Consider the following 53,268-nt stretch of genomic DNA (forward strand, 5'->3'; position numbering starts at 1 on the left):
GTTATTCCCGCTTTGATTTTCACTCTTTGTTGCAACAAAAGGGTTCAATTCGTATAGATTTGTCAATTTTCAAAGAATATCCTATGTAAGTTTGAACCTTGTCTATAGGTCAGTGCGCATATTTTAGATGAAAATAATACGTATTTCTCATAGACCTGTACATAGGCGCCGAGTAGGCGGCGTTTTTAAAGCACGATTGCGGCCACCGTGGATATTTTGGTTAGTTTGTAGCGGTAACGTACGAAATATCGTCAAATCTGAAGAAAATTAGGAACAATTTTGCTTTTAAACAAATGTGCTGGCGATACAGCCACAAAACGTGGCTTAAAACTGCAACCTGCTTTGGTTAGTGCTTTGTTTGTGACGTCAAACACACAATTGTCTGCCAGTGAATGTTGGGCCATTGTTGTGTACAGTGCAATGTGATTTAATAAATGGTTAAACTTGACGAAACGTTTCTTAAACGTTGCTAAGCCAAAGATAAACGTTACAGCAACGTGTTGCAATTGCGAACTAAACATTATTTCAAACATATCTTTTTTTCTGATTTTGACGAACGTTGCATTCTATAGAAAGTTTGTTTGACTTTGAATTTGAGTTCTGTGGTTGCACGCATTAGTGACATCACGTCACATAAAGTGACGTCATGTTTTATGTCCGCCACCTTGCATTTTTGTAAAACTCGGCACCTATGCCACCTGTATATGCTTGTAATTAACATCGCAAGTGTGTAGACATATCTTTTGACTTTGTACAGGGCATCTTATAGTTGCCTAAGGCAGTGGTCCCAACCTTTTTTCGTCGCGACCCAAATACTTACCAAAATTTTGTTTTGTGGCTTCTCGTGCCCCATCGATATGCATTCTTACTATTTGGGTTGTATTTTTGTTTGTAAATCAGGAAAGTTTTTCAAAAATTACTACGCTAGTTTAAAAAATAAAAAACATCAAACAAAAATTATTCGTTTTTCCTCCAACTTTAGAGCTGGTTCAAAGCATTATGAGCAAGACAATTAACGCTTAACAGTGATCTCACCATAGAGCACTAATACTAGAGAGGTAACTGATTGTTCACTCAAGCGTGAAATCAATCATAGCTTGTCTTGTTTAGCAAATATATCTATTTTTTGAAGCAATAGGATATTTAACAACTATATTCTGTGGAACACAGTTTTAGTTTTGCAAAAAAATAGACAAACAAGGAATTGCGGGCCCCTTCTTTCTGATCAATCTCTGCAGATTGGTCACTCTTGGATGCTCCGTTGCCACGTGACCATTTTCATTAATTTTTGCTTGTTATGCTGCATAGGACGTTCTAGCTTTTTTCCAAGTTTGTACTAATAAATGAAAAGCCAAGCAGTCGGTACTTATTTTTTGCAATGCAAAAAGTACTATAAGATGAATTTAGAAGAAGTAACATGCTTAAGGAAGAAAATCGACCTAATTGTTATTGAAATTGATCAAGAGACCAGGGCAACCAGTGTTGATTGTCCAGGAACATGCAGCGTACAGGTTGTCTCACTGCTACCAAGACCGATGTATCACCTCAAGAAGTGGAAGATATCTATTCTACTGCTGCAAAAATAGCTAAAAGTGTAACAGTAGATGTACCAGACGTTTGTACTGATGTCTGCAGCCGGCAGGTGATCAACTATACAGCAATTTGTTAAAACAAAAAATATGCGCAAATTCGCAAAAAAATGCATGTGAAGTTCTTGGAATGCAACAAGTTGTTTCTACTAATTTCACATATGTGCATGGGGACCCATTCGTTTTGTGTCAAATAACAACCTAATAAATGGTTTGTGTCAAGTTGTCCACCAGGAAATTTTATCATACCTCTTTGCCAAAATGGTATTCAGGTTACATTTCTACTTGCACAGCAGAGTTTAGACTTTAAATTTTATATTTTTTTTTATTCATAAAAAAGTGGTCTGAAAAGTCAACATCAAGCAATATTTTATTTGAAACTTATTGATCACCTTAATGAAACTGTCTCACAACAACAAAAAAACATGTGCCCAAATAGTGTATATTTTTGGTGGCAATGTATACAAGTTAAATAAAAAATACTGCACATCAAAAGCGAAATGATTTGTTTTCTATCTTCTTGTTCAATGTGAAATCCCTACTTTGAAAACCTTTACTATTGACATTTTGTTCAAGTCTTCAGTTAAATTTCCATTCTTGTTTGCAGAGTAATTGTCATCAATCAAGTTGAAATATAATAGGTTTGTTCTGGCGCACCCTGCAAAAAAAACCTCCACTGTAAATGTCCTAATATTTGTACTTGCAAACAAATGTCAGTTGTTTGAAGAAATTAGTACAGTAATTATATGCTATAGGTTGGGGTTTGTAATTTGCATGGGTTTAATAGGATTCTGAAAGACCATACAGTTTTTGCATGTCCTAGAGTAAAATGTGTCTCTTTTTGGAGTCTTGGGAGTAAATGCAGTGTGGATTTTACACCGCCACCTGTCTCCAGCTATGCAATAATAGTTTAAATCACAAAAAACTCAGATAAAAAAATGTCATAAGGAAAGGTACTAAAATTCAGTGAATTAAAAAAACAATGGCAGAACAGCTCTAAACAAATATAAATAACCACAACATACCTCTTACAGGGTTACAAAAGTAAAAAAGGTTTCTTTGAAAACATCAGCCTTGAAATACTTGAGACAAACTTTGGACCAGAATTTACCAAATTTAAAACTTTGTCTTGGAAAGTACAATTATTTGTGTACTGCCAAGTGATTTTCATGTACATCCATAATGAAGTAAGCGGGACTCACGTTTCCGTATGTCACATTTTTAGTGGCTACCCGGTATGGCCAGTGTCTTGTAACCAGCTGTACTGATGAGACCTTACACGTAAAAGCACTATCTTCAACTTTGCCTTCATGATAATTTTTTTTGCAGCTCATGGTATTATAATACATATAACAGACATAAATAACCCTGACAAGTTAGTTTAATGACAAATCAGGGCCTTCGAACTGTAGTGTACATTGCTGGAAATCGGCGATCTTACCCGGAGCATCCAAGCGTGACCGATCTGCCAATATTTAGGAGTGTCGCCTCTAGTATTAGTGCTCTATGATCTCACACAAACATTATGACGTCACAAACAGAATAATTCACTATCACGCCAAATAGCCATGAAATTGTTATTGGGAAACAATTCATAGCCTTGGGAAATAACAAAATAACGCTACGAAACGTAGATGCTCTAATTGTCACAAATTTTTTTTATTATGAGCGGTGGGCTACATTAATTTTGGGTCGTATTGGACACTTGAAAGTTGTAAATGGGGTCGTGCTCATAGGCGCCGAGTTTTACAAAAATGCAAGGTGGCGGGCATAAAATATTACGTCACTTAATGTGACGTGACGTCACTAAAGGCCCGTTTACACTATGCGTTGCGCGCTCGCTCAAACCTGCGTAAGTTTGTTTGTTTTATTTTTTCTGTCTGGTTTCGCGCTTGACTGATTTCGGGCGCTCAAGTCTCGTAGAAATGAGCGAGCGATCGCCTACCGAGCGTTTTTCTGCGTATCAAGCAGCTTGAACCTGCGCAAACGGTTTGTGTTATCGCTGTGTGCGGGTTTGTGATTTGAAAAAGTTGGCTCATTTGCCAAAAATAAATGATGGAACGTAATTCGCCTCAATCTTAATTATTTATTACATTGTATGTGAAGTTGATTGTAATTATGTGCATTTAAAATGTACATTCTGACCAGCACAGGGGACTACATACTATAAAAACATAAAAGTAAGATAGACATGCCAAATATCTATACAACAACATCCTGAACAATCCTGTATGATTACCGAGATGCAAAATCATGTTTACTGACAAAATATCATTTAATTTAGATTCATACAAAGCTTTTTCTTTCGAATCTAAAATAGGTAACAATAAATGTATGTGGTGATTTATGGCCATCGATAGTCACTGTGAGCTAAAAATGACGTCGAGTATGTTATTTAGTACACTTAGGTACGCACCGAAAATCGCAGTGTAGGCTAAACGGAAGAGGTCGCAAGGTTAGGTTAGGTTAGGCGCCGCTTAGCATAGTGTAAACGGGCCTTAATGCGTGCAACCACAAGAATTTAAATTCAAAGCCAAACAAACTTTCCAAAAAATGCAACGTTCGTCCAAATCAGAAAAAAACGTATGTTTACAATTATGTTTAGTTCGCAATTGCAACACGTTGCTGTAACATTTATCATTAGTAACGTGTAAAAACTGTTTCGTCAAGTTTAACATTTATTACAACACATTTCCACTGTACACAACAATGGCCCAACATTTACTGCCAGACAATTGTGTGTTTGACATCATAAACAAAGCCTCAATCAAAGCAGGTTGCAGTTTTAAGCCACGTTTTGTGGCTGTATGTATCGCCAGCACGTTAGTTTAAAAGCAAAATTGTTTCCAAATTTCTTCAGATTTGACGATATTTGGTACGATACCGCTATAAACTAACCAAAATATCCACGGTGGCCGCCACCGTGCTTTAAAAACCCAAGGTGGCGGCGCCACTCCGCCACCGCCTACTCGGCGCCTCGTGCTGATAAAACCTTGAGAACCCCTGATTTAACTGCACATTTTAAATAACTGTGCTATTTACGCCACTTATCCGTGTTTAGTAGGGTTCCTCTATTTCTCGACTTTTTCGTTTCTCGAGAAACGAGAAATTAAAAATCCATTTCTCGAGAATCTCGAGAGTCTCGAAATTTTTATTTAAGCCGATTTTCTATCAAAAACAAACAAAAAAATTTCCGATTGTACGTTTTTCGTTTCTAGTAGCGATCGCAAGTAGTGATTCGCTAGCAAACCAGAAAAAAACGAAGCGACTGTTCTAGATCTTACGCAACCAGGCGTAACTTCTGTCTGAGAAACGTGAAAGTTTAGCGGCAACGCACGTTAAAAATCGCTGTTTCGGAAGCAAAATAAGAAAGTTATGTGCCCAGTCCGCTCTAGAGGCGAGTTGAAACGAAAAGTACACGCAATAAGAGGTGTCGCATTTACTTTTTGTTTAAGATACGTGACGTATTTTTATTTATTTCTCGAGAATCGAGACTCGATTTTTTCGAGATTTCTCGAGAATTTCTCGAGAAGGAACTCTTAAGTGTTTAGTCAACTTGTTTGTTGAAGTGAGATGTAATTAGAAAGAGAAGTGAGAGTGAGAGTGAGAACTGATAAGCTTCAAGCACCCATATTTTGTACTTTTACCAGTTTTATCTTTGTTTGTTTTGTCGCAAATTGCAGGTGTTTCAACTTTTAATTACTTTGGATTTGTTTAAATATTTTTGGATCTCGTAAACTCGTACCGTACCTTTGCTCCAAGATGCAGGTCCAAGATGAAATGATTGTCCGGAAGCGTATTTTTATTCAAAGGGATTTTTCCAATGGGCTTAATGTACGCTTTCAAACAAAGTTTCCGCCTGAACTTGATAACAAGGTTTGTAGACTTTTGTTATCCGTACTATTTACTAATAATGTACATGTCGGATGTCGCTGCCGATTTGTTGAGCTTTGATTGTTTTAAAGATTGAAAGGGAAGTGTTTGAAAACACCATAGTAACACTCAATCAAATGTATGCTGATGCTGAACGTGTAAATGCAGCTGCATACTGTGAAGGATGTATGGCATGTCTGAGTGGTTATCTTCTCCTACTTTGCATGGACACCCAGTACCAAAAGGTAAATTCTAAATTTGGATGCATTTAGTTTCATAGTGCAGCTTTTAGTGGTCTAAATTTTAGAAAGAGGGTCGAAGCATGGTTTGTGGTCTTTGTCCTGAATTTTCTGTTCATTTCTGGCAAATATTCCTGCCATTTCAGCAATAGCAATATTGTAACTTTTTGAAATGTACACATATCTTAAACAGGGCTACAAAATATTTAAAAAATGGGTATACTTGCTAAATTACCTGGCCCAAGAGCACACATCGAATTTGCAAATTCTTTCATTAGTAAAACCCATCTCTTTGAATAAGTGCATTGTGGAACGAAAATGAAAAGCATTTGAATACAGCATGATGGTGGCAAAACCTGTATTCGAATAGGAATGACTAATACGAAGTGCCCCATGTCTGTCCAAAAGTTTTATACTTTGTTGGTTGGTGCATTACAAAAACATTTTGTTACTTTTAATAGGATTCACCCATTTTTTACTCTTCTGTACCCTAAAGTTTTTTATGTTGCAGATCGTTCATGTAAGAAACACCCCCGCTAGTGTGCTAAAAATTTAAACAGTTCTTTAAAAGGGGTTTCTTGGTTGTTGCATAAAATTATAGCCTGGTTGTTACAGTGAAAACCTTTATAACCTGTAATATGTGTCAAAACACTATACTGTTCCCTTGTTAGATGTTCTATTTAGTGATGGGACGGGTACTCGGTATCGAAATATTTTGTCTCAGTTTTCGATACCAACGTGTGAGTACCGAAGGCCGATTTACACTATAAGAACACTGAAAACTTTGTGCCAACATATGCTTCGGACAGTACAAATTTTGGAAAAAGTTCCGCCAGGTTACGTATTTTTTTCGCTATCATATGGAGATTACTATTTTCGGCATGTGTGTGTACACGCCTGTACCCCGACCATGGCAGATAAATTAGCCAGTGATATACAACCAAGTACAACACTGTACTTAAGTACTCGGTACTCGGTATCGGTACTCGCTTCAAAACCTGGTATCGTCCCATCACTAGTTCTATTATAACAGTGTTTCTTAACCTTTTTAGCGCTCATACCCTTTGAGCTTTCATGAAATTTTCTCGTACCCCCTGTCTACAATGGCCGACGGAAGTAAATACAATTGCAATAATAGGAATTAAACTAAGTGTATTTATAGCTTACATGTTGAATGCATGCACTAAAACAGTCTTGCAAGTTCAACAATATTTACAACACACCAAACAATCAGTCAAAGACATATAACAAAGTAACTTGTTGCACATTCTTCACAGATATGCCTAAAGCGTATAATTTCATACTGCATGTTGTACCCCCTGCTTTGGTGCTTCGTACCCCCAAGGGGTACACGTACCCCTGGTTAAGAACCCCTGTATTATAAGAAAGCAGTGATTGGATTGGTTTATGATTAAGGAGCAGAAACAATTACATATGTGTTAAATGTTGAGTTAATGTAGGAAAAAATAGGTCACAAATGTACACATGTAACCATTAAATAGTAAATAGTACATATAAATTGCTTACATATATATATGGAAAAGCCACCTTTAAAGTTTCCTTTTCAGCTAGGTAAGTAGTAATGGTGTAAAGAAATGAAAAAAGCTAAAAGGGTTTGGTTGTTTCATGGTGTAGAAAACTCAAAAATTAAATCCTGCGTTTTTAAAAAAAAATTTAAACATTGGCGGATTGGGCTGAAATTTTGCAGTACTATTGATTGAGTCATTGAGGTTTCATATTTTTTTAGTTTGTGTGTCGGACCCCATTAGTACCCTACTAGCCCCCTAAAATGGGTCAGTTTTTTAAACAGTGTCGGATTGGATAAAATTAGGGTAGTATGTGGACTATGCTATTTGTAGTAGTGATGCACCGAAGTTTCGGTTGGCCGAAACATTTCGGCCGAATACGCTGTTTTTCGATGTTTCTTTTTGATTGCATGGAATTAATACCCAAATTTTCATTTTCGCCAATACGAAACATCATAAATTAACTATTTTTTGTATCTATAAAATACTTGCCACATTGTCTGCGAAATGTTACAAGTTTAGTGAAGCTTTCGCATTGTGAAAGTGATTTTGGTTGTCATAACTGAGTTCACTTGCATCAACAACACAAGGTTCAGTTAAAAACACCCATAAGAAATGCGGTTTTACCCTTTTTCGACGGGTTCGGTGCATCACTAATTTGTAGGATTCAATTGATGTGTTTACCTTGTAGCCCCAACATTTACTTAACTAGCCCCCTAAAATAAATGAACTTTTAAAAAATGTCCTAATTATATGAAATTTGCAAAGTTTATTAAACATACTAAGTCCTCGAATGTTATGTTTTGCAAGGGCAATACATGCTAAGCCACCCTTCTAGTTTATTATAGGTCCCCTTCCCTGAAGGGGACACATATTGTTTTTGTCCGTATTTTTTTTTTCTGTCTAACGCTGGCTTGTGAGACCCGTTTGGTCAAGAAAAAGTGCTTTAAATTTATTGAAATTTGGACATATGTTAGATATTAATCCAAACTTGGTCCACCTGAAGTTTGACCCCAAATTACCCAGCGGTTCACCCACAGGCCCCCAAAACGTAAAATTTTTAACGCTGGTTTGTAACGCTGGTTTGGTCAAGAAAAAGTGCTTTAAATTTATTGAAATTTGGACACATGTTAGATATTAATCCAAACTTGGTCCACCTGAAGTTTGACCCCGATTGACCCAGCGGTTCACCCACAGGCCCCCGAAATGTACATTTTTTAACGCTGGTTTGTAACGCTGGTTTGGTAAAGAAAAAGTACTTCAAATTTATTCAAATTTGGACATATCTTAGTTATCGATCTGAACTTGATTCTCTAGAAGTTTGACCCCGAATGACCCAGCGGTTCACCCACAGGCCCCCGAAACGTAAATGTGTCTAACGCTCGTTTGGTCAAGAAAGACACTGTAGGCAGAAGTACCAAGAGAGTAACTCACTGGTTTACGATAGCGGGAGGGCTCAGCTTGACGTCGGACAGACGTTTTACGAGACGTCGTTTCAGTGATTAGAAATCAGCTGTTGTGCACAGCAATGCTATGTCATTTTATTAAGTTATCACTCACGTTTTTAGTTTTGGCGAAGGTTTTACACCTATGACGTGATTTAAACCTAATAACCGTGCTTCGGTTTTGTATATGTCAAGCAAAACTTTGTTAATCGAAGTAAAGATGAAAAAGTTAACTTGACTTTTTTGCCAAATAAATGTTTTTTTAAATGCTCGTTGTCAGGTTGGCCACCGCATGATCACGGGTTACTTAAGGTCAACTAGTAGGTATTACAAACACAGTTCAGACCTTTTTTTCGTCATAACGTAGCGTTTTTTTGACAATCAATTTAGGAGTCAATACTCATGTATAAATTAGGCTTAACAGTATTGTTGAACATTAAGCATGGCGTGCTATTGAAAACGGTGTCAAAAGTCAAACAGTTGTTTGGCGTGTGCACACTGAGAGGTTACTACAGGTCAATGGTACTCGTTTTGCGAAACAAAGTTAAATGAAAAACAATTTGTTATGTATACACTTGTAGCAAATTGCTTTTTAATTTAAAGTGTCTGTAACACAACTGTTACAGCTTTCTAAAAAAAATGTGTTCAAAATCCGACCTTGGACGACAATATCTGGGTCAAAGCAAGAGATTAGATTAAAGTATTTGTTACGTTTTTTAATGTTTTTGTAATTACATGACAATAAGAGTGCAAAAAGAATACGAACACTTTTTTTTTATTGTTGGGTTAATGCTTTCTAAAAATTTGTCCTTAAGAATCTTTGTTTACTGTAAATCTGCACAAACGCGCGTGTGGGGACCCATTTGTTTTTGTTTACAAAAACAATCATATGTGTAGATCAAATGATGTGTATAGTAAATTGGTAAATATCGTATAGAATATATAAAATGGAAGTATATCAGAAAGCCACTCTTCTAGTTTTAGATATTTATGATTTAATAGAAATAGAAACATAGCCTACTATAACTATGAATCAGTCTGCATTCTGATATATTTAAATCAGCTGGAACAAACCACAATTACACTTATAACATGACCGGTAAATTAGCATGTGGCTTTCAAAAGATCACTACCTGCTGGTTTAAACAAGATAATAATGTAAAAAGATCATGTGCAAGAAGTTAATTATGGGTCCCCTTCCCTGAAGGGGACACATATTGTTTTTGTCCATATTTATGGGTCCCCTTCCCTGAAGGGGACACATGTTGATTTTACTCGATTTGTTTGTTTGTTTTTGTTTTTTTTTCTTGTTTTTTTCTTCTTCCCTGAAGTTTGTCCACCCCACTTTGCCATGAAATGTTTGATGGATTTCGATGAAACTTTCAGAGATGGTAGATATGGTTATGCAGATGTGCCATCTACTTCGTTTGACTTGATAGCCCCAATATTTACCCCGCTAGACCCCGAAATGTAAAACGTTTTTGTAGTTTGCTGCGCACCACAAACAGAAAATTTCTTTGGTGTAATAGTATAATATAGGCAACAGAACATGTGGTACTTGTGTTTGTGCAATGCTGGGTGGACGGTTTTGCACATGTCAGTCAGAGGGCGTGTTAACAGCCTTATGACGTCAGATGTGTTAACGAATGTTGATAATGACGCCTCTAGTGGTCAAAATTTTAAACATTGACCGATTTGGATAAAATTTTACAGGACTGTTGCTTGGGTCATTGTGGTTTCATATTTTATACTCTTGGGTGTAAAACCCCATTAGTTACCCCACTAACCCCCTAAAAAGGGTGAAATTTTTAACAGTGTTGGAATTAGTGATGGGACGATACCAGGTTTTGAAGCGAGTACCGATACCGAGTACGAGTACCACATGTATATACCTTCGATACCGAGTACCGAGTACGATTACCGAGTACTTAGGTGTAGTGTTGTACTTAGTTGTATATCACTGGCTAATTTATCTGCCATAGTCGGGGTACAGGCGTGCACACACACACGCCGAAAAATGTAATCGCCACGTGATAGCGAAAAAGATATACGTAAACTGGCGGAACTTTTTTCCAATTTTGTGCTGTCCGAAGCAAATATTGGCATAAAGTTGCCCGTATTCTTATGGTGTAAATCGGCCTTTGGTACTCGCACGTTGGTATCGAAAACTGAGGCAAAATATTTCGATACCGAGTACGAGTATCGATACCACTGAAATCGTTCGATACCATCGATACCGAGTACCGAGTACCGGGTACCCGTCCCATCACTAGTTGGAATTAAATGAAATTTGGACAGTTTGCAGAGTTTGTCATTTATAGGTGTCGATTTTTGTGTTTAACCCTGAAGTCCCAATTTTTACCCCTCTTGCCCCCTAAAATGGGTGAATTTTTGAAACATTGTCTGAATTGGATGAAATTTGGACAGCTTATAGAGTGTGCCATTTATAATTGTTAATTGTTGTGTTCAACCCTGTCTTCCCAACATTTACCCCACTAGCCCCCCAAAATGGGTCCATGTTTTTAACAATGTCTGAATTGAATGACATTGGGATGGTTAGCAGATTATGTCATTTTTAGGTGTCGATTGTTATGTTTCACCCTATAGCTTTTAGTGATGGGACGGGTACCCGGTACTCGGTATCGATGGTATCGAACGATTTCAGTGGTATCGATACTCGGTATCGAAATATTTTGCCTCAGTTTTCGATACCAACGTGCGAGTACCGAAGGTCGGTTTATAACATAAGAATAGGGTAACTTTATGCCAATATTTGCTTCGGACAGCACAAAATTGGAAAAAAGTTTCGCCAGGTTATGTATATATATCTTTTTCGCTATCATACTGAGATTACATTTTTCGGCATGTGTGTATGCACGCCTGTACCTCGACCATGGCAGATAAATTAGCCAGTGATATACAACTAAGTTCAACACTGTACTTAAGTACTCGGTACTCGGTACTCGGTACTCGGTACTCGGTACTCGGTACTCGGTACTCGGTATCGAAGGTATATACACGTGGTACTCGTACTCGGTATCGGTACTCGCTTCAAAACCTGGTATCGTCCCATCACTAATAGCTTTAACATCTACCTAACCAGCCCCCTAAAATGGGCGATTTTTTTAAACTGTCGGAATTGAATGAAATTTGGACAGCTTGTAGAATTTGCTATTTATAGGTGTCGATTTTTGTGTTTCACTTTATTTTGCCACTATTTATCCCTTCTTTTCTATAAATAGAGCACTACATAGATCTGACCACAGTTTTTCTTAAAATACCAAACTTACTGATGGTTGTTTTTTGAAATGCATAGTTTTTAACTTTGCATGTGTGGGGGACCCATGAGTTTCTGTCTGCAGAAACAACTAAGGTTATAAAAGACGGTGGGTGGTACGGGACCCAATATAAAAAAGTGTAGGGAATATATTAACGTTTCAAAATAGGTTATAGTGTATGTGCAATTGAAATATGTGCTGAGCCACCCTTCTAGTTTTTTTCTGTTTTCTTTTTTTCTTTCTAACGCGGATTTCTTCCCACGTTTTGGTCAAGAAAGAATGGTTCAAACTTTTTCAAATTTACACACATTACACATATTGGTCTAAAGATGGTCCATGTGAATTTTGACCCCGTTTGATCCCTTGGTTCACCCACAGCCCCCCAAAACGTGAAATTTTTAAAACGGCTATACTGGCTTAAGTACTTTATTTAGGAGTTAGATGCTTTGTTGTTTGATGCAATATAAGGTATTTCAAAGAATTTTGTACCTTAAAAAAAGATTTACCCATTTTCACCCCTTGAACCCCAAAATATTCGTTTCTGTCTAACGCTGGTTTGTTTGTTAAATGCGTTTGGTCAAAAAAGAGTGCTTTAAATTTATTCAAATTTGCACAGATGTTAGTTATTGTTCCGAATTTGATCCTCCTGAAGTTTGACCCCAAACGACCCAGCGGTTCACCCACAGGCCCCCAAAACAAAAAAGATAAAAACGGCTGTACTGACCCAAGTACATAATCTGAGGGTTTCATGCTTTGTTGGTTGGTGCAATGTAAGCTATTCTAAAGAATTTTGTAACTTTTTATTGGATTCGCCCATTTTTACCCCTTAAAGCCCCCAAAAAATAAGTTTTAGGCCAGAAATACAAGCCCTAATGTGCTGAAATGTTAAACAATTGTTTGCAGTAGGTTATTCGCTTTGTATTTAAAAATTTGCCTTAATCGGCCAAATAGTTACTTTTACAGCCCATAATATGTGTACACTGTCAGTCAGATAGAAGTCTCACACTCTCAACTCTCTAGAGAGTAATTCAATTGTTTACGATTAAGGCGGGTGAATGCAGCGGGAGTGCTTAGCTTGATGTCTGGACGGACGTTTTACATGACAATCGTGTTGGTGATTAGAAAGCAGCTGTTTTTGCGCAGCTATTCTATGTCGTTTTATTAAGTTATCAAGCACATTTTAAGTTTTGGAAAATTGTGTTTAAAAACTGACCTTGAACGACAATATCAAGGTCAAAGCATGAGATTAAATTGAAAGTATTTATCCTGTTCTTGTTTACTGTTGTTTGTAATTATATGACAATAATGATGCAAAAAGAATAAGGCTAAAGTTGGTTACGTTTTTTCTTAAAAATGTAAAAATAACCAGGATGTTTGTTTACCAAAAATCCGCACAAATGCACGTGTGGGGACCCATTCGTTTTTGCTTGCAAAAACAATCATAAGTGTAGATCAAATAATGTGTATAGTAAATTGGTAAATATCAAACAATGATTGTGCCCTATTTTTACTGTTACCTAATCGCATATGCATATGTGTAGGGACCCATTAGATTATGCTTGCAGAAACAATTATGTTATAAAGTGCCAGGAAAAAGATAGGGACCCAGTGAAATGTAGGTGCCAAATATATATCCATTATGAATATAGTAAATGGTATATGTGATACATCATATATAAACTGACAATATATAGGAAAACCACTATTCTAGTTGTAAAATATGATTCATGTTTTTTTTTACCAGCTACATGTGAAAAACAAATATTTATGTGCTGGAATCAAAGTAAATAGTGTTTGTGGTTAACCATCCACATATCTATACAAGTAATACATATACATGATACATATGTATTGAAGTACTGTAATACTATTTTACCCATCTCTGTGTATGTGTAGTTGTTATGCATATATTTGCCATAGCTAATTTTTGACATGCAAAGTTACCCTCGATTTGTGTTTTGTCACCAATGTCTTGTAAAGGTGTTAAAGAAGATATCAAGATATATTGATGAACAGAATCAGAGCATTTATTCTCCGAATGGAGTGATCATCACTGACCCATTCTGCAATGGATTGCGCTCCGTAAGCATTACTATTTTCTTTGCCTGAAGATATATACTGGGACTGTCAATGTTTTTGTTAAAGTGGCATGGTGGGCTGTAGTAAAGACCACTCAACCCAGCTTAAAGATATGAATAAAAGCCAAATATTCCTCCAAAAGGCTAAATGTTTTGATTTAGTCAAACCTCCTAAAGTATTTTCAGAAATAATTGTATGTCTTCAACTTCAACACATGCAATACTTTTACATGGGACTCCAAAATCACTGTAGAATTTCTTGTTTGCAAAAACTCAAGCATTAATTGTGGGTCCCCTTCCCTGAAGGGGACACATATTGATTTTACTCAAAATGTTTTTTGTTTTTTTCTTTTTTTATCTTCTACTCAAAGTTTGTCCGACTCGTTTTTCCATCAAATCCTTGATGGATTTGGATGAAATTTACACAGATGGTAGATGTAGTTATGTAGATGTGCATCCCACTTTGTTTTTGTTGATAACCCCAGTATTTACCCCGCTAGCCCCCTAAAATGGGTATTTTTTCCCCGAAGTTTGTCCAACTCGTTTTTCCATCAAATGTTTGATGAATTTGGCTGAAATTTACACAGATGGTAGATGTAGTTATGTAGATGTGCATCCCACTTTGTTTTTGTTGATAACCCCAGTATTTACCCCGCTAGCCCCCTAAAATAGGTATTTTTCCCCAAAGTTGGTCCGACTTGTTTTTCTATAAAATGTTTGATGGATTCGGCTGAAATTTACACAGATGGTAGATGTAGTTATGTAGATGTGCATCCCACTTTGTTTTTGTTGATAACCCCAGTATTTACCCCGCTAGCCCCCTAAAATGGTATTTCCCCCCCCGAAGTTTGTCTGACTCGTTTTGCCATCAAATGCTTGATGGATGTGGCTGAAACTTATACAGATGGTAGATGTAGTTATGTAGATGTGCATTCCACTTTGTTTTTGTTGATAACCCCAGTATTTACCCCGCTAGCCCCCTAAAATGGGTATTTCCCCCCGAAGTTTGTCCGACTCGTTTTTCTATCAAATGCTTGATGGATGTGGCTGAAACTTATACAGATGGTAGATATAGTTATGTAGATGTGCATCCCACTTTGTCTGGATAACCCTAGTATTTACCCCGCTAGCCCCCTAAAACGGGTGAGTTTGTAAACAATGTCAGAATTGGCTAAAATTTGGATAGCTTGTAAAGTATGCCAATTATCGTTATTGCGCCATTGCAGTTCAGGGGTTGTTAACAGCCCTTTGACGTCAGAAACATTAACGGTTGTTGCTCAAAACACCTCTAGTGGTCGAAATTTTAAACGTTGGAAGATTGGACTGAAATTTTGCAGTATTATTGATTGAGTCATTGTGGTTTCCTACTTTATAGTTTGTGTGTGTTGAACTCAATTAGTTACCCTACTAGCCCCCTAAAATGAGTTTTTTAATTTAAATCAGGGGTGTGCAACCTTTTTCGTCGGTGGGCCATATAAACAATTTCAGACATCAAGCGCGGGCCACTCAATTTTTTTTCCTATACCGTATTTACACGTTTTTTACCCCACTATTGGTGCGGCTTGCATTGTAATATCATGTCGATATTATTTCCCCACGCCTGCGCTTTGTTTTATTTTGCGTTTTAATTATGGGTCCCCTTCCCTGAAGGGGACACATATTGTTTTTGTCCGTATTTTTTTTTTCTTTTTTTCTTTTTTTCTTTTTTCTTTTTTTCTTTTTTTCTTTTTTCTGTCTAACGCTGGTTTGTGAGACGCATTTGGTCAAGAAAGAGTGCTTCAAATTTATTCAAATTTGGACATATGTTAGATATTAATCCAAACTTGGTCCACCTCAAGTTTGACCCCAAATTACCCAGCGGTTCACCCACAGGCCCCCGAAACGTAAAATTTTTAACGCTGGTTTGTAACGCTCGTTTAGTGAAGAAAAAGTGCTTCAAATTTATTGAAATTTGGACATATGTTAGATATTAATCCAAACTTGGTCCACCAGAAGTTTGACCCCAAATTACCCAGCGGTTCACCCACAGGCCCCCGAAACGTAAAATTTTTAACGCTAGTTTGTAACGCTCGTTTAGTAAAGAAAGAGTGCTTCAAATTTATTGAAATTTGGATATATGTTAGATATAAATCTGAACTTGGTCCACCTGAAGTTTGACCCCGGATGACCCAGCGACACACCCACAGGCCCCCGAAACGTAAATGTGTCTAACGCTCATTTGGTCAAGAAAGACACTGTAGGCAGAAGTCCCAAGAGAGTACGTTTACGAATAATAGGGCAGAGCGGGAGGGCTCAGCTTGACGTTGGACAGACGTTTTACGAGACGTCGTTTCGGTGATTAGAAATCAGCTGTTTTGCACAGCAATGCTATGTCGTTTTATTAAGTTATCACTCACATTTTCAGTTTTGGCAAAGGTTTCACACATATGACGCGATTTAAACCTAATAAGCGTGCAACATTGCTGTATAGGGCTTGCAATCATGTAAGTACGATACACAATAAATTTGAATATTCTTATGACACACAATTTTAGTGGGACACTTGAAGTTGAGAGTCCTTACACAGCTTGTCAATGCGGGCTTTGACAGAAGTGGTAGCTACCCTTAACTGACTAACTAAATTTTCATCGGTCAGCTGACTTCTACATCTTGTTTTGGTGAGCTTCATTTTAGAGAAAAATTGCTCACAGCAATAGGTGCTACCAAAAAGGGAAGTCATTCGTCTTGCATGTTGGGACAAATTGGGAAACTTTTCACACATGTATAGTTTGTAAAAGTCTACCAAACTTTTTTCAGAATATTTTCTCTTTGTGTCCATGTCAGCCTGCAGTTCAATGAGTTCCATTTGGTAATCGTCAGGACTGTCTTCCACTAGGAAATCAAAAGGTTGAGCAAACAATTTCAGTTTCATTTCATTTTGTCTAAAATCTGGAAATCTGTTTCCAAACTCATCACACAGCTTCTGTACACTTGCTACATAGTTAGCGCAATCCAGATCAGGAAATTCTCGTTTCCTGGTTGCAAGACACGTGAAATGGATCAACGTAGCTCTACTCAACTGAAATTGGAAAAGTTTTAATTATTCTCAAAAGCACTGATATGCTCAAACAGGCTTATTCACAAGCTGACTTTTTCCTTGTAATTTCAAGTTCAGGTCAGAGAGATGCTGTGTTATATCTGTGAGGAAGGCTAAATCATTCAACCAGTTGTCATCACTCAAAAACGCCACATTCTGATGTTTGCTTTCCATGAAAAACTTAATCTCCTCTCGTAGATTCCAGAACCTCTTTAGAGTGGCAGCTCTACTAAGCCAACGTATTGCAGAGAAGTACACAACATCAGCATACTCACTGTCCATGTCATGCAGAAAAGCTTTAAATTGCCGATGGTTTAAACCTCGTGCTCGAACGTAATTTACACACTGGACAACACTTTTCATGACGTCTACAAAATCAAGAACTTTGGTACACAAGTTCTCTTGGTGAATAATGCAGTGGCTCACAACTACGTCCTGTGCTTCAACTGCATTGAGAAATTTTGTGGTGAATCCATTTGTTTTACCTTTCATGGAAGGAGCACCATCTGTTGTAATACCACACAAGTTAGCAGGATCCAGTTCGAACTTTTTCACTACCTTAAGCACCTGTTCACAGATATCCTGTCCTGTGGTTGTCGAATATAGACTTCCCATATCTAAAAATTCTTCGACAATATCAAAGTCAGCAGTAACAGCTCTGATGAAAATGACGAGTTGGGCTGTGTCACTAATGTCAGTGCTCTCATCTAAAGCCAGACTGAAAGCTTCACATGATTTTAGTCTCTCTTTTAAAGTCTCTTTAATATCATTTGAAAGACAATTTGTTCTGCGCGAGACAGTAAAGCGAGAAAGGCTAGTTTGTTTTACCAACTGGGTTTTCTCTGGACATGCATATTCTGTGAATATTGTCAAAAAAGGTTTAATAAATTCTCCGTCACTGAAAGGCTTTCCTTTTTCGGCCATACTTTCACAAATCTTAAAACTGAGTTTTGTCACCAGTTCTGTGTCTTTCTTGTAAGTGGTGAAAACATGTTGTTGTTTTTTCAAAGAATTTTTCAAATGTTCTATTTTGTCCACTCGTACCTGACCAACCATTCCATCATACTGGGAGGAGTGCTTACTCAAATAATGTCGTTTAATATTATACTCTTTCATGACAGCAATTGTATTTTGGCAGACGAGACAGACAACACCTTCGTTAAGTGGCTCAACAAGATATTGTGTGCACCATTCGCTGTTGAATAACCTTCCTTCGCCATAAATTTTTCGTTTCTTAGCTGTTAACATTTTGCAAGCCCTGACACTCCTAAAATACCCTTTCAGTCTGCTGTCGCAGATATATAACTTAAGAAAAGATTCCGCACCAAGCTTGCCAAGTCAACTTTAAAATGTGAGGTGCAAGTAAGTTTCGTCCCAACACTGCCTTTCACAACAAAGTAATTGTTTAATACACAAAGAGGAATATTACGTCACATTCGGTTTAGATACGCAACAAGCACCTAATGCGAATAGAAGACTAAAGGTCTGAGTGAATTAAGTTCAATGCGCTGGTTTAGCTTATTCTTGTTACGTATAGCAACTTAGGAGATTTACCGAAAACTAGCCAGGATTTTTTGCTAAAATGTGCATTTTTACTTGCTCTGAATTTAGAATGTTGTTGCGGGCCACACTAAATGGCTTGGCGGGCCGGATTGTGGCCCGCGGGTTGCACACCCCTGATTTAAATAGTTTTTACTCCATATAGCATATTTAGATGTGCACAGTACCAATCATTGTGTTTGTCTTCACAATACCAAACTTACTCATTGTTATGGGTCCCTTCCCTGAAGGGGACACATATTGTTTTTGTCCGTATTTTTTTTTCTTTTTTCTGTCTAACGCTGGTTTGTTAAACGCATTTGGTCAAGAAAGAGTGCTTCAAATTTATTCAAATTTGGACAGATGTTAGTTGTTAATCTAAATTTGATCCTCCTTAAGTTTGACCCCAAATTACCCAGTGGTTCACCCACAGGCCCCCAAAATGCAAAATTTGTAAAACGTGGTTTGTTATATGCGTTTGGTCAAGAATGAGTGCTTCAAATTTGTTTAAATTTTGTCAGATGTTAGTTATTAACCAAAATTTGATCCTCCTGAAGTTTGACCCTGAATGACCCAGCGGTTCACACACAGGCCCCGAAAACATAAAAATTTTAACGCTGGTTTGGTAAAGAAAGAGTGCTTCAAATTTATTCAAATTTGGACATATGTTAGTTATTAATCCAAACTTGATCCTCCAGAAGTTTGACCCCGAATTACCCAGCGGTTTACCCACAGGCCCCCGAAACGTAAATGTGTCTAACGCTCGTTTGGTCAAGAAAGACACTGTAGGCAGAAGTCCCAAGAGAGTAACTCACTGGTTTACGATAGCAGGAGGGCTCAGCTTGACGTCGGACATACGTTTTACGAGACGTCGTTTCGGTGATTAGAAATCAGCTGTTTTGCACAGCAATGCTATTTCGTTTTATTAAGTTGTCACTCACATTTTCAGTTTTGGCAAAAGTTTCACACCTATGACGTGATTTAAACCTAATAAGCGTGCTTCGGTTTCGTATATGTCAAGCAAAACTTGTTAATCAAAATAAAGTTGAAAAATCAAACTTGACATTTTTGCAAGATAAATGTTTTTTTTTAAATGCTCGTTGTCAGGTTGGCCGCCGCATGACCATGGGTTACTTAAGGTCAACTAGTAGATATTACTAACACAGTTCAGAACTTTCTTTCATCATAATGTAGTGTTTTTTTGCTATAAATTTAGGAATCAACACTCAAGGCATGTATAAATTAGGTTAAACGGTTTTGTTGAACAGTAAGGACGGCGTCTATTGAAAACGGTGTCAATAGGTCAAACAGTCGTTTGGCGTGTGCACCCTGAGAGGTTACTGCAGGTCAATGGTACGACAATATCTGGGTCAAAGCAAGAGATTAAATTAAAGTATTTGTTTCATTCTTTTTTAATGTTTTTGTAATTATATGACAATAATAGTGCAAAAAGAATACGAACAATTTTTTTATTGTTGGGTTAATGCTTTCTAAAAATTTGTTTTCAAAAATCTAAAAGTCACCGCAACATTTGTTTACCGTAAATCCGCACAAACACGCGTGTGGGGACCCATTAGTTTTTGTTTACAAAAACAATCATATGTGTGGATCAAATGATGTGTATAGTAAATTGGTAAATATCGTATAGAATATATAAAATGGAAGTATATCAGAAAGCCACCCTTCTAGTTATCTATTGAATTGCATTATTTTCAACTTTGCATGTGTGGGGACCCATGAGTTTTTGCCTGCAGAAACAACCAAGGTTATAATAGACGATGGCTAATATGGGACCCAATACAAAATAAGCATAGGAAATATATTTATGTTTTAAAATAGATCATAGTGTATGTGCAAGGGCAATATGTGCTAAGCCACCCTTCTAGTTTATACTCAACTTTTGGTTGGATAAAATTGTAAAATTTTGGAGCATCTCAAGTTCATAGTAGGTATAAATAGATAGTTGTTACTTGTTACCAGGTTTGTTTTAGAAATGTTTGTTTTTAATTATGGGTCCCCTTCCCTGAAGGGGACACATATTGTTTTTGTCCGTATTTTTTTTCTTCTTTTTTCTGTCTAACGCTGGCTTGTGAGACGCGTTTGGTCAAGAAAGAGTGCTCCAAATTTATTCAAATTTACAGAGATGTTAGTTAATAATCCAAATTTGATCCTCCTGAAGTTTGACCCCGATTGACCCAGCGGTTCACCCACAAGCCCCCAAAACGTAAAATTTTTGAAACGGCTGTACTGGCTAAAGTACAGCATCTTGGAGTTTTATGCTTTGTTGTTTGGTGCAATGTAAAGTTTTTTAAAGAATTTTGTATCTTTTTTTCGGATTCACCTTTTTTTTACCCTTTAAACCCCGAAATAATCGGTTTTAGTTTTAAGGCAGAAATACATGCCCTATGGTGCAGAAATATTTGAAAAAGTTAACAATTGTTTAAGCAGGGTTCGTTTAGTATTTAAAATGTTTAGTACATTCGTTTAGTATTTAAAATTTTGCCAGTTACCTTTACAACCCATAATATGTGTAAGCTATCAGTCAGATATAAGTCCCAAGGGAGGAATTCACTGGTTCACAATTAAGGCGGCAGAGCGGGAGTGCTCAGCTTGACGTCCGGACAGACGTTTTACGAGACAGTCGTTTGGGTGATTAGAAATCAGCTGTTTTTTGTGCAGCAATGCTGTGTCGTTTTATTGAGTTATCACGCGCTTTTTCAGTATTGGCGCAGGTTTTACACCTAAGACGTAATTCGAACTCGATAAACGTACTTCAGTTTCGTTTATGTCAGGCAAAACATCGTTGATCAACATAAATATGAAATTTAATAAACTTAACTTTTTCGAACGCCGCGATAAATGGTCTTTAAATTCTCGTTGTCAGCTTCGCCGTCTCATAACCACGGGTCACTAAAGGTCAACTTGTAGGCATTACAACACAGTTTTTTTTTCGTCATAACGTATCTTCTTTATTTTTGACAAATGAATTCAAGAATCAGTACTTAAGTCATATATAAATTAGGCCGAACGGTATTGTTGAACACTAAGGACTGCATGCTATTAAAAACAGTGTCAAAAGGTCATTAAACGGTCGTTTTTGCGAAACAAAGTTATGTGAAACAAGTTGTTATGTATACCTTTGTAGCAAACGACGTTTTTAATACAGTTAAGGCTTTCTAGGAAAATTTGTGTGTAAAAACTGAACTTGAACGACAATATCAAGGTCAAAGCAAGAGATTAAAATTGAAAGTATTTTCCCTGTTCTTTTTTCACCGATTTTTTGTAATTATATGACAATAATGATGCTAAAAGAATACGGAAAAGAACTTTTAAAGTTAAGTACCGCAAATCCGCATAAACACGCGTGTGGGGACCCATTCGTTTTTGCTTGCAAAAACAATCATATCTATAGATAAATTGTGTATAGTGTATTAAGTTGGTAAATATCGTATAGAATATATAAAATGGAAGTATATCAGAAAGCTACTTTTCTAGTTTGAAAATTGAAATTAATTAACAATTGCATGGTCATAAGTATGGTAGATAACGTATGTTGTTAATAGGGATGTGCCAAAACTGCAAATGTTCTGTTTGGTCGAGCACCGAGCATCTCACTTTAATGCTCGGTGCATTATGACGTCACAAAAAATTACCTTTCTACGTTTTAGCTCTACAAGGTCTCTTACGTCACCGGCGGTGTTTTATTGAGCTGTACATGCTCGTAAAGAACGCGTTTTTCCACCATCTAATACATTTGAAAAAACATTCGTTTTTTCTCTTGGATACCATTTAGAACACTAGTTACGTATGTTAGCAGAGCATGAATATGCAAATTTAACGCTCGGGTCAGTTTGTGCAACTGCTCGGCCGAGCACCGAGCATCAAAAACAGCGATGCTCGGTACCGAGTACTCGGGTTCTGGCTCGGCTCGGCCCATCCCTAGTTGTTAACCATTATATTGGATTTAATGTGTATAATTTGGAAACATAGAAAAGCCACCTTTCTGGTTTAATTTAGTTCAATCTATTGATGGAAGTCATAACTGTATATTTAACTTTCTTAACTTATTTTTTGTTTTCGTAGATTGAATTTGCTATATATGATACACCAGATGGATGATGTTTTTTAATTTTCATCCGTAAAAAGGAACAAGAACTGCAATATTCGTTTTACACTTACAAAAGCATTCTATTTTAAAGTTGCTTTACAAAATTATGTTTGCTTTTTTGTTTGGTTGCATGTTACTATGTGTGCATGTTGGTCAATAAACATGTCTGTAGTTGTATGTTAATGCCAATCATAAGCAAAAAGGCTACAGAAGCATAAACTATAGAAGTGAATATTAGGGACAAATGTTTAAAGCTGGTAATCTAATGTCAATTTGTTTTTTCAAACAAGAATCGTTTTGCTGCTGCAACGAAAAATGAAAAAACAGTGCATCATATTATCTTGCGAACATGATAGTATCAGCAGTGCGAAAACAAGGCAAAAACTTACAGCACAGATATACAACAAATAACACCGTTCGTATTTTTCTTCCGTTACTTTTTTCTGTGAGAAAAAGTTTTACACTTGTTTTCTTTCATTGACAGAAGTGTTTGTTTTGCTTAGCGCTAAGCATCGTTTTGTAACAACCATCACTAAGGTGCTCAGCGTCGAAATGTGATGAAGTTTATGCACAAGTGGGGAAATTCAAAACAAGTGTAGGCGTTTAAAAATTGAATGTTTTGTTGGCCCTGTGGGTAAATCCACCAGGTCACAAGGAGTTTTGAAAGGAATAACTTCAGACAGATCACCTAAACCAGTGGTTCCCAACCAGGGCCCATGGCCCCCCAGGTGGGCCACAAGTGTAGATTTACCAGAAACACCCACTAAAAATTCCCTAATTTAATCAACTAATTTGCATACTATTTGTCTATATTGAGGCTTTTTACGAATGCGGACCCTTATTTACTCTATTCGACCTGCGTTTAAAGCCGATATTTATAGTATCCAATTTCCACACGAGTTTGCCATTTATATTTTAAGGGGGCCACAGGACTTACAAGGTTACATGAAGGGGGCCACGAGGCAAAAATGACACTTTTAGTGGGCCACGGACTATGGAAGGTTGGGAACCACTGACCTAAACCGTGTGCGAATTCGAAAAAGATGTTTTTGTGACAAAACGTGTAATACAAACTGGCGTTTGATAGAAGCAATTCGACCGACAACAACGTTTAGAAAAAGCTACAATTGCAAATATAGGCTATGCACGAACACGTTCTGTACAAGAGGGCAAGTATGTTTTAAGATTTTTTGTTAACTTGCGAAAACTCGACAAATACAAGGTTGTTTATAAAGGTGACGATTAAACCATAGTTAAGCACAACTGTCACTGATCGAATAACATCAATCGTAGGCTACTAAACGTTGGCCAGTAAATGTTTCTATTATACACTTGAGGTTTGCACACTATTTGCTAACTTGCGAAGACACGACAAATACATGTGCAGGCATTTTAACCATAATAGTAGGCCTACGGGGTGACTGACGAAATCGCTAACAGGTGTGCCAACACACGCTAAAACCAGTGTAGGATTTGAACCCATATAACAAGGACTTCCCGGTAGGCTACTCTACGACAAACCCAGAAACCTTCTTATTAAATGCCGTTGTCAACTCGGATCGGCCAACCAGCTAATTCGATAAGAACGAGCAACACGAATGTAAACTCATCCTCGCGTTACAAGCTCCCACAAGGGAAACTTAAAATCTAAATTGGGGTTCCATCAGCAAGCCTGTAGTTGACTACTGGTAAAGGCCAACTTTTGTTCGCAGTTGTAATGATAGAAACATAGACTAGTATTTTTCTGTCCTATTGGAACACTATATACGGATCTGTTCATTAATGATGGAAAATAACGGCCCACATAGATGAGCATTTGCCGAAACGTTTAAACAATAAGCATGTCGCTTTTTACGTCTAGTTGGGCCGTTATTTTCCGCATTTCAGTTCCGTTCAAATAAAAAATTTTGTTCTTCTATGTATGTAAAGTTAAACTACTGAACGCTTCAAGAACCCTGGCCGAAAAAGTTTGAGTTGCACTGGAATAGACGTCTCTGGGCCAGCTGGTGTCTCATTTACATTTTCCTTAAAACTACAACCAGGTTGGTAATTTGTATCCTGGATGCCCCAACCTTGTCCAAATGAAAATGAAAAAAATTGTCTGAAAAGTTAAGACTGAATGCGAACTGCGAAATGCGAATGTTAACCACAGAACCAGAACCAGACTGATGGAGAATTGCAGATGCTTTGTGAGGTGGAGTAAATTCTGTTCTTACATATCAAACTTTTGCCAATAGCCTGATTTTCCTGCTATTAATCTACGTTTTTTCAGCGTAAAATATTCAGGTAATTAAAGTATTTTGTTGTATGATAGTCGTTCAGGAAAATAGGAAACTAATTACCGCTAAATATTCATTAGGAGCTAAAAAATTGACATTTATTTGTCTGATCCGAAGTGCTCTTTTTGCATACTTGAGATTTGAGAATACAAATACTGAGTCATGTGTATTGTGTATACACAGTATACTGAAGCTAAACACTCTTCTATGTAGCCTAACAACAATGCTAAATTTGTTTTCCTTTTCTGATAAGTCTGATCTGTAATATACTAGAAGCAAACCATTTCATGCACACATTGATGGATGTCAAATTAGTATGTTTTGTTGTTGGAAAGATTATGTCACACAACACTAAGGTAAAGCGTATCAAAGTGACATTAGTAAAGTCTGTATTACTTTAAAAGTAACAATTGTTAACATGTTTGTAATCTGGAAGGTAATATAATTGTCCAATTATACTTACAACAGTGTAACTATTTTACTTTTAGTAAAAAATCATCAAAGAACAATTTGATTTTTAAAATTAATGTTTTTACTGAAGCCGTGCAGGTTCTTGAAAGGGTAGAGAATGACATAGGATCAGAATGAAAGGAATAGATACTTAGTGTAATGGAAATTCAGACCAACTACATTAATATTAATAAGACATGTTTCGTATTCATTTTTATGTAAGGGTCAGAGAAGAGAAAATACCTCGCCTTTGGTTTTGAGTGTGGTAGAGAGGATTCGGTAACTCTTTTGATTAGTAACAGTGCTGATTAAAAGTAACAGTGCTGACTGTTGCAGACTTGTTAATGAATAATTTTGTTGTTTTTATTGGGTTGTAGGCGGTAATGTACCATTAAATAGCAGATGTAAAATGACAAAAGTGTTTGCTGAAGCTTTAACTTTGACTGTGGAACAAAATCTCTCCTCTGACAGTGATGGGGATACAAATGAGACTGGAGGCAAACAACTACTGCGTAAAGTGTCAACAAAAAAGCAACTAAAAAGCCGGGTACGTAGCAGCATGCTAAACTCTAGAGACCAGTCTTGTGTTAAAATAATTAAAAATACTTGACAACAAAATAGTAGTGTACTTTAAATTTGTATATTTCATGTACAATGGAAATGAGAGAAGCATTTGTCATGATTCTGTTAAAAGTTTGTGTTTTGGTGTGTTGTGTTTGATAAAGTAAAAAGGAAAATTTGACCAGTTAATGTCATAGGTGGGCATATTAAAACAACTTAGTTTTTCATTAATTACTTTTCAAAATATACATTTGGTGAATTGGTTTAAATTATATTTTCACACAGGATTGTCACAATATTTTAGTGAAACTTCCAGGAAGAACGGGAGACTTTTTGTTTATTATTTTAAACTGTAATAGGACCATTTTCACTTGGCCTTTACAATGATGTGGGTCATTTGCCAATTAGGGCTTCATTTGCTTGCTAGCTTTGACCACAAGGAAAACAATTGGTTGTCACTCAGGAAATGTGTTCCCCGACCAACAGTTCGCTTCTCCTTAATTTTTTAGTTTATTTTACGTGAGATCGGGTCGCCTTGAATTCTATTTCGGTATTACAATGGAAGCGTTGGCGTCTGTCCGTTCTGTCATAGCTCAATCGCTTCCCCTGGGCTTCTCACACTTGTATATGCAATTAAAAAGACATTTTGAAACCATTGAGTGTTTGTGGTAATTTGTTGTGGACTGTCATCCAAAAACCTTCATTAAAGAACATTCGGTTTTAAAAACGTGTTGTGCACTAGTTAAATGTCAGTGTAACTTTTTTTGAAAACGACACAAGCATTATATGTCCGAAAAAAGGGTATTTGTATTTATGGCCCTTTTTATTTGAAAAGAACGTAATATTAAAGATCGTTGCTATAAAAAGAAAATGCCCTAAAATGTGGGAAATCGTCAGACGCTAAGACGTCACAATGATTTGTTCACAAGCAAGCCGTGATTCAGTTTTTCTCCCGACGCCGGAAGTCGATTACTGTGTGAACTATTTTCGTATTGCGCGAAAATGTTCCCTGTGATGCAAACGCGTGGACAAATTATTTCACGTACCAGAATATAATACACGCACCGTGATTGGTGGCGACCTTTTGTTTGAAGTTTGTCGGCAATTTATGTCGTGCTCGTTGAATTTCATTTCTGTAATTCTGACTTTGTTAAAGTTTGTTGGGTCTTTTGTAACTACTTTTCTTTACGGCAATGTTTCATACCGGAACGGAACGGAACGTTATACCGGAACGAAATAAATAATTTTTGGCTCAAATACCGGAACGAAATACCGAAATAAAAAATTCAAAATACCGGAACGGAACGAAATAACGTTATTTTTTATTCCGGTATTTCGTTCTGAACATTTGACATGAAACAATTGCTGAAAATTTCGCGCCGTTAAGCTCTTACAATTTACATTCGTTTGATCATCATTGACAAATGTTATGTGACGTAACAACTACCGACAATAATTTTTGTGTGTTGCAACTTTCTTTTTTCGCTTAAAGACCAGAAAGAAATGTGCTTTTGTTAAGACCGAATACCGAAAAATACCGTTATATATTTATTTCGGTCAGACCGGAACGAAATGAAAATATCGGTCCAGAACGAAATAACGAAATAAATAATTTGCTCACAACGAATAACGTTATTTCGTTTCGTTCCGTTCCGGTATGAAACACTGCTTTACGGGATATAATTGGTCAAAAAATTTACATGCGATAAGAAACGACAAAATTAAAGCAACCCTGTAAGAATTGGACACCATGAATTACAACATATTTTAGTTACGACAAACTATTGTTAGTGGTTTGATATGGTGCGTTGTACGGTAGGAGTCTCATTCGAAATTGTAACTGGCTGAAATTTGAAAGGTTTCGTTCTCTGTACGCGTGAAAAGCTTTGTATATACGTATAATTTTCCAAAAGGCACTTTGTTCCATTAGGTCGAAAGTAGGAGTTTCCAACATTCCACAATTAGATCGCTGAACCATGGCCGCATCTCATAACAACAGGGATACTTATTCGTGTTAAATTATAGCTTCATCAGCTCTTCTATTTTTTCGAACAAAGTAAACTATGCTTAAGTCCAACCCGTAAGTTGACTGTCAAATGTATTCAAGTCACAGTAATATAAATTCAAGGAAAAAAAGACATAAATAAATAAAAAAATGCTTTAATAGTATGGTCGATTATGTGCGAGCTTTGTCAAAAAATGTTAACACGCCTTCATTTGCAGATCATGTGACGAGTTTAAAAAGTAGTTTGTCAAGTGAAAACTTTTGAGGCAAGGTTGAAATGCGCCTCATTGCGACAACAAACGTTCGTGTTTGTTCCGACAGGTGGCGCTATTAGAACGAAATTGTGGCTTTGCGACTCCGAGCCTGTTATAGTTTTGCGGTGCAAATAACTCGTTTTTCCAATGAAATGTATGGGTCGTCCATATGTTTTCAATTTTGAATTTTGTCTCGAAAATAAAACATGGTCTTGTTTGTTGTGACCATCACATTCGGACATTTAGTTCAACGCTTACTCCACAATAAAAATGTTTTTAAAACATGTTTTCTCTTGATGCTTTTAAAAGTAAAAAAATAAATGCAAGAAAGTATTGTATATGACATACGAGAATGTCAGAAAAAAACTTTTTTTTCTGTGAAGAAAAAACAACTTAACTGTGGTTGCGTTACTAAGTTATCGCATGGATAAACACTGTGTATACTCCCAAGTTGTGGTTTTGCTTCAATGTATCAGATCACTTAATGCGATTTTCTCCAAACTTTGACGAAGTTGGTGCACAACGTTGTCTGTCCAAAATAAATTTACCTGTCGCGGAATTAAATTTCGATGATATTTCCATTTCAATGAGGTTAACGTAAATTTACAATGGCTTTAACGTACAGCTTGTATTCGAAGGCTAAGGTGCGGCTGAAAAACATTACGCATGGCGCGGGGAAAGAGGCTAAAACCCGAGAAAGCCCCACTTGCCAAAAATAGTAAATTTCGCCGAATCTTAACCCCAGGAAGAATTTTAGTTTATCTGAAGGTTGTAGGTCTATATGTTAAAGCTTTGCTTGTGTTTCTTTTATTAATTTGTCGCATGGAATATGAAAGCTTGTTTTGCAGGTCAACCTATACGTTTTAACCACGAATAGGTAGCTAATTTTTTGGGACTTTTAGCTCTGTTCGTCAGACTTAGTTTTCTCTGTTTTAACATGGCAATATTCATACAAGTGGCTACTGAATGGTCAACGGGTTTATCGATTTTTGCGACAGTCTAAAAGAAGCTTAACGGCTTGCCAAGTGATGTACGGCTGTGCAAGCATTATCACTGCACAAGTAGAAATTCAGGTCAGCCATAGTAATTACGAGTTTAACATTTCATGAATTAACTTCAAGTTGTTTTATTTTGCAAACGATTTGATGGCATGTAAAAATAGTTTGAAGGAATGTCATCTGACCGTGCAATATTCGTTGTTTTGAACGTTAAGATTTAGATGTTGTCCGTCAATCAAAGAGCTGGGTGATTACATCATTGGCCCTATATGCGCAAAAATAATAACGCGTCTTGCGGAATAGTGACAAACTAATTCCAATATTGATTTCGAAACGTCATTACAAGTGACGAATTGTAATTTCAAATTCCCAAAGGACAGACAGATTAATAAGAAAACGGTGCGTGCAACGACTTGTCAGGTACAGATCAGGAAACAGCTTGTCTTCCTAAGACGAAACACACGTTGTAAAAGGCACATCACCGTATAACGTGTAATGTGTGTTGAACATTTTTTAATCCAGATGGTACAAACCCGATTTGCTTGAATAGGGTTTTGTGTGTGAGAAATGTCGGGAATCAGGCGCTTGCCAAAAAAATATAGTGTCGAAAAACGTAAGGTAGGTATTATGCAGAAAGTACAGCTTTTTATGAACAAACTATTGCAGCTCTAACGTATAACAATTTGTGTTTACAGACTTGTATTAAGGAAGGATTCTTGTTGAAACAAACATCGTCATCTTTCCAGGTGATTTGAATTAGCCGGTTGTTTTTACCAACAATTAATTATTTGATTAATTGCTTAGTTTTGTAGAATGGCTAAAACGCCCAAGACAAACATTTCCGCTGTGCAACCATATTTTTCTTGAATTTTAAAAAAACATCCACATTTTTTCAGCGGTGGCGTTCACATTACTTCAAATTACGGCCAAGAAGAATTTTCTATGCTAAACATGAAAACGTAAGTTGATATTTTCACCTACTACTGCACTTGATGTTTGTTTGGCGCTGTTTTATTGACTACTTAATCCTGTCACAAATATTTACTTGGTTCTAAGTCTCTTCTAAATTTTTTTTTTTTTTTTAAATTAACTTTCATTACCACCTTCAGTTTGTTTGCAAAACTGCTTCCAGCATTATTTTTTTTTGTCATGTATTCATTACTTCCGTGGTGCGAGTTTGCAATTTTGGTCTTTTTACAACTTGTCCTGGGGCAGATTTAAACTTTCTCCTCACTCTCAAAACAGTCGGATATTTTCAATGAGGTCGATCTCACCGACTCAAGTGTGGCCGAAAGAAGCACGAAGAATATCAATTGCAGTTTTTCGGTGAGATGTTTACTTGCGCACATAATATAGATAGTTATACAGGGTTGTTGTTGTTTTAACATTTACGTTGAATTTTCGAGGTCTATTTGTAAAACGCAGAAATTAGATAAAAGTATATCTGTTTACGCGAGGAAGAGAAACCAGGCGAATGACGCACACTTTGAACAATTACGTGGGAAAGATATATTTTCTTTGTCAAGGGATGCACTGGAAACACTGCTCCATGGGAAGTGTCAAAAAGCAAGTGTTACACGAACCATAAAAAAAATAGATTTATTGTGTAAAAATAGCCATGTTTCTACGTACTACAACAAATGGGTGAAACCACTGACAATTAGCTGTTATACCAAACTAGATGTTCATCTGTGCATTGCTTTTGCATTGTTATATTTCCACACAACTAACAATAAAGCCAACTAACAATAGCAGTGGATATACGGAATGCCAAAAAAAATATCGATAAGTAAAAGGTATATGTTTCAGAGATGAAAATGTCAAGCTCCAGTTTCTACTTACTAAGCGCAGATATAACCTTTACGGCTGTAGTGTCATGTTATTTGCTTGTTTGGTATGTAAGCTATTCTATGCCGCTTTTATTAGGATCAAGTGACGATAAAAGCAAAAATCTTAACTGTGACGTACGTCAAAGTTGTCCCAGTGACGTCGGATGATGTTGTAAACCTGCGTCGGCATTGATGTTATTTTCGGTATTGCCCAGGGCAGAAGAGTCAGCCCAATGATCGTTATTAAGATTTAGTAACACCATGCGATGAAGATTGCTTGTGAGATATGACGCCCCAGTGCAGCATATTTCAGGCTTAAATTTGTTGATTTTCTTGGAACTAAAAACAACAGGTGTGTGCTGTGAGATGTTACACAGTGTGTCTGGCAAGCGCATTGATAGCCCGTCATCTGTAAGTGAGATAGGTCGATATTCAGTTAGTTTTAAGCATTTGGCTGCTTCGGCTTGATCTGATAATGTAGGGTCTTTTGTACTTAGAAATTTCAAATCTTTATCAATGTTCTTTCACCTTTGAAGTAATAAGATTTTGCTGCAGCTTAGTTTGTGTGACTGTTGTTGTTTTTGCAGAAATTTTTTAACCTTTAAGTTTTCTCGCTTTAATAAACAATGCGTTACAAAACTGGTGCATGGAAAATTGCTATTTTAGCACTTCCTGGAAAAAATGGTTTTATTTTTTTTTCAGATCATTGGTTCGTCTTGTCGTTTAATTTTATGTGCTGAATCTCGAAAAGAAATGGACGAATGGATATCAGCGATAAAAGCTGTCCAAGCCGGTGAATTCTACTGGGTAAGTTAAAACGTAAATGTAAAAAAGTATAACATAGATCGTTATTTGCACATTGAATCCTGACAAATTTTTATGGATCTCAATGTTTGCAGCAATTTATATTTCATTTTTTATTCCCTGCACAAAAGTCAATTTGATGGGAATTTATTTTGGAGGACAAAGCGTCTTTGTTCTTGCTTATAAATAATGTATTTCCCTGGAAGTAATTGATTTAGCGTAGTGTGGATCCCGACTCCGTCAAGCCCTCAATTGTGGCAATTGTAACATGCGTTCTGGTGTGGAGATGTAGTTCGCTGTTGTCAGGACATGGTTCCGGGAAAGTAACGATTCTATTATTAGTTGTTCCTATTGAAGCGTAACAAAACACGCTGTCCACGAAACAAAGTTTTAGTGAAAGAACAGTTGTCAGCAGAAAAATCTGATGTCCCTTTTGTTCAACAGAAATTATATTTTTGTGGTTTATCTCGCATTTACAAGTTTATAACATGTATATACGACAATTTTAGCAAAGTGTGGTCAATAAGCAACGGTTGTCTTTCCAATTGGTCATTAAACCAACTGAAGGCTTACTTAAAAATGGTTATGTTTAAAAATCGTTCAAACTTTATTACTTGAAATTTTGACAGTTTTGAAGCCTCAGGTTTGCGTTTCATTTGATTTAAAAATGAAGTTCACTACTTCTATAAAAAGTCGCTCAAGTGGCAAGAACGCTTGAAGTGTTCGCGTTTTTTGTCTTTGGTGTTCATCGTGTAACCAACAAGCTGGGATGTAGAATGTTATTGCTATACTTAGCAGAAAGGTATTTATGGCAGTTATGTGCGAACATCGTCGATTACAGCTAGGACAGTCGCTTGACGAAACAGTGAGAGGCAAATATTGACAGCCCTCCTGGCAGTAATGTAAACATGCGTAAAAGTTGAGCAGGCTGCAGACGCAAGAGGACTGAGCGGTGGAAGAAAAGCGACTTGACAAACGCGGAAGGAAGCTTCATTCACAGGCTAAGATTCATCGCATGCTTTGCCGAAAACAAAAACGTGGTTAGCAAACTAAACAAGTCTATGCAAGTCAGGATTGCCGAGTTGAAAGGACTCTAGCCGAAGTTTTGTTGGTTTCATGTGTAATTGAGCGACAGGTGGAATGTAAACAGATTCGTATTTGTTCAGATGATTCGACTAAGTACTTCACTTACATTGTTATGTGGTTTTCAGGTTATGTTTTGATCAAATTGAATTTCTGGTTGTTTGTGAAGGCTAAGTAGCGAAGTGAATTTTAAAATCTGGATGTTTACCATTTGTTACAGCCTCATCAGTTATACATGGATAACTTTTCGGATGGACACAACTGGTATGCTTGCACACACAACAGACCGACCTTCTGCAATGTGTGTAGGGAGGTTTTGCCTGGTGTCATGAATCATGGATTGTCTTGCGATGGTAAGCAAAAATCACGGTTCTATCTGGCGTTTTTTTACATTGTAAAATACCCGTGTCTATGTTAAAATTTGTGTGTATAAAAATTTAGATCAAATTATTTAGGTAACATGTTTCTCAGCGTATTAATTTTAAATATAATTTTTATACAATTTTAATTTTCAATAAAACCAAACATACTGTAAATGTTCTGTTGCCACAAACCGGTAATATGAATTCAAAACTACCAGTGTTAGTTTAATTACATGTTTTGTTATTTTAAAACAAGTGGTCTTTCTCATGCAAATTACTTCTGTCGTTCCATAAGCACGAGAAAGATTGTTTAAGTAACTCACTTTACACAAACGACTGCATGCTGTTTGTGGTCGTAAGTAGTTGACTTCAGCTAGTGGCTTCCATTAATAGCAGTAGGCTTGGTAATTGCCCTGGTTAGCCTCGTGGACTGTATCCAATTATCGGCATTAATATTGACATGATGTCGTGCGTTGGCAGTTTGCAAGTTCAAAGCTCACAAGCGATGCGCCGCTAGAGCCCTCAACAACTGCAAATGGGCAACTCTTGCAGCTGTTGGCAAAAATGTCATCGAAGACGAGGAAGGGGTGAGTATAAGGCTGATTGGATTACATTACATGCTTCGTATTTAAATTGTGGTTTACTAAAAGTCTTCTGTAGGATGATTCAATAAAATCTGAATGTTTGTCCCGCACATTTTAGCCATTTGCGTTCCATGTCAGCTTATCGGTTGTGACATACAAATATTTCCCAATTACTGTATCTTCACGTCAAAATTGCATTTTTATTTTGCTTGTAAAAACCGATTATTTTTAGGTTTGGATTCCTCATCAATGGCTCGAAGGTAACCTTCCAGTAAGCGCGAAATGTGCAGTTTGTGACAAGACGTGCGGAAGTGTATTAAGACTCCAGGACTGGAAGTGCTTGTGGTGCAGAAGCGTGGTACGTCATACATCCTTGACATTTAGTGATGTAAAAATGTAAAATTCCCACTACGATTGGTAACATCTTACAGTAGGAAGACTATCTTCCTTTCACTTTTCCACTATGGAAAAGCATCGCTATGTTTTGTTGTTGTTGAAAATACCCCAAGACCTACATATCTTTAAACTTTTCTCAATGGACTTTGTACTATATTCACGTGTTTGCAGTGTATTTTCGCAACCGTGTACAGTCCCCAATGTTTTGCTCCGCTTTTTAATCTTGAGTAAGTGTGGTAGTAACTTGTTGAATTCTTATGTTTTGCACGGTTTAGGTGCACACGGCGTGTCGAAATCACATGTCAAGCAAATGTGGCATCGGGTCGTGCAAGCTTTCCATCGTTCCGCCCACTGCCATTCATTCACAAGACGGTGATGGTAAGTTCCACATAATGCTTCAATTGAATTCGGACTACAAGGGAAGCCTTTTCCTGGAATCGACCAAAATAGACAGCGTTACACGAAACGCTGAACAAAAACTTGGCGAATCGAAATAGCTCGCGGTTCAATGCGTTCTCTTGCCTAGGAGAATTGTGTTTTTTACTGTTTTGCTAGGTTTGCTGCGTGTTGCACTGAGTGAGGACTGTAGCAATAACATGGTTTGGGTAATTCTCATTGGTTTTTCGTTTCTTAAATAGGTTCGCGATATTTCTGGGTGTTGCAAAATTGGTCATTGTAAGTCAGTAGCACTTTTATCAGATTATCACTTTACGATGGTTTACAGTTGTATCTTTCAACTTGTCATTATAGTCACCATTTATTATTGTCCCACAAAATATTGTGTCAACCAATGCAAACTGTTTATCTGTACTTACTCGGAGGCAATTTGATGCGCCCAAACAACGCAGTTAAATTACTGAGCCGAAACGAAATTCTTATGCCCCTTGGTTACTTGGAATGTGAAGTCAAAACTATTGTTGGAGTGCTGACTTACTTCAGATTAAAACTTGCTATTTCAGGGTTTTGGCAAGCCGTCCCATCAGCGCAGTGTACAAGCCCTCTGCTCGTCTTTGTCAATTCAAAGAGCGGTGACAACCAAGGTGTAAAGTTCCTTCGCCGATTCCGCCAGTTCCTCAATCCAGCGCAAGTTTTTGACCTCATGTGTTCAGGACCTCAAGTAGGGTAGGTTCGAAAACATTTTACACATCAACCTAAAATTCACATTTGCATCTAAATTTTGTGATTAAATAAATTCGCTTAATTTTGCTTTATTCAGATTAAAAATGTTTCGCAAGTTTGATACCTTTCGTATTCTGATATGTGGCGGAGACGGTTCGGTTGGCTGGGTGTTAAATGAGCTCGATAAACTCAACATGCAGAACAAGGTTGGTTAGTGGAGCATGAAAATGGCCTTCTCTTGCGTTTACTACACACATACAACGTAGCACAGCGAAAACTATTAGCAATTTACGCATTGCTTGTTTTTTGTGCAGTTTTTTTGTAACAGTTTGTTGTTGTATAGCAACTACATTTGTGTTTATTTTTGTCCGCAATTCTTAGGCGCAGGTTGGTGTTTTGCCACTTGGCACTGGTAACGATCTGGCCCAAGTGATGGGATGGGGAAACGTGTGTGATGACGACACACAAGTTCCAGCAATCATCGAAAGATATGAACGAGCAAGTGCTAAACTGCTTGACAGGTAAATATTAAGATGTCCCTAACGAAAAAAGCTTAAAAGCGAGCTCTATGTTTAACACTGTACTGAATATGATCTAAATAATTTACAAACTTAAAACGTTTATCAAGATGACTCTTCTATGCAAACAAAAGTTGGTCGTGTTGGAGAAGCACATTTTGCGTGATAATCTTAACTGATGCAAACGTATGTAACAAAGAGTGCAATTCCAATTTTCGCTGCATACCGTGTTTTTCCAAAAAAAATCTCTTACAATTTCTCGCACTTAGTGTTATTTTTCTGGTTTCTCCATGTTTTTTTTCATAGGTGGAGCGTTAAAGCGTACGAAGGAAAAACCCCGATTCCAATGCCTCTTGCCACCCAAACTCCCGAAGACAGTAATGTAAGAAAAACGCGTGAGATTTAACTTTTATTCCAAATCGGTTACATTACGTATTATTCTGTTTGTTGTTCACATAGATTGCAATGACCGAATATGAACACACTGTTGCTGATCACCTTGCCACCATTCTCCAATCCAATAAGCATCCGGAAATAATAAGTTCCTCAGCGTAAGTTCAAACACCAAAACCAAGTAGTACAAGTACTACACTTTTATGTAAACAGTTGAGTACAACAATTCTAAACCTAACGGGGACATCCCCTCAAAACCAGACTTTCCAATAGTTTTGGATAGTTTCCATAATTTCGTTTGCTCGACCTACGTTTGTTACTGTTGTTGCAGTGTTTTATGTGAAACCATCAAAGACTTCGTGGCAAAAGTTGGCAAACTGTACGCTGATGACAACTCCGAAGTAACCCAGAAATGCAAAATTCTTGACGAAAAACTTGAATCCCTGTTGAACGCACTTAACCAAGAATCGAAACTCGCTGAAGAACATTCCCTGGTATTGATTATTAAATTTATTTGCTGTTAGGAAATTCAGCCTTTTTCACTGAAAGTGCCCTCGGAAGTTGAAGTGCTTACATAATGTAAACAAAATTTAATATTTAAGTATTTTAGGCAGTGATGTAACTTGTGTACCAAGCCTGGACTTACCCCTCAAATTTCTAATTTTAAATTTTTTGCTGACGAAAATGTGAACCGATCATAGCGTACACTTGTATGCCTTCAAACCAAATAATTGCTGGCTCAACAAGTTGGAACTTAGGCAAAACTGTCAAACTTCAAAGTGAAAACAATATTTTAAACTTTCGAAGCAAGCAGTAACAAAATAGCTAAACTTAAGAAAGCTGTGGTATCGACTTTAAATGGAAGATTACTTGATTAAAATTGATCTTGGGACGTATTTTATCGATAAAAGTGACCAGGAGTGCAATATTTTAGAAGCAACAAATGATGAAGCAGTTTGCGGCGAGCGTACAAATCCATCAAGAAAGAAAGGAGGAAGTCGAACCAACTGCAAAATCACCAGCAGAAGAAAAAACTCAAACTGATGTCTTGCAATCCGAAAATGTTCATAAGTTGACAACGGATGAGGACATAACTTCTGACTCTGCTGCACCGGTCAAAGTGAACGTGACACTTCCTGGGCAGAGTCCGGATCAGGAAACAAACGCACAAACCGTAAAATACGAAAGCGGACAGAAAAAAGTATGCATAATTGCACTTCTTTAGGATTTCTCTGTGATTTTAAGCAGCTTTACTTTGTTGTTTGCTTCCAGAGCGTTTCCCGAGTGTTTGAAGAGCGCTCACAGCTTATGCTTCGCGCTAACAGCCTCAAAAAAGCGGTCCGTCAAATTATCGAACACACAGAAAAAGGTGAGAGAACCTCATCCATTGCTGCGAGTGTGTGGGTTAATTCCATCTTATTCTTGACACACTCCGAGCTTTTATTGATCCGGAGTGGAATTAGCTTTCGCAAGCAACCTCGTTTCCATTAGCGCTTGATGACATTTTAATCCAAACCTGATCGATGTTAAGGACTTTAACTAGTGTCGAATCTTCTTTGTGCAGCCGTGGACGAACAAAACGATCAGACCAAGTTAAAGAAATTACCTGTGCGTATTGAAGAGGAACCTATCGACACTATGACGTCAACTACCACCGAAGTTGCCACGACAACGATAGAAAACCTGTCGACAGCGTTAAATATTGTTGAATCTACCACAATGAAAACAGAAAGGTATATTTTGTTCCATTGGTGACTTAAGTTCTTATGAGTTGAAGGTGTTTCATGAGAGTTTTTCCGCAGTAAATTTAATACATTGTGACTATCTAATTAAATAAACTCCGGAAGTTTTGCTATACTGTTCATATACAGCAGGAATGGCCGAACACGGGACTGATTGTACCTGTCTTTTTTTCGGCACGTGTCTGCTGCCCATAAAAAGTGGACTTCGAGCTGAATGCGAAACTTGTGTTTCTCTTTCTTAAAATCGAAGTTTGTGTTCAATATTGATGACTGCTTAAGTAGTGATCGCAGTGTTTCTTCTGTTTGTTTGTCTGCAACCCTTCCTAACGACTATTTAAAATTCGGTAGGAAAACGCTTATTCTTGTATAGTTGTGAACCTCCATCGACGTTGTCAGTCCCGGAATGTCGTCCAAGTTCACGTTCTGCACCCACAACTCCCATCGCTGATATGGAGGCGCCCATCTTTTACCAACGTCAGACGTCAATGGCTGTCGGTGGAGAGGGAAATACCAACACACGCAGAGCGAGTAAGCAACTAAAACTATAACTGGGTGCCGTACAAGATACATCAATATTTGCTTGCGTTGTCGTGTTACTGCATGACCATCCAGTAAAATATTCTTCTGTGTTCAAAAACCTAGCACATTGTGTCGTATAATGCAATATCGGCAAAGTTGGTTAATTATTTTTACAATAGAGTAAATTTCATCCATGTTTGACGTTTCAATCTGTTTTAACTGTGACTTAATTTTCTTCTAGATTTTGCATCTCTTAGTGCAAGTGGTCCCTCGTTGAGCGAACGTCGTATCACCATTGGCAGCAGATACCCGGACTTTGCCACTCAACGACGTCATTCACAAACAAGTAATGGTCGTGATATCTGACGTGTTTGGATATCCTGTTTCATGGCGTGATTTACTTTTTTGTGTTTAGTTATCAACCCACTATACCAGAGAAACGCGCGCGGCAGCTTTTTGGGTCGAATGTTGCTGCAGAATGCTGATACTTTATGTGCGGCCGCCACACCTATGCTGGAAATAAATGACCACATGTAAGAAAATTAAATGACTTTTATAGACGAAATCCATTTTTCGTTCATCATGGGGTTTTCTAATCATAAAGAAAACATGGCACAAAGAACGAAAAAAATATTCGATGTACCTTCCGTTATATATCTACAGGATTGCTGTACTGTTCCCAGTGCATTTTACATCGTGTATTTGTGCACGCAATAACAGAAATTATACATGAACATAGATATCAAAAATTTTAAAAGAGACTATATCATGAAACATACATATTGTAATAAAATTTTTTTTTATAAATATTGTATGCTGTTAGATTAGAAATTCTTTAAAAATCTAAAACATTTAAATTTTTGGCAGGTTTGATCACATGTTTACAGAAAAATGTGTGATGAACAGTTATTTCGGGATCGGCCTTGACGCTAAAATATCGCTTGACTTTCACCGAAAAAGGGAGGAACATCCCAAGAAATGCAGGTTAGCAAAAATTTCCACACCCCAATTTACGATCAATGATATGAAGGTTGATAATTATGGGTCCCCTTCCCTAAAGGGGACACATTGATTTTACTCAATTTGTTTTTTTGTTTTTTTCTTTGTTTTTTTTCTTCCCAAAGTTTGTCCGACTCGTTTTTCCATCAAATGTTGGATGGATTTGGATGAAATTTACACAGATGGTAGATATAGTAATGTAGATGTGCATCCCACTTTGTTTTTGTTGATAACCCCAGTATTTACCCCACTAGCCCCTTAAAATGGGTCATTTTCTTCTCAAAGTTTGTCCGACTCGTTTATCCATCAAATGTTTGATAGATTTGGATGAAATTTACACAGATAGTAGATATAGTTATGTAGATGTGCATCCCACTTTGTTTGTCCTGATAACCCCAGTATTTACCCCGCTGGCCCCCTAAAATGGGTGAGTTTGTAAACAGTGTCAGTGTCGGAATTGGCTGAATTTTGTATAGCTTGTAGACTGTAGAGTATGCCACTTATAGGTGTCGATTGTTGTGTTTAACCCTGTAGCCCCAACATTTACCCCACTAGCCACTAGCCCCCAAAGTGTAAAACGTATGTGAATGTTAATGGGCACCACAAACGAAAGATTTCTGTGGCGTAATAGTCTTACAAGGGCAACCAGTTGTATGTTACTCGTTTGTGGGTTGCTTGGTGGACGTTTTTTCGCCATGGCAAGTTAAGGGGTTGTTAATCTATGCTATTGGTAGATTTCGATTGTTGTGTTTTACCTTGTAGCCCCAACATTTACTCAACAAGCCCCCTAAAATAAGTAAAAAAACGCTTAAATATTTTTTGTTGTACTCCATTATACCACTGTTTAGTCCATCTTTTCTTTTAAAATGAACGTTAAATAGGACATACTTCAAACAATATCTGGGGTGAATCTGATTTGTATAGTTTGTACTCAACATAGTATGTATGCCCAGTGCGTTTTTGTGTGTTTTACCTTACAACACCCGACTTTCTCATGGTTATCTGATATCTCTTGAAATGCACTATTTTTAACTTTACATGTGTGGGGACCCATGAGTTTCTGCCTGCAGAAACAACTAAGGTTATAAAAGACGATGGCTCATATGGGGCCTAATACAAAATAAGCATAGGAAGTATATCAATGTTTTAAAACAGGTTATAGTGTATGTGTAACGACAAAATGTGCTAAGCCACCCTTCTAGTTATAGCTGTGTTGGCAAACTGAAAGTCGTAAAATAATGCGGCAAATAAGCGGCTTTCGTGGTTATGGTCACAAGTTTTTATAACTGGTTTTTTAAAACCTTACGAAGGTGAATTTACACCAGCTGAGTCATCCGATTATACAAACTGTAATTTGTAAACACAAACTTTAACAGCCGAACGAAAAACATGGTGTGGTACGGACTTCTTGCCACAAAAGAATTCGCCATGAAGACCTACAAGAATCTGGAACAACGTATTAAATTGGAATGTGACGGCGAAGAAATCTCCCTTCCTCCACTTCAGGGGATTGTTGTGTTGAACACGACATCATATATGGGTGGTGCAAACTTCTGGGGAATTCGTTCTGCTAATGAGGTTGGTTTAGTTTTGCGAAATATAAGATGAATGTTAAAACACTGGTACAAGCATCGAAAGTGTAGTATTGCGCAAAAAAATATAAAAAGTAAAATGCCATGCCCATGGCCAAAGCCGCTACCAAACAAATAAATTGCCCAGAAATATCTGACATTGGTTAAAGTGATGCAGTACAAATGCTTTTCTTACAGATATTTCTTGCACCCTCCTACGATGATAAACTCCTGGAAGTTGTTGCGGTTTTTAACACAGTTCAACTGGGGATGGCCATTGTGGTGCCGGATGGTGTATTGCAGCATCACAGAATCGCTCAGTGCAGATCTGTAAAAATCACAATTTTAGGTGCGTCATTTTTCCACTTGTTTCTTTACAACGAGTTTAGAGGGTTTTTTTTCTTTTTGGCAGTTTTGTACGTTTGTTTCCCCATAAAGTATGCCCACGCGTTTTAGCACAATCTTTCACATCTCGGTATTTTGGCGTGGACTGAACAGGTTAAGTGATAATAGCTTTTCGAGTTAAAATGTGCCCCTGAAAGCAAGTCAAAAAATACGTTGAAGCGTACTGCAGGTCTTTACTTACGTGTTGCATTGTACTTGTGCGAGAACATATTCTGTGTAACGTCTCGATGCTCATTGCATACGGTAACGTGTTAGCGTGTATGCAGGTGATGAACACGTTCCCCTGCAAACAGACGGGGAGGCCTGGCTTCAACCGCCCGGTATAGTGAAGATTGAACACAAAAACAGGGTTCAGATGCTCGCACGTGATAGGGTGAGTAAGAAGGTGATCACGAGTTTTAGAGTTGGATAAATGTTCAGCTTCATACCCATAGAAAATTCATTTGTATTAAAGTGATAGGTCATGAACCTTAAATATAACCTAGATTATTAAGTATGAGCATTACAGTTTAAGTTTTGTTGCAGAGATTGGAAGTCGCGCTAAAAAGTTGGAAAGACAAACAAAGATTTGGAATTGATCGTCATCCTAGTTCGGAATTTTTGACCGACAATGAATCTTTGCTGCTCAGCGAATTTGCCGAAACAGTGGCAGCTGTTGCATCCAGGTTAGCTTATCTTCCCTCTGGGAATAAGACCAACATTAAAGTTTATATTCCTCTTTCTATCGTTTGACCACATTCTACATGGTACTGTTTTGTTTTGTGATTATTTGAATCACCTCATAAAAAATAAGACGGGGTCACCCAGTGCCTAATTATTTTTCAGCTGAATGTCACAAACCATCATATTTATGAGCAGTTTCCTTTTTGTTCACAAATAATTTTTTCCACCATAAGCGAAATTTCTTTGGTACAGTTAGATTCAATTGTGAGCTTAGCACCACATTTTTGGTAGAAAATATTTTTACGCAGTTTGGTAAACTCGCGTTTTTTGCAGCATTAATGAGACAATCGCTGAATGCAGTCACTTCAACGGTGAAATCGACTCCATTGTTTCCAATCTGCTTCGACTTTCCAACAAGCTTCGTCCGATTGGTCCAACATCAGATTCGCTGAATCACCAACTTGCTATTGAGTTTCACTCGCTTGTGCGTGATTTAAGTTCGCAACTCAACTTGTTGCTCAGCAGGAAAGCTGGGGTAAGTGTATACTCTTGGTTGTGTTGAAAACGAAGTGTCCAATGAAAAACCAATGCTTAATTTTTTTTCCTTAATGCTGAATTTTTTTCCTTAATGCTGAATTTTGCTGGTAAGGTAGGTTTTTACGTGGTTACACACTAAAACCAAAAAGCATGTGCGCAATACTGCACATGCGCAACTTTATGTTTGAAACAGACATCTGGATTATCCACACACCACCTCTTAACCCCATACGCCATGTAGTAGTCTCAGATACAGCACAACACTTGATTTTTTGTTTTACAAGAAATTTTTGGCCTTTTTTAGAAATGCTGGGCTTTAACTCAGCTGGTGCCAAAAGTTAAAGTTAATTTTTTACAATAAGCCTGTGTTAGTCGTGTAGCGCAGTGGTCGGCAACCGACAGGCCGCGGCTCGGGACCAGTCCGCGACGAGTTCGTTACCGGGCCATATATTTTTTCAGGTTAAATGCTTTAAAACATTTTGCCCATGTTTCTAATGGATCATAAACTAATTTATGCGTATTCATTGTTAAATATTTGTAGTTTTCTGATCGCCAGTCCGCGATATAATTTAGGTTTCAAAACCGGTCCGCAGTAGAAAAAAGATTGCCGACCCCTGTTTGTAGGGTATTGTTATTTTTTGGGAGGGGAAGATAGGGCATACGTAAATTGACGTGTATGCGTGTGTTGCAGTTTGACGGACATTGGTTAAATTTCATTATTATGTTATTAGGAAATCGGCAACGATCGGGTTGAGAAGATAATTAACTGGATGGATTGGCTTGACGTAGAGTTAAAGAAACTCAGGGATATCAGATGGCTTCCACAAGTTGAACAAACCGCTGATGATCAGGTAATAATATGAAAACATAAATAAAAAGAAAACCTTCATAGGTATGATGCTTAAGTCTTCTACGCAAACTAATTTTAACATGTAAGTGCAGGAATTGTACAAAGGCATCAAGTTGTTTATAATGTGACAATGTGTTGTCTGTGCTATTTTATTTTAATGCAACACTTTCTTCCTCAGCCAACGTCGTCCACAGAAGTTGCAATAAGTTCGAAGCCTAGTGGAAGAGCTAGCGGTCGTTTCAGACTCGCCCCATTATTCAAGAAAACACAGAAGAAAGAATCGTTTTAATTTTGAAACCTTCTCACGCAAAATACACTGCTCATGACCACAAAATGTAAAGCCTTTGTTTATCAAAGCTTAAAAAAGCTGTGAACATGTTTAATGTCCTAAATTCACTTGACAAGAGTCTTCTGTAAAAAAGTAAACACAACTTCGTGTCACTACAAGAAGTTCCCGAAATTTATAAAATCACTGCAACAACTTGTTGTGATGCTGCTGATCAAAGCCCAAGCAAAATATTTTTGAATGCTATTTAAGTCTTCCATGTTTGTTTTTTGTTTTTCTCGCTTTGGTAGACAAATGTATATTTCCATGTTTTTTAATTGCCCAACATTCCGTGCAATAAAACAACATCGTTTTCCGCTGTGCGCTTTACACTACTTTGTATTGCAAATATGTCACTTTTAATCGAAGAACTGTTGCTCCGTTTTAGCTCAGTATTTTATCGCTGCAATTTTGCATCTCACATTATTAATGATTTTTCTTCCTCTTGAATTTTGGCAAAAAGGTGCTCGGTCACTGAAAGTTTTATTTCCAAAACATACTTGTTTATCAGCCCATCGTCTTAACGATATCGAAACATTGTGAGAGGATTTTATGACAGTCGGTCATCGATTTCGTAATAGCCTAAAATATTTCAAACACTACCTTGTAGCACAATCGGGTAAGATAGCGTTTTTCTCTGCAGCCAAACATACAAATGTGCGATAATACCTTGCTGTTTCTATTTGCACAGTGTTATTCTCGTTTGTCTTTGTCAACCGGACATCTATTTCACTCAAGTTGACAAAGGCGGCTTATGAAGCTGGTAAACATTCCTGCTTTTATGAGATTCACAGCTAAATATCGCTGCACTGTTAACCTCTTTTTAAGAGCAATACTCCGTACGTTGCATGCTTTTGAGTGTTGTCACACTAAAAGGTGCTCAAAATACAACCTAAGCCATCTTATTTGATAATTCTACCGTAGAGTTCAATGCTTCAATGCAATTGGAGGTTTCGGAAATTGTTATTTTGCATGTATTTTTTGCTACTTTTTTGACGTGTAACTGTTTAATTGTATATTTCTACTGATTTGTTGCGTGACCTTGTTTTGTTTGCAATCGAGATTATTGCAGTTGAAACGCAAATAAACTCGTTAGCAGTTTGTTACAAATTCACTAAATCAGGGGTGCACTACCTGTGGGAAAGTGACAGTTGCATGACAGGTCCTTATCTTACCCACCCAGTCAGTGTCTCCATCATGTTTGTTCACATATATCATAAACTAAAATAAATAATTATCTCGATTGGTGTCCAACCGTAACTCCATGCATGGACTGCCCTGTACTGCATATTTTTTTCGCATTGTTGACAACTATAGGAGTATATATATATGAGCCTACAAAAAGAAGCTTGCGTCTATTGATCTATTGAGAACAGAAATGCTCATTATGTAAAGTTGTGCGGCTCGCAGAGACATTTTGATAAAAAGTAGCATATTCTTCGAAATGCCGACGTTGAAGACGTGTCCAGTTCGTGGTATAAGTTTTTGCTGAAAACGATGTATAACTGTATTCCTTCGACGATATTCATATAATTGGGGTTTCCAGTAAGATTTTACGAAAAACCAAACGATACTAAACCCGAAGTATCAAGCTCATAGTGCCAGACCTGGCGTGTCTTATTTTTAATATTTTTTCATGTCCACTTTAAGGGTCCAGACTTTCTTGGTTGATGAGAAAAACCTTGTCGTTGATTTTAATCAAAGTGTCTATAGCGTTTTATCATTTTCAACTGTTTTAAGGGTTTATAATTAAATCCTTACACTAAAGACACTGGGTATTTTTAGTCGAAGCTAAAAACTCAGACCTAAACTATATAAGAAGGAGTTTATTCATCTTTTAATTGCGTTGTATCGTGGCAACGGCTTTGCAAATCCAATTTGTGCTATTGCCTTCCGCACGTCGTCAATTGTCAAATCAATAGCTTGTTTAGTTGTGATCGAAACCGGATCAAATTTAAGTGGAACTTTCTTCTTTCTCTTATTGAAGCCAGTAAGCTCCTGACTAAGACACGATAGTCGCTGCTGTAAGTCCTTGGGCTGCAGCTCTATGGGAAGAAATCGTACCATCCTTTCTACTTCTTTCAATGGATCATTTACAAGATCTTCATAGTACACAATAAGCAAAGGTTTCGATTCTTCAAGAACTTTTTTTATGTGAGAACTCCACCGTACATGTCCAGCTTTAAGGTGCTCTTCAAGAACTGCAAAAAAACAAACAAACAAACAATAAAAATAGTTAACTAGATCGATGTTAGACATTTGCCTTACTAAAATAATGATGACACGTAAGTTATGAAGTTTTTGTACTTTATATACAATGAACTAAACTCGTACCTCCAAAAAGTTTCGTAGTGTTAGCGGAGGCGGTGTGGTCTTTAGTAACAAATCGGTTTATGTTTGCCAGAATGGCGTCGTATGGATTTCTGATGACTTCAATAGTTTGGTCAAACAAAGACTTTTTATTAAATAGGTGATCCTTTATAATGGGACAATTTATCGATTTGCGTTGATCCAAAGATTCACATAAAAAACCTGCATTAAAAGTATGTTAGATATTTCTTTTCCGTAGACGAGAGTCACCAAATTACGACTTCAAAGTGAATGTGGAAAGGCCGATCTTGTCAAAACCGCTTTGCGACTTCCAGTTTGGGAAAGACTGCGTCAGGGCTTGTACAGCTACGCGTCATTAAAGGTTAGTAAACCCGCCGTAGACAATAGGCAAACGTCGGACGTCCGCCTTTATGCTGTCCTTACTGAAAAGTGTGTTTCGTTTGGGATGATACAAGGTCATGTGGGCTTGTGCGTTAAGCTGCTAGACTTTTTGTTTTTATCTTGAAATTAGGAGCTGGAATGCGGGGTGTAATAGTGAAAAGGTTGCATGTACCTATTCTAGTGATAATAAATTTTGCGCGCACAACCCAGCCGCATTTACCAGTCTCATTTAATTAAAAAATCCACGTATTTCTTCCTTTAACGAATTCAAATTATATTTTCATTCACGTGGTTACTTATAGTTGCCTTTGCAGCAGCGAGTTAAGTTGCCTCAGAAACTTCAAAAAGGACACATCTGTTTTGACAGCAACACACTCCTAAAACCTGCAGATAAAGTATAGTACCTGAGTTTTCCAGAGAAAGGTCTGTGTAGATACTTCCTGTGTAAAAACCGGTGGCTTTTTCCAAAAGGTATCTGGTCCATGTATTTCCGGATCCTGGAAACGATGCCAAGGTCGTTCTTATCATCGACCTTGTCGGTAGAAGTCCAATGCTACATCGCCGGTCTTCCACCATAGTTCGATATGTTAAAGTGGAATTATTATGACAAGATTGTGCAACGTGTGTCAAATTGAACCTGTGTTAAAACCAGGGTTTGGGTTTTTACTCTACTGTCAATTAAAAAGTAAAAAAAATGAACTGACTAACAACTCCGGCGACTGCTAAGACTTTTCGCGCAAAAAGCTGTGAGGTTTAATAAAGTTGGTTTTACATCCTACTCATTATTCGTTTACCTATCAGACATTTTTCCGCAACGACAAGTAAACCCGTTGAACGCTGCGATTGGTTCTTCAAAACTGTCGCACGCTAGGAGGCATTCGTTTGACGAACTTGCCTCAACGGTAACAAATTCCGAATCCGCCGAGGGTCCATGAGAGCATCCTATCCGCCTTGTTTCAACAAAATCTTCTGAAAAGGGCACTAAAATAAAATAAAAAATGTGAACACATTGTTGTGTGATGCGTTTTCGTGATTTGGTTATTAACATTTACGGGTTGTGGTAATTTCGTATGTTTAAAAATATAAGCCAACCACAGAAGAACAGATAAACGTCGCGTAACAAAATAATATTTCCCGGCGTGCATGGCAAAAAAAAAACTTTGAGAAAGAAGTGTTTAAAGTTTAAACCATTAATTTCGTGCTAAACTCAACGACTGCGAACTTAAGGCTATAAACAGGCATTAGACTAGCTATAATTAGCCCCATATTCATACGATAGTTAACCAAGCCCTGACAATATGTATACTGTGTGACAGGACAAACAAACCTTTCTGGCATGAAGACACAACCCTGTACAAATTGGCAACACCCAATCCACCGCACTTCTTGTCATGTTGGTACGGACATGGTATGTTGCAAAACTTGGAGCTGATATTCAGTTTTACGACAAATTTCATCGGGTTACAGATGCAATCAGTGCCTTTAGTGATCGCTGCAAAACTGAAATGTTGTGTCGATATGAATGGAAATGTCATGCTATGAAATTATTTTAGTTAAAAACATGATGATATACTTGTTGGGACCCAGAATTTGTTTTGACATTTTGTTGCTAACTATTAAAAGTATTGTAGCAGTATACATACACGTGTTAATTTGGCCCCGGTAACTTTAAATGTTGTTTATTCTGTCCAAATGTTGATCAACTTACCCAGAACCACAGGCAATGTAACATTCGTCCAAGTTTGAAATTTGCCTCACTTTTGAAGCTGGCACAGATTTCATCAAAAAGCAACCCAAATCGAATACTGCGAGAAAATAGCAACCGTTTTAAAGCAAGTGTTTTACTGTGTTGCTATAGTAGACAGACAAAAAATTGTATGTAACTCATTTTTGTCAAGCATCGTATATACCTTCGCATGCATAGTTTTTCGTGGGTGGCCTTTCCCACCTGAAAGGCAAAGTAATGTTTAATTCTGTGTTTAAATTTTGATCATTGTTAAATTAACATCTACCTGGTTTTCATTGGATATACATGAGGTCTTTTATAAAAATACGCTGGTTGGTGAAGCTCGGTGTCAGCCAATCTGAAACAATTTTTTTTTCTGTTAAGCGCCTTTTTCTTATGTTACAAAGCTCCTACTAAAGAATACATCAAATGTGTGATATTTAGGGCGATTATTTTTTGACTTGTCATTTGTCAAAATTTATAGCATAGGCCAGTGGTTCTCAAACTTTTTTTGTTGCGACGCCCCTAGAAAAGTTTTCTGGACTTGCGACGCACCAGCAAATAAGTAAATAAGGAAACTTATTATTAAAATTGGGTTTAATGATACAACAAGAAAAAGCCACGAAACGGAACTATTCTGCGACTTCCTTGGCAAATTGAAACGACGCACCAGGGCGTTACAGTTTGAGAACTACTGGTATAGGCCATAGGTCATAAATTGTCAAAATTGTTTACAAAGTCAAACTTGTTTACAAACGGCATTGTCGTGGTGCATGTCATAGAGGTTGCACTGTCAGTGAACTTTTCATTTTACATCCTGTAGCCCAGGGGTGTCAAACTCGTGGGGTTCGTGGGCCACATTGCAGTTTGGAAATTATGTGATTTTTAATCTAGTTTTGTACACTTAAACAACCTTTTCGCTACTGTGGCCGCATCGCAGATCCTTATTTCACCAACAGCCGCCAATTACCTGCTGGTTTTTATTTTAAAATTACAGGTGTAAAGAAATAGGTTAAAATCACATATATACCAACTATTGACGCGCCAAAAGCCCAGATTAATTTCCAACTTGATGCACAGATTAAGCTGCACAGTGTTAACATCAGTTTTAATTGTTTATTACGTCATTTATATTGTGACGCTAGTGGTTCCTGTTTTTCCGCATTGTTTGCACACGATAGGCGTTAGGCGTACAAAAAATCTGATGCATATGGCTACTAGGCTAGTAATGCTGTTTTCAGTACCACAAAATCTATTTAGAGTAGTTATAATTTAAAATATTTGGCAAAAGAGTTTTAATTGCGTCACGACCGCCAGCTAAAATATTTTAATGAACATGTTTACGGCCGCACATATATCTGACAAAATAATACAATTGTTGTTGAGTGTTCGTAAGTTTGACACCCCTGCTGTAGCCTACTTTACAGTTTATAGCCTACCAGGCCTGCACAACTCAAAACAACGCAAGGGCAACAACGGAACACATAAATTTGTAATAATCCTGATCTTGAAACCCTAAAGACTAGCTACGTTATGTTCAGTAAAAAAATGGATTTTGATTCGCTAAGTAAATGTTCGAGTGAAAATAGAAAACCCTGAATAGGCAATAGGTGCGTATGTTTATGGCAAACATCACAATCGCTAGTAGTTTGTTTTGATTTCATGGGGCACCGTATAAAACTTTGGTAAATATTGGGTAATGGAACTAAACAACACATCATTTTACAGCCAGGTAATGTTGTTTTTGGAACTTACTTCTTTTCGAGTACTGGACGGGAAATGAAATTTCCAGTTATTTGTTACGGTATACATACAAACGGTCCCGCACAGCCATTCGAATATTCTACTTACCAAATTAATACAGTTCGGCTAAAAAAGTGACTTATACAGCTGTATAATATACGTTCTCCTGCTAGTTTTGTAAAAAAATGTTTGGACGGGATTTTTGGCGTTAAAAAATTTTTGTTTGGCGCGTTTTTGTTGTGGTTGGCGCTTTTTTGGGAGTTTTTGGCACTTTTCAGCAATTTTTATCTGGCAACCCTGACTTGAGATGCATGTTGTGCCATGTATTGTACACTCCAGTCAGCCTGTTCTAAAACTATTGTGACATCTGGTCATATGTATATTATATTTTGTATCTGGTACACCCCAAGCAAAGTGGTGCACCCTTTAAAAATTATGGTATACCCTGGGGTGTACGATAAACCCGGTTGAAAAGCACTGGTTTAGACAATATATTGAACTGTTTTTGGGGTGTCTTAGCTGCAGTTTTTTTGGCAGTGATTTACAAATCATTTAGCTCATTTCCTTTTCAGAATAAGCTATAGGTCAGTTTTTTGCCCTTTTGTTAGACTTTTGCACATTCTTTCGCTTTAGTTAGATTAAGTTACAGCCACATTTTTGAACAATTCGTAATTTAACTGGTTGAGTTCTTCAAACGTCAAACTTTGTCAAAAAAGAGTTTTTTCATGCCCAAATTTATCAAAATTTTCAATTTTTAGGTCAAGTTTTTTCGTTTTTCAGGCCAATATTGTTTTTTTAAAAGTGATATTGTTTTAAAATACCGCTTCCCAAACTGGAGTCCGTAGAGTCACTTTATGCAGAGCAACTTAGGCGGACTGCCAAGAGTTTCTGTAGACTGTTGTCCTGTTTCACATTAGATTGTGTAACCGTGTATATTTATAGGATCTCGTGTTCTGCGGGTAAATTAATTGTATAAGTTTAGGATGATTGTGTTTTCTCTCTGTAAGACTCCGAAATCGTATGGTTAAAAGTTTTCGTGACGGTTATGAAGCGAAATGCGCGTGACAGTAGAATAAAAAAGTGCCATTTCGTGTTTGAATACGGCCACAGAGATTTGCTAAAACGCAAGAAAGTAGTTTTACAATAATATGAATTTGCTTCCATTCTATCAAAAATAAATCAATACACACCAAACAGTTTTGATCGGAACTACTGACTTGAGTAGATGAGCTCAAAAACGCACAGTTAAGGTTCGTAAATATCAAAAGTTTGATTAGTTCTCAATTGGCACTTAAGGATTTGACATTCGTCAACATCTTTTGGCGCAATATAGCAGACGTTAAGACATGTCTGGTGCCAAAAACTTAAACCACTTCTGCAGCGTTATCGATGCGATATAAAATGTTTTCACACATACCTGTAGCTTGATTTGAAAAAAATGACATTCTGAGCAATAAGAAAAGTAACAATAATTGTCGACACAAACATCAATCTTCGGGTGCTCTTTTTTCGCATATTCATCTTCCGCTTGATGCTTCAAAAGCTAGTGCCCTAACTGATGTTGTTGCTAAATTATACATTTACCGGTCGAAAAACTGCACTAAACAAATAACTCAATTCTAATAATTCACTCCACAAAATAAAGGCTACAAACAGTTTTTCAGTGTTGTTGTTTTTTGTTATACGGCATGTCGACAGCTGCTTGTATTTAAATGCGGATGTGCCCCAGTATTTGCCTTTGTCTTATAAATGTATGTAGCTCTACAGCTACTGGTGTATTGTTTCCGAAATAGCTTTATTGCGAAACAGATTGAGTTCGCATTAATAAGCCAAATCATTACGTACCGACTGTGTTTAGTCCGTTTTGCACCTTTGCTTCCACCAGTTGAATAATTGTCCAGTGATCGAAGCCCTCGTATTGTTTGTTGGAGGGGGAGTAATAACGATTGTGTTGTAAAGTCTAACAAACAACCGTACACTTATACGTTGTTTGTTGTAGAGAGTCATCTTTTGGCTAATTCAGGTGGGTATTTGGGCTTAACAAGCCACCTATCGAAAACTAACCAAATGTGGGGCTGATTTACGGTGGCCCACAAGTGCAATTCAACAACTTTTTGGCAGACATTTATTTTTCAGTGCAAACATTTTTATTTCAATGCAAACATCTATTTTTCAGTGCAAAATTTATTTTTAGGATGCCGTCAAAAACTACACTTAAGGATGCCGTCAAAAACTACACGCCGGCTTAGCCCTCGTTTACTAAGGCCCTGTTTAGTTTGTTAAGTCATCGCTTAATCAGGCTTTGCCCGGGCCATGTGTGCTAAGCGATGGCTTAGTGCGGTGGCTCTCAACCTTTCATAGATCGTGGTCCCCTTCAAGTAATTCAGGACCTGTGCCCCCAATAAGTAACCCCGTAGGACCCGGTGACCCTTGCACAAAATAGGTAACGGCAAATCAACTTTTTAGTTCCAGAATCATTAAAGTTTATTGTTGCCAATAAATTCAGCCTTAATCACATAAAATAAAGTAGGCACGGTACTTGGTGGCCCCAATGTGTCACGAAGACCGAGTGGCAAATTGTCGATTAAATCAAAAATACGAATGACCATCCATATGTGATAATCCAAAGTCAAGACATTTGTAACATATCCTTAATTCTGTGCATTGCGAAAGAAAGGGGTTACGCCACGACGGAAAAATGACTTAATGTTTCTTGGCGAATGTTTTAGTGAACTGACACGGGTGGCCCCGGTTGAGAATCACTGACGTAGTTCATTGAACAGGGGCTAAGTCTAAGCGGATTTATGTCTGGGCTTAGCGAGCTAAACAAGGTCAACTAATCGCTTAACAAAACTAGAATAGTGGTTTTCCTATATATTGCCAGTTTATATATAATACATCATATTTAACGATGTATCCCTTATACCATTTACTATATTTATTATGGATATATATTTGGCACCTACATTTGATTGGGTCACTATCTTTTTCCTGGCACTTTATAACATAATTGTTTCTGCAAGCATAATCTAATGGGTCCCCATACATATGCATTTGCGATTTGGTAACGGAAAAAATAGGGCACAATCA

At 37.3% G+C, this 53,268-nt stretch overlaps 3 protein-coding genes and 1 long non-coding RNA gene across 5 annotated transcripts; 2 read left to right on the top strand and 2 right to left on the bottom strand.

Moving 5' to 3' along the window:
* Window positions 1–1,894: 1,894 nt before the first annotated feature.
* LOC145224955 (uncharacterized) lies at window positions 1,895–3,113 on the bottom strand. Its single transcript, XR_013859769.1, has 2 exons — window positions 2,615–3,113; window positions 1,895–2,247 (listed from the first exon to the last, which is right to left on the bottom strand). It is a non-coding gene; the product is annotated as an uncharacterized LOC145224955 (long non-coding RNA).
* Window positions 3,114–5,242: 2,129 nt separating this feature from the next.
* LOC145223112 (golgin subfamily A member 7B-like) lies at window positions 5,243–22,928 on the top strand. The gene is made up of 4 exons (XM_080089451.1): window positions 5,243–5,465; window positions 5,555–5,707; window positions 13,931–14,032; window positions 22,727–22,928. The coding sequence occupies exons 1-4, from the start codon at window positions 5,352–5,354 to the stop codon at window positions 22,760–22,762; spliced, it is 405 nt and encodes a 134-aa protein (XP_079945577.1). The 5' UTR covers window positions 5,243–5,351; the 3' UTR covers window positions 22,763–22,928.
* Window positions 22,929–25,837: 2,909 nt separating this feature from the next.
* Window positions 25,838–45,107, top strand: LOC145222722 (diacylglycerol kinase eta-like). 2 transcript variants are annotated; one of them, XM_080088902.1, is made up of 29 exons: window positions 25,838–26,027; window positions 29,994–30,044; window positions 30,195–30,257; window positions 30,544–30,624; window positions 31,830–31,934; window positions 33,235–33,367; window positions 33,857–33,963; window positions 34,193–34,318; window positions 34,632–34,734; window positions 35,316–35,478; window positions 35,573–35,681; window positions 35,857–35,996; window positions 36,300–36,375; window positions 36,453–36,544; window positions 36,718–36,880; window positions 37,321–37,587; window positions 37,659–37,755; window positions 37,951–38,119; window positions 38,499–38,656; window positions 38,889–38,993; window positions 39,063–39,180; window positions 39,515–39,631; window positions 41,023–41,224; window positions 41,416–41,566; window positions 41,889–41,995; window positions 42,148–42,287; window positions 42,619–42,820; window positions 43,554–43,673; window positions 43,851–45,107. In XM_080088902.1, the coding sequence occupies exons 1-29, from the start codon at window positions 25,890–25,892 to the stop codon at window positions 43,959–43,961; spliced, it is 3,714 nt and encodes a 1,237-aa protein (XP_079945028.1). In that variant the 5' UTR covers window positions 25,838–25,889; the 3' UTR covers window positions 43,962–45,107. The 2 variants fall into 2 exon arrangements, with proteins under 2 accessions (XP_079945028.1, XP_079945029.1); XM_080088903.1 differs by lacking the exon at window positions 25,838–26,027 and adding an exon at window positions 29,828–29,916.
* A 700-nt stretch (window positions 45,108–45,807) lies between these two features.
* On the bottom strand, window positions 45,808–51,858 carry LOC145222724 (sialate:O-sulfotransferase 2-like). Its single transcript, XM_080088904.1, has 9 exons — window positions 51,596–51,858; window positions 48,722–48,793; window positions 48,620–48,657; window positions 48,418–48,514; window positions 48,037–48,209; window positions 47,504–47,690; window positions 47,114–47,346; window positions 46,332–46,529; window positions 45,808–46,198 (listed from the first exon to the last, which is right to left on the bottom strand). Exons 1-9 carry the CDS (start codon window positions 51,697–51,699, stop codon window positions 45,828–45,830), a joined length of 1,473 nt encoding a protein of 490 aa, XP_079945030.1. The 5' UTR covers window positions 51,700–51,858; the 3' UTR covers window positions 45,808–45,827.
* Window positions 51,859–53,268: the final 1,410 nt, after the last annotated feature.

Source organism: Phallusia mammillata, chromosome 4 (assembly GCF_965637545.1).
Source record: "Phallusia mammillata chromosome 4, kaPhaMamm4.hap1.1, whole genome shotgun sequence".
NCBI classification, from domain to species: domain Eukaryota; kingdom Metazoa; phylum Chordata; class Ascidiacea; order Phlebobranchia; family Ascidiidae; genus Phallusia; species Phallusia mammillata.

Coding starts and splice junctions, on each gene's coding strand:
- LOC145223112 (XM_080089451.1), top strand. CDS start 5,352: ATGCAGGTCCAAGATGAAATGATTGTCCGGAAGCGTATTTTTATTCAA. Junction 5,466..5,554: donor CGCCTGAACTTGATAACAAG/GTTTGTAGACTT, acceptor ATTGTTTTAAAG/ATTGAAAGGGAAGTGTTTGA. Junction 5,708..13,930: donor TGGACACCCAGTACCAAAAG/GTAAATTCTAAA, acceptor TGTCTTGTAAAG/GTGTTAAAGAAGATATCAAG.
- LOC145222722 (XM_080088902.1), top strand. CDS start 25,890: ATGACAAAAGTGTTTGCTGAAGCTTTAACTTTGACTGTGGAACAAAAT. Junction 33,964..34,192: donor TCATCGAAGACGAGGAAGGG/GTGAGTATAAGG, acceptor GATTATTTTTAG/GTTTGGATTCCTCATCAATG. Junction 43,674..43,850: donor AACAAACCGCTGATGATCAG/GTAATAATATGA, acceptor TTTCTTCCTCAG/CCAACGTCGTCCACAGAAGT.
- LOC145222724 (XM_080088904.1), bottom strand. CDS start 51,699: ATGAATATGCGAAAAAAGAGCACCCGAAGATTGATGTTTGTGTCGACA. Junction 46,530..47,113: donor CCTTTCTCTGGAAAACTCAG/GTACTATACTTT, acceptor CTTTTAATGCAG/GTTTTTTATGTGAATCTTTG. Junction 46,199..46,331: donor CACTACGAAACTTTTTGGAG/GTACGAGTTTAG, acceptor GTTTTTTTGCAG/TTCTTGAAGAGCACCTTAAA.